This window comes from Schistocerca cancellata, chromosome 4 (assembly GCF_023864275.1).
Source record: "Schistocerca cancellata isolate TAMUIC-IGC-003103 chromosome 4, iqSchCanc2.1, whole genome shotgun sequence".
Taxonomy (NCBI): Eukaryota; Metazoa; Arthropoda; class Insecta; order Orthoptera; family Acrididae; genus Schistocerca; species Schistocerca cancellata.
In genome coordinates this window covers 760,939,390-761,011,478 of record NC_064629.1, presented here as the reverse complement: position 1 = coordinate 761,011,478, position 72,089 = coordinate 760,939,390, and positions in this window count along the sequence as shown.

Genomic DNA, 72,089 nt, shown 5'->3' with positions numbered 1-72,089 from the left:
TGCAGTCTGTGGCTAGTTTGCATTGTTGTCAGCCATTGTAGTGTTGGGCAGCTGGACGTGAACAGCGCGTAGCGTTGCGCAGTTGGAGGTGAGCCGCCAGCAGTGGTGGATGTGGGGAGAGAGATGGCGGAGTTTTGAAATTTGTAACACTGGATGTCATGAACTACTATATATATTATGACTGTAAAGGGAAATACATTGTTTGTTCTCTGTTAACATCTTTCAATTGCTAACTATGCCTATCAGTAGTTAGTGCCTTCTGTAGTTTGAATCTTTTATTTAGCTGGCAGTAGTGGCGCTCGCTGAGTACCAAATGTTGCGCTGAAAACAGACCCTGTCCTTTCCTTTTGTGTTATCCCACTATGTGTTTGTGTACCCTTGTGTATTTATGTTCTTCCTGTCTTTATATGTTTATCTGATAAGACTTATGTAGTAGCATTTTTCTAACACTAAGCTATATTCACTATGATGAGGAATACTGTTATCCTCAAATATAATTGGCATTAATAATATGTCATTTACCTTGTAAATATGCTTAGACATTATTTATTCTGTTTTGTTTTAATGCTCATGTGTAAAGTTGATGTTGCAAAAGTTATACTGATCTTTTATGTATGTACTCATGTCATAATTCCTGTAACACTGATGTATATGTTATTTCAATTCTTTTGTAAAGCTTGTACTACAAATGTTATCTGTATTGTTATGTTCTTTAATGATGTATTTTGTACGTTTGTAATTGTATTCTTATGTTATAAAATTATAATTGACACCAGTTCATCAAATTAAGTAACTTGTAAGTGACATTTCACTGCACACGTTTCTGTTGGTCATAGTATATGGACAATATGTGAGAAGTAGGGCCTGATAGTGTTTGCACGTGTGTTAATAATTCAGCAAGGGACTGGATAACAGCATTGATGGTTCTAAGAAAAAGACAAAAAAAAACTTTGTGAGTGCACAAGTGGTGGTTTATGGATTTGCTATATTCTCCGCAAGAGTCTTCGATGGTGAATGTGCACCTGCACAGTCGCAACAGATGGGTGCTGGCCGTCTCTACATGGACTACAGTGGGTCTGCATCTTTGATGGCCCACCAATACCATTATTTCTACAAGGACTGCAGTGGGTCTGCACCTCTGGTGGCCCACCAATACCACAATCTCTACCAGGACTACAGTGGGTCTACTCTTTGATGACCTTCCTACCAGTATTCATCAACTTCGACTGACTCTGCGGTGGGTTTGCTCTGTTGTGGCCCATTACCTGTCTGCATGTCAAGAGTCAGCACTGTCTTTCCGTTGGAAGGACAACACTACTTCTTCAAGACTGCATGGAAATCCACTACTTCTGTGTGCAATTTCTTTTACTAATGAGACTTTGTGAAAAAAAAACTATAATTCCTATTATGATGAATGATCAGGACTATCTTTATGGACTGTGAGAAAATTTTAGCTTTTGACCAACATTGTATCAATAAGTGTGTGCATTTGATTTCTTTGTTATTGTAATTATGAAAAATTTTATCAAATCATTATTGGCCACTGCCCAAAACAATTTGTAAAATTTTTTGTGGGGGGCATGGGGGCTATGTAAGTAGGCTGTTTATATTTTCTTATTGGCAACGTTACGTAGCGCTCTGTATGAAAATCACTGGCTGTGCTGTGTGCAGTCTGTGGCTATTTAGCATTGTTGCCTGCCATTGTAGTGTTGGGCAGCTGGATGTTAACAGCGCATAGCGTTGGGCAGTTGGAGGCGAGCCGCCAGCAGTGGTGGATGTGGGGAGAGAAATGGCGGAGACTTGAAATTTGTAAGACTGGATGGCATATATATTATGATTATTAAGGTAAATACATTGTTTGTTGTCTATTAAAGTCTTTCATTTGCTAACTATACCTATCAGTAGTCAGTGCCTTCGGTAGTTTGAATCTTTTATTTAGCTGGCAGTAGTGGCGCTCGCTGTATTGCAGTAGTTCGAGTAACGAAGATTTTTCTTTCTTTCTGGTAAGCACGTAAAAGTATACAGTGATCATCGTGCATTACAATTTCGTATGTCTTCAAAATTAAATCATGAGAGGTTAAAACGTTGGGCATTGTTTGTGCAAGAATTCCACTTTACAGTAGTCTACATTCCCGGCAAGGACAACATTGTTGCGGACGCACTGTCACGCGCACCGGCTGGGCATGAGAAAAGAAACATGTTCCTCAGTGCTTTTCGGCAGTGAATTTACACCGGCAACATTTTGACAAGCGGATAATGTGTCTTGACTCATTTGATAAAACGGTGAGAACCCAAAACCTGAGTCCACAATATTTGCAATATCGTGTTCTGTCATTCCCAATTCCTGAGGCGAGCTGTTGCCGACCGATCGATCGATAATGCTTCCCTGTTTACTACCTGTTTCACTGTCTACACCATTATTTGACGCCCACTCCATTTCCCTTTGCACAGTTACCAAATTACTACTTTGAATATTAGTTAATTCATTACATGGTGGCGTTAACACACTGATTTCGTCTTCACTGTCATTTCTCAGTTTACTTTGGAGCCTAGTGTTACGTTTTTCACACGCTATTTCTTATATTGGTAACGCCGCCGCCACGTAGCGCTCTCTGTATGAAAATCACTGGCTGTGCTGTGTGCAGTCTGTGGCTAGTTTGCTTTGTTGTCTGCCATTGCAGTGTTGGGCAGCGGCAGCTGCATGTGAACAGCGCGTAGCGTTGCGCAGTTGGAGGTGAGCCGCCAGCAGTGGTGGATGTGGGGAGAGAAATGGCGGGGATTTGAAATTTGTAAGACTGTATGGCATGAACTGCTATATATATTATGATTATTAAGGTATTGGCAACGCCGCCGCCACGTAGCGCTCTCTGTATGAAAATCACTGGCTGTGCTGTGTGCAGTCTGTGGCTAGTTTGCATTGTTGTCTGCCATTGTAGTGTTGGGCAGCGGCAGCTGGATGTGAACAGCGCGTAGCGTTGCGCAGTTGGAGGTGAGCCGCCAGCAGTGGTGGATATGGGGAGAGAAATGGCGGAGATCTGAAATTTGTAAGACTGTATGGCATGAACTGCTATATATATTATGATTATTAAGGTATTGGCAATGCCGCCGCCACGTAGCGCTCTCTGTATGAAAATCACTGGCTGTGCTGTGTGCAGTCTGTGGCTAGTTTGCATTGTTGTCTGCCATTGTGGTGTTGGGCAGCGGGAGCTGGATGTGAACAGCGCGTAGCGTTGCGCAGTTGGAGGTGAGCCGCCAGCAGTGGTGGATGTGGGGAGAGAAATGGCGGAGATTTGAAATTTGTAAGACTGTATGGCATGAACTGCTATATATATTATGACTGTTAAGGTAAATACATTGTTTGTTCTCTATTAAAACCTTTCATTTGCTAACTATGCCTATCAGTAGTTAGTGGCTTCAGTAGTTTGTATCTTTTATTTAGCTGGCAGTAGTGACGCTCGCTGTATTGCAGTAGTTCGAGTAACCAAGATTTTTGTGAGGTAAGTGTTTTGTGAAACGTTAATGTTAGTCAGGGCCATTCTTTTGTAGGGATTTTTGAAAGTCAGATTGCGTTGCGCTAAAAATATTATGTGTCAGTTTAAGGACAGTCTTGTATAATAGTTCAAAGGGGACGTTTCAAATGCTCTATAAAATTTATTTTTGGCGGCGGATTTTTACGGTGTTAGCGCTATTTCTTATTGCCGAGAGTACCAAGCAACATCCAAATCCACATCTGAGGCAAAATGCCTTGGGTAGCGGCTTCCAGTAGCCTCCCTTGGCACCTTCGATATGTACCGTGCAACGGCTAGCCACTGACTGCGCACCGTTCACACCAAGGAGCCGCCCAGTCGACCGCTAAAACCACCTTTTACATCGCGCCAAGCCACTTCAGTTGCGGAGGGACTTCCCTACATTTTTTAAATTTTACAGTACAACTGCCCTAAGCACGAGACACTGTACAATAACAGTTTTCTTTATAAACATACATATTTTATAAAATTCCCTTATTTAAACAATCATTTATCTTTTTTCTGTATATACATTACAATAATTTAAATTTACTGTCACAAATCAGTGACCTTAACTAACAAAGAATAAACACTTCATCATTGTAGGTACACAGTTACATAATATAAACTTGCTTGTAATCGATATAAGTGTTACAAGTGCACCAGTTAGTTATCTTCCACCATGGAGATACAGGGTGACAATTATGATCTGCACACATCCAAAATTGTTTTGCGTCACCTCGGTTCCAAGAGTTACGGAACCTGTGCAGAAAACTGGAAAACAGATCAACATAAACATCATTTCTGCCCTTTTTAGTGCTCATGAAAACCACACATTGCATGTTGTACCACCCTACCGCGAGACCTTCAGAGGTAGTGGGCCAGATTGCTGTACACACCGGTACCTCTAATAACCAGTTGCACGTCCTCCTGCACTGATGCATGCCTGTATTCGTCGTGGCATACTACCCACAAGTTCATCAAAGTTCATCAAGGCTCTGTTGGTCCAGATTGTCTCACTCCTCAACTCCGATTCGGCGTAGATACCTCAGAGTGGTTAGTGGGTCACGTCGTTCATAAACAGCACTTTTCAATCTATCCCAGGCATGCTCGATAGGGCGGTAGGGTTCATGTCCGGAGAACATGCTGGTCACTCTTGTCGAGTGATGTCGTTATCCTGAAGGAAATTATGCACAAGATGTGCACGATGGGAGTGCGAATTGTCGTGAAGGCGAATGTCTCGCCAATATGCTGCCGATACGGTAGCACTGTCGGTCGGAGGATGGCATTCACTTATCGTACAGCCGTTACGGGGCCTTCCATGACCACCAGCGGCGTTAAGTCATCCCCACATAATGCCACCCCAAAACAGCAGGAAAACTCCACCTTGCTGCACTCCCTGGACAGTGTGTCTAAGGCGTTTAGCCTGACCGAGTTTCCACGAAAAATGTCTCCGACAATTGTCTGGCTGGAGACATATGCGACACTCATCGGTAAGGAGAACGTAATACCAATCCTGAACGATCCAATCCCCATGTTGTTGGGCCCATCTGTACCGCGCTGCATGATGTCGTGGTTGCAAAGATGGATCTCGCCATGGACGTCGGAAGTAAAGTTGCGCATCATGCAGCCTATTGTGCACAGTTTGAGTCGTAACACGACGTTCTGTGACTGCACTAAAAGCATTATTCGACATGGTGGCGTTGCTGTCAGTGTTCCTCCGAGCCATAATCCGTAGGCAGCGGTCATCCACTGCAGCAATAGCCCTTCGTCGGCCTGAGCGAGGCATGTCATCGACATTTCTGTCTCTCTGTATATCTTCCATGTCCGAACAACATCGCAAAGGTTCACTCCGAGACGACTGGGCACTTTCCTTGTTGAGAGCTCTTCCTGGTACAAAGTAACAGTGCGGATGCAATCGAATCGCGGTATTGACCGTCTAGGCAGGATTGAACTACGAGGGCAGTTCAATAAGTAATGCAACACATTTTTTTTCTCGGCCAATTTTGTTTGAAAAACCCGGAAATTTCTTGTGGAATATTTTCAAATATTCCCGCTTCGTCTCGTATAGTTTCATTGACTTCCGACAGGTGGCAGTGCTGTACGGAGCTGTTAAAATGGCGTCTGTAACGGATGTGCGTTGCAAACAACGGGCAGTGATCGAGTTTCTTTTGGCGGAAAACCAGGGCATCTCAGATATTCATAGGCGCTTGAAGAATGTCTACGGTGATCTGGCAGTGGACAAAAGCACGGTGAGTCGTTGGGCAAAGCGTGTGTCATCATCGCCGCAAGGTCAAGGAAGACTGTCTGACCTCCCGCGTGCGGGCCGGCCGTGCACAGCTGTGACTCCTGCAATGGCGGAGCGTGCGAACACACTCGTTCGAGATGATCGACGGATCACCATCAAACAACTCAGTGCTCAACTTGACATCTCTGTTGGTAGTGCTGTCACAATTGTTCACCAGTTGGGATATTCAAAGGTTTGTTCCCGCTGGGTCCCTCGTTGTCTAACCGAACACCATAAAGAGCAAAGGAGAAACATCTGTGCGGAATTGCTTGCTCGTCATGTGGCTGAGGGTGACAATTTCTTGTCAAAGATTGTTACAGGCGATGAAACATGGGTTCATCACTTCGAACCTGAAACAAAACGGCAATCAATGGAGTGGCGCCACACCCACTCCCCTACCAAGAAAAAGTTTAAAGCCATACCCTCAGCCGGTAAAGTCATGGTTACAGTCTTCTGGGACGCTGAAGGGGTTATTCTGTTCGATGTCCTTCCCCATGGTCAAACGATCAACTCTGAAGTGTATTGTGCTACTCTTCAGAAATTGAAGAAACGACTTCAGCGTGTTCGTAGGCACAAAAATCTGAACGAACTTCTCCTTCTTCATGACAACGCAAGACCTCACACAAGTCTTCGCACCCGAGAGGAGCTCACAAAACTTCAGTGGACAGTTCTTCCTCATGCACCCTACAGCCCCGATCTCGCACCGTCGATTTCCATATGTTTGGCCCAATGAAGGACGCAATCCGTGGGAGGCACTACGCGGATGATGAAGAAGTTATTGATGCAGTACGACGTTGGCTCCGACATCGACCAGTGGAATGGTACCGTGCAGGCATACAGGCCCTCATTTCAAGGTGGTGTAAGGCCGTAGCATTGAATGGAGATTACGTTGAAAAATAGTGTTGTGTAGCTAAAAGATTGGGGAATAACCTGGTGTATTTCAATGCTGAATAAAACAACCCCTGTTTCAGAAAAAAAAATGTGTTGCATTACTTATTGAACTGCCCTCGTACAAACAACATGGGTCGTGTACCTTCTTCCTGGTGGAATAACTAGAACTGGTCGGCTCTCGGACCCCCTCCGTGTAATAGGCGCTGCTCATGCATGGTTGTTTACATCTTTGGGCGGGTTTAGTGATATCTCTGAACAGTAAAATGGACTGTGTCTGTGATACAATATCCACAGTTAACGTCTATCTTCAGGAGTTCTGGGAACCGGGGTGATGCAAAACTTTTTTTAATGTGTGTTTATGAAATGAAATCGTCATAACTTCTAAGCGGTTTGCGTTAGGACGTTCAAACTGCATGATTGGCCGCGGGGCATGATGAAAATTTACGGTTTAATTTAGTGGAGGAGCTCACTTTCACTTCGATGCGTTTGTCAATACGCAAAATAAGTGCATTTTGGGGGACAGAGCCCTCATTTCGCGATCAAGAAGTCTCTTCAACCTCAACAGGTGAGTCTGTGGTGTGCAATATCCAGTCACGGAATAATCGGTGCAATATTCCTTGTTGGCACCGTGACTGCCGAACTGTACGTGAAGCATTTTTAAGATCATTTCATCCCCATTATCCAAAGTGACACTCATTTCGACAAGATGTGGTTCATGCAAGACGGAGCTCTACGCCATCTAAGCAGGAGAGTATTTGATATCCTGGAGGAGCAGTTTGGGGGCCACATTCTGTCTCTGGGGTATCCAGAGGCCACCGGCATGGCCTTCGATTGTTCGCTATATTCTCCGGATCTGAATACACGCGACTCCTTTTTGTGGGTTTATATTAAAGACAAGGTGTACAGCAGTAACACCAAGCCCATTGGTGAGCTGATCAGAGCCATTCAGGAGTTCATCGACAGCATCGGTTTTCCGACACTTTAGCGGGTCACGCAAATTTTTCGCTATTCGATTTCGCCACACCATCGCCAATGATGGCAGGCACATCGATCATGTCATAACCTAAATCCGAATATCTGCAGTGACGTGTACATGTTGAATAAAGTGTGTACACGCGGTAGTTTGTACCTAATTTACGTTTCTTTATATAGTTCAATAATTGTCACCCTGTAAGAATGTTGAAGTCGGAAATAAGAAAACAGTGATTCATGTAATCAGATTTGAACCATTTTTTTCTTATATGAAAAGTACAAAAATCGTCCCCATCGAACAATCATTTTGTTCACACGTATCCTAACGCTGAACTGGCACAAAATACCCTCTCTTCCTGAGAAAGCAATGTCCCACCACTAATTTGACGAGTGCCTCTACTCAAAAGACGCTATAACCTGTCTTCCCAGAGCGGTGATAAGTGTAGGTATTAAGAGTAAGGTATACTTCCAAGTACTTATGGCAAGAACAAGCCAATTCATGCTTGTATTGTCCTGGAAAGCAGGTGTTGAAGTATAGACTCATGGACGCAAAACAATTATTTACAATACAGGCGTATTTGACTTAGTGGTGCAGTTACGACCGTGCAGAAGGTATCAGGTAGTAAAAAATGTGACGTGTTTTCGGGAAGACTGTTTCACTCACACACTGATGTGGGTACTTAAGATAGCAAAGAACACAATATCAGCACTTTTACCCCTGACGAGCTATATAAGCACCTACTCAACCACTACCTGCCAACTATGGACAACCATAAAATATCTTAAAAATCTTTGTGGTGAAAAAAAAACGACAATTGACTCCAAATAATTTCAAAGTGTGAAGTTATGTACATGAGAACTAAAAAAAAAATCGCTAAATTTCGGTTACTCGGTTGATCATACAAATATATAGGCTGTAAATTCAATTAAATACTTAGGGATTACAATTACGACTAATTTAAATTGGAACAATCACCTACATAATGTTGTGGGAAAACAAACAAAAGACTGCGATTTGTTGGTAGAACACTTAGGAAATGTAACAGGTCGACTAAAGAGACTGCGTACACCACGCTTGTCCGCCCTATTTTGAAGTGTTGCTGTGTGGTGTGGGATCCGCATCAGATGGGACTAGCGGAGGACATCGAGAAAGTTCAGAGAAGGGCAGCTTGTTTTGTAGTATCGCGAAATAGGGGAGAGAGTGCAGTGGACATGATGCGTGAATTAGGGTTGCAGTCATTAAAACAAAGGCGTTTTCCGTTGCGGCAGAATGTTCTCGTGAAACTTTACTTTCTCCTCCGAATGCGAGAATGTTCTGTTGGCTCCAACCTACATAGCGAGAAATGATCATTATGATAAAATAAGAGCCATCAGAGCTCGCACAGAAAGATTTAACTGTTTGTTGTTGCCCGCGCGCTGATAGAGAGTGAAACCGTAAAGAAATAGCTTCAAGGTGGTTCGATGAACCATCGGCCACGCAATTAATTGTGAACTGCAGAGGAATCATGTAGATGTACGAACTCCACATATCATGGTTCGGCAGGCAACTGCTCCATACAACTGTCAGCCCAACACTAGGTACCTCTCTAGTCTCATAACTCATTCCGAACATCATTACATCTCGATACTCACATGTCTATGATATCCCTCTCATCACTGTTCCTTGCAGTCATCCATTCGTCCTAGGAAACTCACATTTAAGCTTCTCAGCCACAAATTACCTCCTCTTTAAAGACATCAACCCTCTCAGAGATTATACCCTTTTTACTGTTGTTGATTTATTTCTAATTCAAGACACTACACCTCTTCTTAGACACATATAATCCATCGTAATTGTACGTTACGGACCAATGCTACATACTGTTAGTATTCAAACTAACATAACGTAGAACTGTATCTTTATCTGAACACAAAATCTTAATTTGCATTAGCTACTCATACTGAGACCTTATCCAGCACTTTACTCCAAGAAGGGCTTGATATAGGTAATGTGGTGCACACTAACAGATTTCTTTGATTTAATCGTTTTCAACTTGAATGAGTTCGCATAAGCATTTCTTTTTATCCTCATTAGTAAATTCTATAGAGATAAGTATTTTTTTGTTCGAAAGCAGGGACGATTTTCTCAGGACATTTTGGCCCACATGGTATTATTGCATTCTAGTCGTCTTTTCAGCATGTTCCTTTCTCTTGCGTCCTGTTCTTGTCTTTTGCACAACCCCCAGTGCGTCCGTAGCCGAAAATCTACTATTTTTATCATTAGATCTGGTGGCTGGCGATTCTTTAAGACATAACTAACTCCAGTGTGGCCAAACCAGTCTTTCTGCAGCGGAGTATCCACCTCATTCTCTGCCATGTGTCGAACCTATACCGTTTATTTCTCCATGAAGCAAGTGTTTAGTGTGGTATCATTTCCCGAAAACCTTTCCTAACTTTAACTGTGCAGTGCACTCGTTCCTTTCGTCTCCTTTTAATTTTACGTGACCTTCTGTGCTTCTCCTCTCCTTCCTTTATCGAAAAGCCTACCCCGCGCAGGGTATTCATTTCGTGCCTCTATGGCACCAAATATACTCGGAGTTGGCGTCTGACTAAGTCACTTCAGACCGTCATACACCCCGAAATTACGCAAATCTATTGCACGAATTACTGGCACGCTTGGAGCTTCATTCTCCACACCATTCAAGACGTGCACTACGTCCGTTAGCGGACTCGCAATTGCGTTGCATTGTTCTGTGTTACTCCTTCAGTCTCGAAGACTAGTGCTGGAGTATTTTGCGTACTCTCCTATATATCGTTTCCCCATAATCGCACTGAGCATACAATTCATCTTTAATATATGAAGAAGGTATCTGTTCCCGAAAGAACAGCTACCATTGATGACGGTGTAGCTTCTCTAGAATGAAATGACAATGAAATCAAAACCCTTAGCTGCCGACAGGTGTTGTTGAAATACTTCAATGGGGATAGCTGAAAATGTATGCCCCAACAGGGCAAATATCTATTAGGAACACTACGAATGTAGGTTGTGGACAGTTGGGAATGTCGGTCTCACGGGAAGCGTGCAAGGTAAAGTCCCTGCAGTCGCACTGTCCTCTGTGCCCCCGGTGGCTCAGATGCATACAGCGTCTGCCATGTAAGCAGGATATCCGGGGTTCGATTCCCAATCGGGGTACACATTTTCAGCTATCCCCACTGAAGTATTTCAACAACACCTGTCGGCGGCTAAGGGTTTCGATTTAATTATCATTTCATACTTAATGTTTATCTTTAGTGATTACACAATGTGTACAGCTTCCTCTTCCGTTTCTCCACCCTAGGTTTGCCCAGCAGAATCTGATACGGCACTCCCTTTATCATCGGTTAGCCCACCACGTCACAGACACTGGCTGGCGACGTACCATCCGACATATCCTCACCCGAAGATGTCAGTTGGTTTGTAATGACTGCAACTTTAAGCTCCGTTGCTGCCTCCTGAAGCAGAACATGCTCAGCACAAGCGTTCTCAGTGACAACTTCAACTACCACTATCTCCTTCTCTATAATCTACATCTGAAACTACACACATACTACGCAAGTCAACGAGCGATAAGTGGCGGAGAGTACATTATACCACTATTAGCCCCTTCCCTTCCTGTTCCACTCAAAAATAAAGCGGGGGAAATATGTTTGTTTACATGCCACCATGCGAGGCCTAATTTCTATTCTCATGTTCGTATTCCTTAGGCGTAATGTATGTTGTGACAATAGGATCGTTCTACAGTCAAGCCTCAAATGTCAGGTCTCTAAATTTTCTCAATAGCGTTCCTCGGAACGAACGACGTTTTCCCTCCAGGGATTCCCGTTTGACTTCCGAAGCATCTCCGTAACACTTGCTTGTGTTACCTACCGGTAAATAATGAAACAGCCTGGCTCTGAATTGCTTCGAATTCTTCCTTTAATCAAACCAAGCTAAGATCTCAAGCACGCGAGCCGCACTCAAGAATGGGTCCCACTTATGATGTATATGTGGTCTGCTTTACAGATGAACCACACTTTCCCAAAACTCTCCCAAAAACTTGAAACTGGCCATTCGCCTAATCCACTACAACCTATTATACTAGAACTAATATGTCATTTCATTTTCACGCAATTTGGTTGCATAGATCCTGACAAATCAGTACCTAGAACAACCACCTCTGCCAGTGACAACGGCCTTGATACGACTGGGCATTGAGTCAAACAGAGCTTGGATGGCGTGTACAGGTACAGCCGCCCATGGAGCTTCAACACGATACCACAGTTCATCAAGAGTAGTGACTGGCGTATTGTGACGAGCCAGTTACTCGACCACCATTGACCAGACGTTTTCAATTGGTGAGAGATCTGGAGGATGTGCTGGCCAGGGCAGCAGCTGAACATTTTGTGTATCCAGAAAGGCCCGTACAGGACCTGCAACTTGCGGTCGTGCATTATCCTGCTGAAATGTAGGGTTTCGCATGGATCGAATGAAGGGTAGAGCTACGGGTCGTAACACATCTGAAATGTAACGTCCACTGTTCAAAGTGCCGTCAATGCGAACAAGAGGTGACCGAGACGTGTAATCAGTGGCATCCCATACCATCACACCGGGTGATACGCCAGTATGACGATGACGAATACACGCTTCCAATGTGCGTTCACCGCAATGTCGCCAAACACGGATGCGACCATCATGATACCGTAAACAGAACATGGATTCGACCGAAAAAATGTCGTTTTGCCATTCGTGCACCCACGTTCGTCGTTGAGTACACCATCGCAGGCGCTCCTGTCTGTGATGCAGCGTCAAGGGTAACCGCAGCCATGATCTCCGAGCTGATAGTCCATGCTGCTGCAAACGTCGTCGAACTGTTCGTGGGCCGCAGCTCGTGGTCGTGCGGTAGCGTTCTCGCTTCCCGCGCCCGGGTTCCCGGGTTCGATTCCCGGTGGGGTCAGGGATTTTCTCTGCCTCGTGATGACTGGGTGTTGTGTGATGTCCTTAGGTTAGTTATGTTTAAGTAGTTCTAAGTTCTAGGGGACTGATGACCATAGATGTTAAGTCCCATAGTGCTCAGAGCCATTTTGAACTGTTCGTGCAGATGGTTGTTGTCTGGCAAACGTCCCCATCTGTTGACTCAGGGATGGAGACGTGGCTGCACGATCCGTTACAGCCATGCGGATAAAATGCCTGTCATTTCCACTGCTAGTGATACGAGGCCGTTGGGATCCAGCACGGTGTTCCGTATCACCCTCCTGAACCCACCGATTCCATATTCTGCTAACAGTCATTGGACCAACGCGAGCAGCAATGTCGCGATGCGATAAACCGCAATCGCTATAGGCTACAATCTAACCTTTATCAAAGTCGGAAACGTGATGGTACGCATTTCTCCTCTTTACACGAGGCAACCCAACGTTTCACCAGGGAACGCCGGTCAACTGGCGTTTGTGTATGAAAAATCGGTTGGAATCTTTCCTCACGTCAGCACGTTGTAGGTGTCGCCACCACCGGCGCCAACCTTGTGTGAATGCTCTGAAAAGCTAATCATTTGCATATCACAGCATATTTTTCCTGTCGGTTAAATTTCGCGGGGTGGGGGAGGAGGAAAATCCGCTCTGGGAGAAGGAGGCTAGAGGAAAAAGGGGGCCCTAGGGACAGTGGAGGGGGGGGGGGTACAAGGCCAGGTTACAGTTGGAAGAAAGGGTAGATGTCACTGCGAAACTCAACATCCGCGAGGGGGAGGTGCTAGAAATTGCTCTGATGAAGTTGATGGAGGGTGTGGAGGTAGAGAGACGGAGGGATACAGCGACAGATGCGTGGCAATGTGCCGGGGGCGGAGAGGAAGGAGGAAACCAAGGGGTGGGGGGGATCAAACATGCGGACAGTGTAAAGAATGATTTGCATCGCGAGACAGCTAACGATTTATTTGAAGCTGCTTCACAAACACACGAAAACTTTTCACGTGCTGGACTTGAGCTCTGTTTCATGACTAGTATATACTCTACAGCTCTTGATTTCTCCACAATCAACCTTAAAATACGTTGGTTCATTTTGCTGCTCTCACCGTTACGGTAGCCGGCCGCTGTGGCCGATCGGTTCTAAGCACTTCAGTCCGGAACCGCGCTGCTGCTACGGTCGCAGGTTCGAATCCTACCTTGGGCATGGATGTGTGTGATGTCCTTAGGTTAGTTAGGTTTAAGTAGTTATAAGTATAGGGGACTGAAGACCTCAGATGTTAAGTCCTGTAGTGCTCAGAGCCATTTGAACTACCGTTATTTCAACTGAGCTGCAGTGAAAATACCTACGGAAACATATACCTGGCTACTCTGTATTCGTGTTGGACTGATAGCGCAACCTGTCGTCAGGTGCAGCAGGTTGAAAGAGTCCCGTGAAGCTTGTCAGGCTAGCCGAAACCCAAGCGGTCTCGGTTAACCACTGCGCTTCTGTATACACGTACTCTTGGCTTTCCGTCGCAGCAGGTTGATCTGCTTTAATGGTTGCAGCAGAAATAGCGGCAGGCTGGCATGGATGTGTGTGATGTCCTTAGGTTAGTTAGGTTTAAGTAGTTATAAGTATAGGGGACTGAAGTTTAATGGGATTGATGGTATAGCCAACCAATGGCTAATGTAATGTCTAACCAAACGAATGAAGATAGATGTATTTAGTAATTCAACCAAAGAGACATTATTCAGAATGGAAAGAGATCACGTAATGGTTTCCCCAACCCTGAATCTTAGGTCTGCTGTTGTTCCTCATATATGTAAACGTTATTCCATCTAATATACGACAGGCAGAATTAATTCCTTTTGCACATGACAGTAGTAATGCAATCAATCGAAGCATAAATACAGTACCAGAAGAAATGGTAAACAAGGTTCATAAAACTATCATTGACTGGTTTTCTGGTAATGGTCTCACTCTCAGTTTTCAAAAGACGCAACATATTGAGTTCTGCACATATAGGTGTAATACACTGGTGATACGTGCAACACATGGTGAGGAAATAATAAGTTGGATGGAAACCTCAGCATTCTTAGGTATCCATATTGATGTGAATTTAAACTGGAAAAAGTACATTTTGGAAGTCCTAACAATTTAGTTCAGCCTCATTTCCACTTAGAGTCAATGCAAAGCTGTAGGTTGTCATATTTTGCATATTGTCATTCAATATGTCTTATGGAATAATGTTCTGGTGTAACTCAAGTTTCACAGCTCAAAAACATGCTGTAAGAAAAATATGTGATTCTCACTCACAATCACCTTTTGTACATCTGTTTAAGAAGTTGGGCTTTTTACGACTGCTTCTTACCATATTTATTCCAGATTATGACTATGAATATAATGTATGGGGACAATTCATTTGCTAGCACAAATGTGGTGACCAGTACTACTTCTGGAACGCGAGCTCTCGCCATAATTAATTCCCAGTTCTTTGCAAATAATCCCCATTGTTCAGAAGGAACGAAGACGTACATAATTACAATACTATAAAGAAAAATGGCATTCATGACTTAATATTAAGTTTGTATTTAGTACAAAAATGAGTGCACAGAGCTTCAAAAAAACTTTTTATAATAACCTAGTGATGTAAAATTTCTGAGAGATAGCAAAATAATTTGAAAAGAAGCTGAAAAAGTTTCTCCTTGGCAAATCCTTCTATTCCGTAGAAGAATTTGTATTACTGTAATGTGTAAAAAGTGGCGTATATGAATCACTAACTCTCTCACACACACACACACACACACACACATATATATATATATATATATATATATATATATATATATATATATATATATATATACTCCTGGAAATGGAAAAAAGAACACATTGACACCGGTGTGTCAGACCCACCATACTTGCTCCGGACACTGCGAGAGGGCTGTACAAGCAATGATCACACGCACGGCACAGCGGACACACCAGGACAGGATCCGCGGTGTTGGCCGTCGAATGGCGCTAGCTGCGCAGCATTTGTGCACCGCCGCCGTCAGTGTCAGCCAGTTTGCCGTGGCATACGGAGCTCCATCGCAGTCTTTAACACTGGTAGCATGCCGCGACAGCGTGGACGTGAACCGTATGTGCAGTTGACGGACTTTGAGCGAGGGCGTATAGTGGGCATGCGGGAGGCCGGGTGGACGTACCGCCGAATTGCTCAACACGTGGGGCGTGAGGTCTCCACAGTACATCGATGTTGTCGCCAGTGGTCGGCGGAAGGTGCACGTGCCCGTCGACCTGGGACCGAACCACAGCGACGCACGGATGCACGCCAAGACCGTAGGATCCTACGCAGTGCCGTAGGGGACCGCACCGCCACTTCCCAGCAAATTAGGGACACTGTTGCTCCTGGGGTATCGGCGAGGGCCATTCGCAACTGTCTCCATGAAGCTGGGCTACGGTCCCGCACACCGTTAGGCCGTCTTCCGCTCACGCCCCAACATCGTGCAGCCCGCCTCCAGTGGTGTCGCGACAGGCGTGAATGGAGGGACGAATGGAGACGTGTCGTCTTCAGCGATGAGAGTCGCTTCTGCCTTGGTGCCAATGATGGTCGTATGCGTGTTTGGCGCCGTGCAGGTGAGCGCCACAATCAGGACTGCATACGACCGAGGCACACAGGGCCAACACCCGGCATCATGGTGTGGGGAGCGATCTCCTACACTGGCCGTACACCACTGGTGATCGTCGAGTGGACTCTGAATAGTGCACGGTACATCCAAACCGTCATTGAACCCATCGTTCTACCATTCCTAGACCGGCAAGGGAACTTTCTGTTCCAACAGGACAATGCACGTCCGCATGTATCCCGTGCCACCCAACGTGCTCTAGAAGGTGTAAGGCAACTACCCTGGCCAGCAAGATCTCCGGATCTGTCCCCCATTGAGCATGTTTGGGACTGGATGAAGCGTCGTCTCACGCGGTCTGCACGTCCAGCACGAACGCTGGTCCAACTGAGGCGCCAGGTGGAAATGGCATGGCAAGCCGTTCCACAGGACTACATCCAGCATCTCTACGATCGTCTCCATGGGAGAATAGCAGCCTGCATTGCTGCGAAAAGTGGATATACACTGTACTAGTGCCGACATTGTGCATGCTCTGTTGCCTGTGTCTATGTGCCTGTGGTTCTGTCAGTGTGATCATGTGATGTATCTGACCCCAGGAATGTGTCAATAAGGTTTCCCCTTCCTGGGACAATGAATTCACGGTGTTCTTATTTCAATTTCCAGGAGTGTATATATATTCTTTTTGTGGAAAATGAAGAATAAATTCAACAGCAGCTTAAGGTATTACATGATGTCATTTTTATAAATTATGAAAGACGTGTAACACAATCGGCAACAAGTATGTCACAGAGATGTATGTATGGGAATTATTTCAGAATATGCAAATGGGAGATTTTCGCTTCTCTCGGTCGGGGATTCAAGACTATGAATATAATGTATGGGGACGATTCATTTACTAGCACAAATGTGGTGAATAGTACTACTTCTGGAAAGCAAGCTCTCGCCATAATGAATTTCCAGTTTGCAGCGGAGTGTTCGCTGATCTGAAACGTCCTGGCAGATAAAAACTGCGTGCCGGATTGGAACTCGAACGTAGCACCGCTGTCTTGTACGGGATAGTACTGTACAGACTGAGATATCCGGATATACTTCATGATCCACCCTAAAAGCTCTACTTTCGCTAGTAACTCTTCTACTACCTTCCAAACTTCACAAAAGACAAAGATCTCAGATCCGAGTCCCTGTGCGTCACTAAGTTTTAATCAGCCAGGAAGTTTCACTTCAGGGCACACTCCGCTGCAGAATGAAAATTGATTCTGAAAACATGCCACTAGTTTGGGACTAAGCCGTTTTTGCTCAATACCCCTTCTTTCCGGAGGCTGTGCCGGATATCCGCGCACGCGAAAACGCTGCTTCCGGGATTCGGGTACCTCACCAGCCCCGGATTGAATTCAGCAGGCGGGTAAACGACGAGGGCCGATGTGCTGGCCGTCCTTGATGTGGTTTTTGGGTGGTTTCCCACATCCATCTAGATGAGTACACACGTCCCGCCTCAGTTACAAGATTTGGAAACGTTTCGAAAACGTTCTCATAGTCCCATTTCGGGTAAGACTAGACGCACACAGAATCGGTATGTCGGCCGTTGTGGCCGAGCGGTTCTAGGCGCTTCAGTCGGAAACCACGCGCCTGCTACGGTACTTATAATAATCTTGTATCTTGAGCGCTAATTTAATTTCCGAAGAGTTTTGCTGTGTTACTTAAAAATTTTATCACTATGTATGTAATCATTAGTCGACGAAGAAGACATCACATGTGACAAAAAGTCTCTAATCTTATATCAAGTCTTTCATTTTTAATTATATTGAGCTCTCCTGACATGTAGTCAGTTCATCCAAGTTATGACGACACCCTAGTCACCAACATAATCACACGACACACCGCACTCCTCTGTTCTCCAGAGGAGCTCTCTCTCTCTCTGTCCCTCTCCCTCCCTTTCTCTCTCTCTCTCTCTCCCTTCTAGTTCAGTTTATCGTAGTTGCACATTGGTGGCATGTTTCTTAATTGGTGTACATTTTACATTCGACGAAGTCTTACATGACACTGGAGGCTTCTGACACCAGCCTGTTTTGTTATTTTCATCGATATGCTATTCAGCTTCAGGAGCCCTAATCTAGCAGATATTTTAGTCAAACACAGGTATAAACTAATCTGTGGTATCGTGAGCAACACCTCAACGTGACTGACAGGAAGGAACGTTACTCACATTGCAAAATATTCATGTGGAAACGTCAGGTACAATTCCGAAAACATGTAAATTGTAATCCTCAAATACTACACGGAGGTTTCCTGACTATAACACTTCTCGCCAAAAAACACGTGCCATTATCAACAAATACCGTGAATTTCAGTGAATGATATCCGTGCTCAGTTTGCCTAGCACAGCTGGAGGCAACTCGCTTATCTCTTATCTTGTAAACATGTCTCGCAGCCATTATCCCAAATCGTTTCTTCTTGGCCTGCCACAAGCTTGAGCGTGGATGCAGTAAACGGTACATAACAAACTAGCAAATGCGAAAGAATTCAATGCTATTCAAAAGAAAATTACAGAATACTGAGATACGACTTGATTTTATTTCTGTTTATAGAAACAAAAACTCAAGAAAAAGATTCTGAGAGCCAATCTACTATCATTTTTCATTGCAAAGTTTCCGGATTCCAAATATTTCTAGAGCATTGAAAAAGTCACTATAGAACGTTCTCAGAATTCACACCAGACTATCACAAGCTTGCACAAGAACGTCGCCATAGGCAATTTCAATAAGTTATAACACTTTAACGCGAGATCACATTTCCCACACGGAATCACCTATTGCCGCCTCCGACAACGATCACAGACTGGTAGTGAGCTATCTTAACAGTTTGGTACCTGCCCTCTAAAGCTGCGCGTATAATTGGTCTGTTGTTTTCACCAATGACTATCAACATCCACCAAAATTTGTATTTACTTTTGGCAATCGATCATTGCAAGTAGAGTCAGAAGCATGGTCGGAACCGTATATTGAAATTTAAACAGTAAATATAAACGCTGAAAGTTACGCTCCTTCCCGCAAAGCCTCGCAGATGAATCCTCGGTTTCTGTATTCGTTCCAGCACGACACGGCTCTTACCCATCCCAGCACTCTGACAGACTGAGACCATGTGTCACATGACGTCATACGTACACTTCTCGATACCTCGCAGCAGCATTAAGTTCCTACAATTTTAAAATGTAGCAATACAAATGTAATGAAATGTAAGTGGAGATGAAGTATAAACTGCACAACACCTAGTGCACCATATGTATTCTGTTTTAACAGGCAATTTTCACTTCGGTAAGAGTAAAGGCAGAAATAATTTATTGAAATATGTGGCACAGTCTGCCTTTCACATAAACGCAGCATGTAATAGCATACGACACAGGCGTATCTTGAAGTATAATTTAGCGGACAGTTTTGTAAAACAAATTTTAGAATTTGAAGAAAATCAGGAGTAGACTGTGCAAGAGAAACTACACGTATGGATTGTAATACTTGCTGACAGCTAGTCAGAGTAGAGTACAATCACCTTTGTTAACAAATGGTTCAAATGGCTCTTAGCACCATGGGACCTAACTTCTTAAGCCATCAGCCCCTAGAACTTAGAACTACTTAAACCTAACTAACCTAAGGACATCACACACATCCATGCCCGAGGCAGGATTCGAACCTGCGACCGTAGCGGTCGCGCAGTTCCAGACTGCAGCGCCTAGAACCGCTCGGCCACTCCGGCCGGCTTTGTTAACAAAATCTGTCACATTTGAGTATTTAGTGTACGTACGTGAGATGCTGGTCCCTGTACCATTACCCGCATGACACAGTACTGACCTAATTCACTGCCCAATCACAGTAAAGTGACAATCTGTCAAAAGCCTGAATAACAACGTTTTACAGCACAGATCACTGCTAGACGTGCAGGAAAAGGGTCACCCAGATTCTGAAAGACACCAACAGGTATGTGAGGCCATGCCGAATACAATGCTTTGGCCAGCTGCGCTAAGTGTTTCGGCTGAGAATCCATGAAACGAACAGCCCGATGGAGGTGGTGCCACAGGTTCTCGACTGGGATTACATCTGGAGAGTTTGACGGCCAGTGGACTGCGATGAACTAATCCTCATGCTCTTCGAAACACACACACTTACACTGCAGAGCTGTGTAACACGTTACACTGTGCTTATGGTAGATGCCATCATCCCGAGTAAAAAAAAAAAAAAACTGTATGTAGTGGTGGGTATGGGTCCTAAGATATACATACTTGTGTTGATTCATTGTGCCAGAATGACGAGATCACGCAGGGAATGCTACGAAAATACTCCCCAGACCATAATACAACCTTCTCTGGCCTGGAACCTTCCGACGATCGTTGCTGGGCATTTGGTTTCAGACATTTCATGCCGGCGAAGGAAAAACGTGATTCACCTGAAAAGGCCACCTGTCGACACTCAATGGACGTCCAGTTGCGGCAGTGGTGTGCAAATTCCAGCCTGCGTCGCCGATGAACAGCAGTCAGCATGGGTGCATCAACCAGGCGCCTGCTGCGGAGGCCCATACAAAGCAACGTGTAGCATTGCTCCCAAAGGTTTAGGGTAGGGTCGAAAAGCCCAAACACAGCATGTGTGGCAAGTTAAATCAACTGGTCACGTCACATGTTCAACACTCGTCGTCCACTTTTGGGATAATTCCTGACATTTGCGGCTCTGTGTGTCTTATATTAAATTACTTGTATCAGCGTCATATACATTGCTTCAGGGCTTACAAAACATTACTATAAATCTGTATTATTATTATTATTCTCGTGTCAGAATCACACAGGTACATGCACAGTTATGATTAAATTACTTTTGACCAAAACTTAGCCACTTCCATTTTTTGTTGCTTGTTGAAGGTCATCTTCTGTACAGGAGGCTGGACACAATCGACACCGAATTATGTGTCTGACTGTCTGTTCTTCTCCACAGTCTCACCGAATATCATTTGGATCAGTGTATCTCCATCTTGCCAGGTTAACTTTCGATCTTTCAACTCCGGATCTCAGTCTATTCAGGGACTTCCAAGTTGTCCATTCCCTGTCAGGGCCTGGACGTAAAGCTTCAACAACTCTTTTCCAACCAGAGGGAAGGTAGGTCGTTGCCCTCCATAGTTGTAACCTAGCTTTTTCAGCAGTTGCTCTAAGTTCCTTTGATGTCCTAAGGAAACTCTTCCTTGACTTCAGTAGTTGCGGATGCGGTTCATGCCCATACAGAGGATGAGTAATTTCCTGTTCCACTGCATTTCTTTCCTTGTTCACAGCTATCTATCACCGAACAAGTGGTGGTGCTATTCCTGCGAGGTGGCAAATCCGTTCGACTGCAGTGGATTTCAAGCAACCTGTTATAATTCTGCAGGTTTCATTGAGAGCTACATCCACCTGTTTGGCATGACTTGCATTATACCGAACATGACAGGCATACTCTGCCGCAGCGTAGTATAGTGCCACTGACGATGTTCGGATTGTTTCAGGTTGACTACCCTACTGTGATTCGGCCAGTTTCGGTAGGAGATTGTTCCTGGTGGAGACTTTCAACTTGCATTTCGTGCAGTGCTTTTAGAAAGTGAGAGATCTGTCAAGTGTCGCTCCTAGGTATTTTGGAGTCTCGTAGCGTTCCAGTTCAACCCCCAACCATACTATTTTCAACTAGCGTGTGGCTTCCTTGTTTCTTAAATGAAAAGCACACACTTGATTCTTTGAAGGGTTTGGTTTGAGCTGGTCTGTGTTATAGTATCTTGACAGATCTTTAACGGCATTCGTGAGGTTGTTCTCCCTTGATTCAAAATCTGTACTCTGGTTGGCTAGAGCGAGGTCGTCATCATATAAGAAGCAACTCTTGTTAGGGGCTATAGGTTGGTCGTTCGTGTATATATTAAACAGAAATGGAGCCAAAACACTTCCTTACAGGAGGCCATTCTTCTGTAGTCTCCATGGACGACGCTGTCCTTGAAAGTCGTCGAAGAAACTGCGATTCTGTACGTGATTAGTATATGATGAAGCTGCAGGTAATAAGTTTTTTTCGTAGAAGATGTAATGTGTGTTGTTAGTAGGATAAACTATGTTCTTGGCCGTTTTGTTAGTGCTAAGTGGCCTGTGACCCCTCGGATTGATTTATGACCCCTGCGAATAGTCCATCCTTCTGAGAACACCACAATTCTCCTCCTCCCCCTTTTCCCTTTACCACCACACTTGGAAATCCCCCCTTCCACTCCCTTCCCCACGCTGATACGAGCACGCCTTTAATATTAAACTAATTGAATTATTATTTAAATCGATTACCCCTCGCCGGCCAGTGTGGCCGATCGGTTCTAGGCGCTTCAGTCTGGAACCACGCGACCGCTACGGTCGCCGGTTCGAATCCTGCCTCCGGCATGGATGTGTGTGATGTCCTTAAGTTAGTTAGGTTTAAGTAGTTCTAAGTTCTGAGGGACTGATGACCTCAGATGTTAAGTCCCATAGTGCTCAGTGCCATTTGAAAAAATGTCTCTGAGCACTAAGGACGTCACACACATCCATGCCTGAGGCAGGATTCGAACCTGCGACCGTACCAGTCGCGCGGTTCCGGACTGAAGCGCCTAGAATCGCATGACCATCGCTGCCGGCAGAGCCATTTGAAACAATTATCCCTCCCTCTCCTGGGAAATCCCTCAGCCCTCCCCTCCCCTCCACCATCTGGAAATTGGCGGGAGGAAGAGTCGATTTGTGCTCGAGAGGAAAGATCTCACGATAGGAAATTGAAATCAGTATCAATTACATGGTAGAGGATATATTGTTTACTTATAAAATTCAATTTGCAGGCATTGCATCTACCTGTTTTTCTGGGAAAAGTTCATATCCAGCTACTAAATGTTCTAATTATGTAATTACACTGTGGTGGATCCACCTGCGACCTCTATCCTTATACTATCCCAATCATACCCAGTGGCATGTTAGACTGTTTCTGGTAGAGAAGGCAATATGTGGATGTTGTTTATTTAAACAATTTATGGGACACAAGGGAGTGTATGCAATGCAGTTTATTTATTTATTTCAAGAATTTGTCGGGAAATCGATTGCAGCGTTTGGAATATTGTTTAAACAGTTTCTGGTACACAAGGCAGTGTGTGGAATATTGTTTATTTAAACAATTTATGGGAAACAAGTCAATGTATGGAACATAGTTTATTTATTCACTTGTCTAAATAATTTCGTGGGAAATTGAATGCAGTTTATGGAATACTATTTATTTAAACAATTTACAGGATACAAGGCAGTGTGTGGAATATTTAAACAATTTGTGCCGATTTTTCTGATCCCACAACGAATACCATCAGTATATAAAACACTCTTCACACGTAATTGCACTGCGGTCACTTTCTTCTGTGCAAAAAACACTTGTACTAGCAGTTGTGGCATAAGACCAGACGTGCCATGCATACATTGTGGTAGCCGCGTCGCCAGTGGGACTTTGATGCGTGCTCACGCATTGAAACCAGTGAGGGGCTTCGCCGCCGGATCCAAGCGCTGGGCCCCCGGCACCACAGCAGCCACTGGACCGCGCTAATCCCCTGAACAAAGCGACAGGTGGCTCTCTCAAGTGGATGCTTGCTGTTTGTTTGAAGCAAGGTATGCAAACACACACAGACCGAGATGTAACCTCAACCCTCCTCCCTTCCTTTTACCTCCCACTGACCGCTTTGCCACTCATGCAGACCTGGCGTTGGTAGCTGGTACATCCATTTGTTCAGATATTTCCACTACTATGGGAACCTATAGCAGATGGAACACAGACATTCGAGATGAAGTGGGCAGCATCTGTCTTCTGCCACAATAACCCCCACCGTAGCCTTGAACAAAGTAGTGGATACCTGGTAAATACTCATCTGTGGTCGTCTTGCAAATATTCCCTCACTCTGTCCTGCAATCACCCAGATCCGAATCCTTATCGGATTTTTCCCCCTTGCCCCCTATCGATGGATGCTGACACAGTTAGGTCATTTTGTAGGATGTCCATTACGTTGGAGGTAGCTGAAAAGTTCGGATTTCGGCTCATTTGCATGCTATGTCTTTAAACAATCAGCAAAGGGCTTGAAGTGATGTGTGTGCTAACAGTACCACTATCGCATACAATTAATTGATCAATCGGGAATTGGATTTTGCGATTGGGTTTTTAAAACACTATATAACTCATAAGTTGATTCTTGCAGCTACACCACGATGAAGAATGAGCAGGAGAAGGTGGAGGTGGTGGAGGTGGAGGAGGAGGAGAAGGAGGATGAGGAAGAAGGGAGTATCAAGTGCTGGGATGATAACAACAATGTATAACACTGCCACCTGTCCACTGCGAGGCACAGTTCACTGGACTGTATTGAGAAGCTGTAAACGTGACACACTTAAACCGCAATGCAGTCCATAGTAGCAGTTGTCATAGGTAGATGTCAGTGACCGCTGGAACACTCGCTCATCCCTTGCGCTCATGTCCCAATGTCTACAAACACTGCACCAGTCACCTCATACACCACCAGCGCCAACACTCAGACGTCAGAGAAAACTGATATCACGACCACAGTCATGCATCCACGTGTATGCCAGAGTGCACCACCCCCAGCCATGGACAGCATCCAGGGATCGTTTGAGTGTTAGAATTCGGATGTTATCAGTACGTGCAGGGACAACACTTGGCAGTGATCGATACTGAATTGCTTAATATTCCACAGAGAACACATCAACATACGCGATCACGAAGACAGCCCAACGCATAATGAGCATTAGCTGCTCACCTATCCAGAGGGCGCTGTCCCCGGGACTTGCCCCTGCAGTTGCAGGAAAGAACCGACTAGCCGTCAGGATGGAATTTTTCTTTCTACCCTCTGCTGGCGAGAGCCTTACGCCGAAAATAGTCATTCGTTCTGGCCCCAGGTCACCTTCGCCATGCGCCACGCACACCAAACGGTGTCGTCCTAGGAAACCAGCCACATATTTATCACTGTAATTGCAATTAAATATTACCTGTGCAGCCCAATCCTATGAGATCCGACAATAAGCGAAGTGTTGGAAATACCTCCTTCTGACAGCCGTGGCTCTAGAAATATCAGTACCTATATCCTTCTTATGACTCGACATAATTTTTCACTTAAAATCCTTCATTCCCCTTGTAATTATCGGTGAGTTGAAATCGCAATCTCCCACGTCAAATCCATACCTCCCTTACGACCGGGAATTCCTCTGCATTTTCTTTGCACATGTCGGAACATCCGACAGTAACGTTACACCCCAATACAAATGACAGCAAATCTATGTCACATACTAAATACATGACTTCACCCATAACTGAATGAAATATTGAGTGACAAACCGCTATGGATTGACATACCTCATCTACTTGCCATCGATTACAGCAAACATATCCTTACCACAGTCAGCAGGGGGCTTCCAACACATGTGCGATCAGTTATGTCCATCGATGGAAAACCTATTTCAACACCTACTTCTAGTCGAACGAAGACGTTTGCGGAGGACTCCATTTCTCTGCCACATCTAGGACATAAATCGAGTCTTTGGTTTCATAACTGCAATGACTCTAAGTTAGTGACAGGTGTTTGTGAGATACTGCAAACCCAATCTATACATCTGCCTAAGTGTTGTCCTGTTCATGGGGGTAGTGAAGCATGGTATGTGATTTCACATGTCAAACGCTACTGATATGTGTATTTGTCTGCTTCCTTGTAAGAGTCATTTTCCGTTGCTGACAATCATTTCATAGGAGCGAGCGTAGCATAATTTCGGAACCGAAATCGGATGTGAACAGTGGACGCTGTACACCTCCAGAAAGCTATACTGTGCATGTGTCACAAGGAATCTATGCTTTTCTTTAGTGTAGAAGGAAGTAATTTAATCATCTGAAAGTTTGTGACAGACAGGAAACTTGTAGGGTTGTTGCATGTCAGACGTTGGAAATTTATTTCCTGCTTTAGAGTATTAAGAGTGTAGTACTCCATATGACTAACATTTCGGAACCAAATAACTTGCCGATTCGTTCTTAGTACTGAACCAGATACTAGAACAACCCTTTAGAATTGATAGCACAGTTGATTTACTTAAAATGCTTCAAACTCCGTTCGTCTGGAGTTCTAAAATGCTTAAACCACGCGTTGCTTCTTAAAGGTCTGTTACATCATCACAATATTATCATATCTACTATAAACCAATAAGGGGTACTAATCTCCACGACAAGCACGCATCTGGAGAGATCTTGTGCACTTAGATGGGTGCCGTGAGTAGAACTGGTGTGGAACAGTGTTCAATGAACAGGAAATATAGACTCAGCTCGCTCTGCTCCCTCACAAAACTTGGAATGTAGTGGTTACAGTGTAACACCATAATCTATAGTGAGTAGCTTATTCAGTGTAATTTATTATGTGAAGTATAAAGAGTTTACTCTTTGCTGCTTAATGTCTTTGCATTACTGTAAGGAAGTGGAGTTTAGCGAAATATGTTTTGTAGTATTATAGCTGTGTGCTTAAATAATAGAATTTTATTACATATGTTTGTTTATGTCTGAAAAACTGCAGTGTAAAAACTGGTTCATATTTAAGGATTTTGTATTGTATAATACAAAAGACATAGTGATTCCCCTACGCTACGGAAGTGGTGTGGCGCGAGCTAAAAGGTGGAATTGGCGCTCAGGCTGAGCGGGAAGCGAGAGAGCACAGGAGGCAGTCAGTAGCCAGCAGCCGACCAGTCAACAGCGCAGCCGGCCGGGGTGGCCGAGCGGTTCTAGGCGCTACAGTCTGGAACCGAGCGGTTTACGATTAGCACATTAATATTGTTATTCCCTGTTGCATTTTGCCTACTCCTACCTTGCCGCGTCTCAGGAGGCGTCTTGTCGGGCCTAGGGAGGGAATTCTCTAACCTAAAAAACCCCCATGTGCACTCCACACGTACTCCGCTACCCTTGTAGCCGCTTCCGGCGTGTAGTGCACGCCTGACCTATTCAGGGGGACCCTACATTTCTTCACCCGATAGCGGAGGTCGAGAAATTTGCACCCCAGATCTCCGCAGAATCGTCTGAACCTCTGGTTTAAGCCTTCCACTCGGCTCCAAACCAGAGGACCACGATCGGTTCTGGGAACGATACTACAAATAGTTAGCTCTGATTCCACCCCGCGAGCGAGGCTTTCCGCCTTCACCAATTCCGCCAACCGCCTGTACGAACTGAGGATGACCTCTGAACCCAGACGGCAGGAGTCATTGGTGCCGACATGAGCAACAATTTGCAGTCGGGTGCACCCAGTGCTCTCTATCACCGCCGGTATGGCCTCCACCACATCTCGGATGAGACCCCCCAGCAAGCAGACAGAGTGAACACTGGCATTCTTCCCCGACCTTTTCGCTATATCCCTAAGGGGCTCCATCACCCGCCTAACGTTGGAGCTCCTAATAACTAATAAACCCCTCCCCCCGTGTGCCTGCTCGGACTTTGCTGAAGGAGCAGCCACATGTCCACTCAGAGGCAGAGCGGGCGATTCCACACGGCCAGCCTCCACATTTACCCCCCGCCTCGTGCGCCGCGAACGCCGCTGAATCCGCCACTCCCCTTAGGGAGAGGGTGGCCCAGCCGCGCCCGGTACCCGCGATGATGTCTCGACAGCAGGGACAGTGGGTGAAGCATGTTGGAGTGTACCTTGCGACGCACCAGACTCCCCACTGCCGCTACACTCCGAGGCAGCAGCCTGAAGACGGCTGACCGCGGCCATCAACACGTTCAGCTGTTGGCGAACAGTGGCCAGCTCCTCCTGCGTCCGTACACAGCAGTCACACATCCTATCCATCCTAAGGAATCAGTTTACTGAAGAGAGTTAATAAACTTTTAACTAGACTGCTAATTCACTAAAGGCGGCTGACTATTGACTAAATTGTGATTGCTAGCCACTTCTTGTAGAAAACAAAGAAAATAGCACTACCTGTCTCTGGACTGTATTGAAAACAAACACTAGCACTACTGGCACTATGGTTGACTAAAGGGACTCTGACTGTATTGAAAACAAACACGAAATCTATGGAACACTATTAATAGCACTCGACAAATAAAGCTTCCTAAAAGCAAAAACACACGGAAGAAGAAGTGACAAGTGAGAAAAATACAGTTAATACTTAAACTAAGGTAGCTCGCTGCACAGCAGACGTGAAGCAGACGGCGGTTAGGACGGTTGCCGTACTTTGGTGCCATGTCGTCAAGAATCGGAAGAGTCCTCGAAAGATATGAAATCAAGTGTGTTTTCCGACCATCTGCAAAACTCAGGAACCTGTTAGGTTCGGTTAAGGATGATCTCGGTCTCAGGAAACGTGGTGTATACAAGATTCCTTTTCAGTGTGTGGAGGCATGTACAGGGTGAGTCACCTAACATTACCGCTGGATATATTTCGTAAACCACATCAAATACTGACGAATCGATTCCACAGACCGAACGTGAGGAGAGGGGCTACTGTAATTGTTTAATACAAACCATAAAAAAATGCACGGAAGTATGTTTTTTAACACAAACCTACGTTTTTTTAAATGGAACCCCGTTAGTTTTGTTAGCACATCTGAACATATAAACAAATATGTAATCAGTGCCGTTTGTTGCATTGTAAAATGTTAATTACATCGGGAGATATTGTAACCTAATGTTGACGCTTGAGTATCACTCCTCCGCTGTTCGATCGTGTGTACCGGAGAGCACCGAATTACGTAGGGATACAAAGGGAACGGTGATGGACCTTAGGTACAGAAGAGACTGGAACATGTAATGGTCGCCTAGTTGTAGATATTGCTAATTGCTATAATTGCACTATTTCACTCCCATTTACGTAGCTTGTTAGCACTTGATGTTAGGTTGGCGCCATTAAAATGCATTGTGTTGTGGTAATCGCTGTTACTTGCTGGATCGCTGTTGTGTCTCGATGCTGATGCTGGCTCTACATCTGGTTGTCTAGGGTTAAAAACATGAGGTCCCGTGTTTTTTATGTGCTTTTGATGATAAAGAACGAGAGAAACCAACAAATATGTAAACTTCAAATATTTATTACTCTGGTGGCCATCTTAATTCCACTGTCCACCAAAGACCATGACTCAACACAAAGTAGTACTTCCGTTACATGTTCTTTGCATTGTTTATCCACCTCAAACAATAACACACAAACACACTTTACCAAAGTGACATTCCGACTGCCTCCCGACCGTTCTTGCTGCTTGTATTTATAACATTGTCAAAGAACTACTAAAAAGAGATATAGTTTACAAGTCAAATGTACATCTGTTATCATAATTTGTGCAGAAAAGTTATTAATTTGCATCGAGTGACATAATTTAACATGTTATTAAAATGACAGACAGATTTGTTGACTTGACAGAATAATTCTTTGTTACAAAAAGGCCGTTTTTTAGAAGTTAGTCAATTGACTTCTCTAATTTGCATAAATAAGTAAATAACATGAATTATTAAGAATTACATTGGTTTTCGTCTAAAATAGGATTGATTTCGTGAATACTGAGTGAAAACGCTCCTAGTGAACAAATAGGTTTCACTGGGTGATTTTTATTTAAGGAGATCCAAAATACCTAAGTTGGCCACTATTTTTCGTACTTCATATTAATTATTTAAGATGAACTAAGTGTTTTTACATGATGACATTTGCTGTATCAGTGATCAAGTGATATAAACTTTTGTGTGGGTCAGTTATTCAGTATAATTTAATGGGTTGACTGTTTATGGAGACATGTTATGCAATCATTGTTAACATACACAATAACTTTTCTATAATCATAAATACTCGTTAAACTGGTTGAATTTGGAGGGTATCGCATACTTCGGTATAGTAAAGCCTTTAATATGTTCTGTTACAAACAGCACATTACGTCAACATGCTAACACCTTTTTATTGGTCTTTTTCACTGACGCACATGTACATTACCATGAGGGGTGAGGTACACGTACACACGTGGTTTCCGTTTTCAATTACGGAGTGGAATAGAGTGTGTCCCGACATGTCAGGCCAATAGATGTTCAATGTGGTGGCCATCATTTGCTGCACACAGTTGCAATCTCTGGTCCGCCGCTCGTGGTCTCGCGGTAGCGTTCTCGCTTCCCGAGCACGGGGTCCCGGGTTCGATTCCCGGCGGGGTCAGGGATTTTCCCCTGCCTCGAGATGACTGGGTGTTTGTGTTGTCCTCATCATTTCATCATCATCCAGGAAAGTGGCGAAATTGGACTGAGCAAAGATTGGGTAATTGTACGGGCGCTGATAACCACGCAGTTGAGCGCCCCACAAACCAAACATCATCATCATCACATGCAATCTCTGGCGTAATGAATGTCGTACACGCCGCAGTACATCTGGTGTAATGTCACCGCAAGCTGCCACAATACATTATTTCATATCCTTTGGGGTTGTGGGCACATCACGGTACTCATTCTCCTTTAACGTACCCCACAGAAAGAAGTCCAGAGGTGTAAGATCAGGAGAACGGACTGACCAATGTATGCGTCCTCCACGTCCTATGAAACGCCCGTCGAACATCCCGTCAAGGGTCAGCCTAGTGTTAATTGCGGAATGTGCAGGTGCACCATCATGCTGAAACCACATACGTCGACGCGTTTCCAGTGGGACATTTTCGAGCAACGTTGGCAGATCATTCTGTAGAAACGCGATGTATGTTGCAGCTGTTTGGGCCCCTGCAATGAAGTGAGGACCAATGAGGTGGTTGCCAATGATTCTGCACCATACATTTACAGTCCACGGTCGCTGTCGCTCTACCTGTCTGAGCCAGCAAGGATCGTCCACGGACCAGTAATGCATGTTCCGTAGATTCACTGCCCCGTGGTTTGTGAAACCCGCTTCATCGGTAAACAGGTAGAACTGCAACGCATTCTCTGTTGATTCCCATTGACAGAATTGCACTCGATGAGTAAAGTCATCACCATGTAATTGCTGATGTAGCGACACATGAAACGGGTGAAAGCGGTGACGATGCAGTATGCGCATGACACTACTTTGACTCAGTCCACCGGCTCTCGCAATGTCCCGTGTACTCATGTGTGGGTTCATGGCAACAGCAGCTAACACACCACCTGCACCCGCGTCTCCAGTGACCGGCCTGTTACGGACCCGTTTGCGTGCTACGACCATACCTGTTGCATACAGTTGGCGGTAGATGTTTTGCAATGTGCGGCACGTTGGATGCTCTCTGTCCGGGTACCGTTCTGCATACACCCTGCAGGCTTCAGCTGCATTTCGTCGACACTCGTCATAGATGAGTATCATCTTCGCCTTTTCAGAGTTCGAATACACCATGGTCACAGTTCCTACAACACTACACTATCACAGACGTCTGGTAACACGGTGTACTACAGTTGGTCTGCGTGCGGAGACGAATGCAGAATAACAATAGCAGCAAGCGCTACATGCGGACACTGCGACAGCTAGACCTAACCACAACAGTGTACTACAGCCACACTCGTAAACAAGGTCGTCATTGTAAACATGTCCCTGCAGATGCTGCTCGCCGACCGTGGCCTGTGTTTGTTACAACACGCAACTGAACGTCGGAGGTTTCAAGCGTCAACTTTAGGTTACAATATCTCCGGATGAAATTAACATTTTACAATGCAACAAACGGCACTGATTACGTACTTGTTTATATGTTCAGATGTGCTAACAAAACTAACGTGGTTCCATTTAAAAAACGAAGGTTTGTATTAAAATACATACTTCCGCGCATTTTTGTATGGTTTGTATTAAACAATTACACTAGCCCCTCTCCTCACGTTCGGTCTGTGGAATCGGTTCGTCAGTATTTGATGTGGCTTACGAAATATATCCAGCGGTAACGTTAGGTGATTCACCCTGCATATGACAGACATGTCGCGCAGTACAAGAACGTTGCGATGAACATCAGCGTCATACACGCCTACGCCAACCGGAGAAGTCGGCAATTGCAGATCACAGTCTGAACGCAGGACATCACATGATTTATGAAAGACGGAAGTTTTATCCCCAGCATCCTCTTTCTGGGATTGCGTCATTAAGGAGGCAATACATATCCGTAAAGCTGATAACCTTATCTACAGGAATGCGGGATTTCAATTGAGTACAGCCTTGAAACCTGCATTGGCTGCTGTTAAATCACGACGAGAAAGCAAAGAGCTTTCGATAATAGACCCGTCATAACTTTGGCAGCATTTTAGTAAACACAGCGTCAGCGCACGCGCAGAACGGCCGCTCTGCGTCTCCCGGCAGAGGGCGTTTGAGTATGGCGCCATTTATCTGCAAATTTTTGCGCATGCGTGGTTTCCGCGCCTGCGCAATCTTCACGCGCGTGCTCTATATACAGCGGCGTCGACATGCGGATCTTGCAGTCGTATCTAGCCACCAGCGAGTTTCAACCACCTGATGATGTCGGACAGTTGTTCCGAAGAAATATTGTGGGTTTTGCACAACGTCATCAGGCGGCACACCCGTGAAGACTATTTACGACATATCCGCCGGGAAAGCCTTAAGAGTTACATTTTAAAAATCCTCCCAGAGGGTAACACATACTGTGCATTTGAGTCATATTTAGGCAAACTGGAGCGATAGTGTTACACTTGGCTTCCTTGTGACAAGTTTGTAAGTTCCGTTATTTGGAAACAGTGTATCACACGCACGTAAACACCAATGATAGTGTTATAACAGTTCCTTTCTACTTCTGGTCAGCCGCACATTAAATCGACGGCAGTGTTGTAGAGAGGGTTGGCAGCCTTTTACTAAGAATGCGAGAACGCCCTGTGACACCTATCCACATAAGGAAAGTTGAGAATCGCAATCGTAAATCGGGCACTATGATCGAAGTGCCAGAAATATGTAGATAACCTAACTCTATCGGCATAAAATGCTGTCTGGTATACTTTGGTCTACATGTTAGAGAATTTACCGTGAATGGACGTTCTGCTTAGTCATCTACCTACATTCACAATATACACTCCTGGAAATGGAAAAAAGAACACATTGACACCGGTGTGTCAGACCCACCATACTTGCTCCGGACACTGCGAGAGGGCTGTACAAGCAATGATCACACGCACGGCACAGCGGACATACCAGGAACCGCGGTGTTGGCCGTCGAATGGCGCTAGCTGCGCAGCATTTGTGCACCGCCGCCGTCAGTGTCAGCCAGTTTGCCGTGGCATACGGAGCTCCATCGCAGTCTTTAACACTGGTAGCATGCCGCGACAGCGTGGACGTGAACCGTATGTGCAGTTGACGGACTTTGAGCGAGGGCGTATAGTGGGCATGCGGGAGGCCGGGTGGACGTACCGCCGAATTGCTCAACACGTGGGGCGTGAGGTCTCCACAGTACATCGATGTTGTCGCCAGTGGTCGGCGGAAGGTGCACGTGCCCGTCGACCTGGGACCGGACCGCAGCGACGCACGGATGCACGCCAAGACCGTAGGATCCTACGCAGTGCCGTGGGGGACCGCACCGCCACTTCCCAGCAAATTAGGGACACTGTTGCTCCTGGGGTATCGGCGAGGACCATTCGCAACCGTCTCCATGAAGCTGGGCTACGGTCCCGCACGCCGTTACGCCGTCTTCCGCTCACGCCCCAACATCGTGCAGCCCGCCTCCAGTGGTGTCGCGACAGGCGTGAATGGAGGGACGAATGGAGACGTGTCGTCTTCAGCGATGAGAGTCGCTTCTGCCTTGGTGCCAATGATGGTCGTATGCGTGTTTGGCGCCGTGCAGGTGAGCGCCACAATCAGGACTGCATACGACCGAGGCACACAGGGCCAACACCCGGCATCATGGTGTGGCGAGCGATCTCCTACACTGGCCGTACACCACTGGTGATCGTCGAGGGGACACTGAATAGTGCACGGTACATCCAAACCGTCATCGAACCCATCGTTCTACCATTCCTAGACCGGCAAGGGAACTTGCTGTTCCAACAGGACAATGCACGTCCGCATGTATCCCATGCCACCCAACGTGCTCTAGAAGGTGTAAGTCAACTACCCTGGCCAGCAAGATCTCCGGATCTGTCCCCCATTGAGCATGTTTGGGACTGGATGAAGCGTCGTCTCACGCGGTCTGCACGTCCAGCACGAACGCTGGTCTAACTGAGGCGCCAGGTGGAAATGGCATGGCAAGCCGTTCGACAGGACTACATCCAGCATCTCTACGATCGTCTCCATGGGAGAATAGCAGCCTGCATTGCTGCGAAAGGTGGATATACACTGTACTAGTGCCGACATTGTGCATGCTCTGTTGCCTGTGTCTATGTGCCTGTGGTTCTGTCAGTGTGATCATGTGATGTATCTGACCCCAGGAATGTGTCAATAAGGTTTCCCCTTCCTGGGACAATGAATTCACGGTGTTCTTATTTCAATTTCCAGGAGTGTAGATCGAAACGTGTCAATGTCGGTTTAGAATTTGACACAGACCTCACAGTCGTGGTGGAAACACAAAATATGTCGTGGTGTACAAACTTGTCCTCATACACTTATTTGATGTGTTACAGCAGAAAAAAAAAGAATGTATCAAACTGCATATGAAAGAAATACGCAGGAACCATCTCTTGTGGTTGATAGTAAATGGGATATGGTTCTCCTACAGTAATGGCGACAACTCTTTATGTTAGTCTGTACAAGCAACTTTAACCACTGGCCACCTGATCCAATGGCGCAACACATGTATATTTAATAGGGACGCCATGTATGCTCGATTTATGCACATGTCAGAAGAGAGGGACATAGTAATATCTTACTGAGTCCTCTACTGGGTGACGTTATCAGAGTTTTCATAGTTCTTGTTTTTTTCTGTTAGATGGTAAAAAAATCGAGAGTAGAGAGAATATGTGGGTAACAGACATGAATGCACCCTGAGAGCCTCTGACCTTCGGACTGCAGTACCTGAATGTAGTTTGGAGATGCACCATAATGCAGTAGCAAAATAGTCGTCCTTCTTCCAGTTCCCAATTGATGTGGAGTCTTCCTAGTTTTCCCAATAATAAACACCATCATACTATCTCGTATTGCTGGAGAAAGGTTTGTTTGTCGCTGGCCTTACTTACTGTACGTTAGTGGCGGAGCTATGACAACATGTTCTCATTTCCACCGAGTGGTCAAAGCACTGTCCTGTTGCATTACCTCAGCTCACTCTCTTTCTCCACAGGATGCAGAAGGCCTTAGATACAACGCTCTCTGACTTGCGCACTGTTCCTACTTAATCTGGACGTATCACGTGGACAAAGCTGCAGGGAGGGAGGGGCAGAGACTGAAGAACAGTTACAAGATACAGAAGAACTGTATAAAACCACACTGGAGTTTTGTTGTATGGGGACCTTAGCAGATAGGTTCGAAAATGGTGACTCATTTCGAGATGTGAAGTGCCACAGATATGACACACCAATGGCTGTAATCATATAAATATATTTCCATAGGATCCATTGCAAGTATGTTGTTGAATGGAGAGCCCTAATTCTAATTTGCAGAAGGATTTTCCACATTTCTTACGACTTCAATCAAGCATTTAATTTTTTAAGTGATTCCTCACGTAGCATACCACCTACTGTCTGTGGTCATACTCAATCAGGCATCATCATACCTCTCCTATAACCCCATGGATACGTTACACTGTCTATATGGTATCAAGATATACTGAAGCGCAAAAGGAACTGGTATAGGTATGCGTATTCAAATACAGGAATAAGGCGCTGCGGTCGACAACGCCTATATAAGACAAGAATGTCTGGCGCAGTTGCTAGATAGGTTACTATTGCTACAATGGCAGGCTATCAAGAGTTAAGTGGGTTTGAACGAGGTCTTATAGTCATAACACGAGTGATAGGACATAGCATCTCCGAGGTAGCAGTGAAGAGGGGATTTTGCTGTACGACCATTTCATGAATGTACCGTGAATATCAGGCATCCGGTAAAACATCAAATCTCCCACATCACTGATGCCGGAAAAAGATCCTGCAAGACCAGGACCAACGACGAATGAAAAGAATCATTCAACGTGACAGAAGTGCAACCCTTCCGCAAATTGCTACAAATTGCAGTGCTGGACCATTTACAAGTGTCAGCGTGCGAACCATTGAACGAAACATCATCGATATGGGCTTTTGGAGCCAAAGGCCCACTCGTGTACCCTTGATGACTGCATGACACAAAGCTTTACGCCTTGTCTGGGCCCGTCAACACCGACATTGGACTGTTGATGACTGGAAGCATGTTACCTGGTCGGACGAGTCTCGTTTCAAATTGTATCGAGCGGATGGACGTGTACGAGTATGGAGACAACCTCATAAATCCACGAACACTGCATGAAAGTTAAATCTAAAACGACACAAATATTGAGTATTATTTTTTGTCCGCTGAAGACATAATACAGTTTTTTCTGATACAGATTGTCTGCATACGGAGAGACGCAGAAAATTTTTCACATTTTCACATTCAAGTTGCCATTTGATCGTGACTTATTTAGTCTCATAAACGAATAACGTTTTTCACATACACATTGGCCGAAATATCGTAGCAATTTTGCAGCCTCATTATGGAGACGATGGAACTCTACCTGAAAAAAGCAATGGACACGTCCTAAAAAGTTTTAACATTAAAATTATGTGATTTTAATCCGGAATTATTTTGAAGACAGTTACATCTGCATGGGCACTTTCAACTGAAACCTCAAAGGGTCCCAAAACAACTTGAAAACAAATGTAAGATCCTCGCTATTCTTTCAAGGCCACAGGAAATTCTTAAAACCTCGCATTTTTCTTAATGTCGGTGAGCTTAGGGAACTGGATGGTCTCTGTCAGGCTGGGTCCCTTCTACAACTTGATTCTCTTTTTAAATGCATCTCCACCAAATCTGAAAGAAATTACCTTGCAACGTCTTACAGCGGGCAGTGGGCAGTTAAGTAGATTCAAAATACGAAGTAAGCAATTGTTTCCGCATGTACTAATATTTGTTCCTGCACTCCTTTTTCCTTCATAAATTCAGAGACAGCGAGTTCTAAATCGAAAAGTCGTTCCAGGCAGACCTCTTGACTTAACAACCATACTTTGCAGTAATGTATGAAGACTCCATACTCTTCGTTCACTTCCATATGCACCACCAATTTCTTCCATGCCCTATGCCTGCGGATTTAGCACAGAGCGCTTCGTGATGTACAGAACCATGAGCTCCGTGTGTCGACTAATGTAATTTTTTGCTCTTTCATAGTCATCTAAATCTTTAAATTCTTTTTGACTGCTTCTTTTTGTGCAGACAGCCACTGGACCTTGAACGACCTATATACTCCGACCAGATAGCAAAGTGTAAACAGCGCTCCCACAATGATTCTACCGAACTCAAGAGACCTGTTCCGACCGAAAAATGCCATACCGTAATGCTAAATGCAATGTCACGCTGTTCCCAGCACTTCCGAGAAGGACCGAGTCAACGTGAATGACATACCTGGGTTTGGCCCGCACGTGGCCTGCACACGCTACACGCTTGAAATCTGGCACGCTATGGCCGGCCCTGTTCTAGATTATCCCTTTTTCAGTTACCATTATTATATGTGTTATGGAAAAAATAGCACTATCCCTTCTTTCTTCAAAGGGGAATCATAATAATAAACACACAACATATATTCTAGAAATAAATACACACCTGGAAATGGAAAAAAGAACACATTGCCACCGGTGTGTCAGACCCACCATACTTGCTCCGGACACTGCGAGAGGGCTGTACAAGCAATGATCACACGCACGGCACAGCGGACACCCCAGGAACCGCGGTGTTGGCCGTTGAATGGCGCTAGCTGCGCAGCATTTGTGCACCGCCGCCGTCAGTGTCAGCCAGTTTGCCGTGGCATACGGAGCTCCATCGCAGTCTTTAACACTGGTAGCATGCCGCGACAGCGTGGACGTGAACCGTATGTGCAGTTGACGGACTTTGAGCGAGGGCGTATAGTGGGCATGCGGGAGGCCGGGTGGACGTACCGCCGAATTGCTCAACACGTGGGGCGTGAGATCTCCACAGTACATCGATGTTGTCGCCAGTGGTCGGCGGAAGGTGCACGTGCCCGTCGACTTGGGACCGGACCGCAGCGACGCACGGATGCACGCCAAGACTGTAGGATCCTACGCAGTGCCGTAGGGGACCGCACCGCCACTTCCCAGCAAATTAGGGACACTGTTGCTCCTGGGGTATCGGCGAGGACCATTCGCAACCGTCTCCATGAAGCTGGGCTACGGTCCCGCACACCGTTACGCCGTCTTCCGCTCACGCCCCAACATCGTGCAGTCCGCCTCCAGTGGTGTCGCGACAGGCGTGAATGGAGGGACGAATGGAGACGTGTCGTCTTCAGCGATGAGAGTCGCTTCTGCCTTGGTGCCAATGATGGTCGTATGCGTGTTTGGCGCCGTGCAGGTGAGCGCCACAATCAGGACTGCATACGACCGAGGCACTCAGGGCCAACACCCGGCATCATGGTGTGGGGAGCGATCTCCTACACTGGCCGTACACCACTGGTGATCGTCGAGGGGACACTGAATAGTGCACGGTACATCCAAACCATCATCGAACCCATCGTTCTACCATTCCTAGACCGGCAAGGGAACTTGCTGTTCCAACAGGACAATGCACGTCCGCATGTATCCCGTGCCACCCAACGTGCTCTAGAAGGTGTAAGTCAACTACCCTGGCCAGCAAGATCTCCGGATCTGTCCCCCATTGAGCATGTTTGGGACTGGATGAAGCGTCGTCTCACGCGATCTGCACGTCCAGCACGAACGCTGGTCCAACTGAGGCGCCAGGTGGAAATGGCATGGCAAGCCGTTCCACAGGACTACATCCAGCATCTCTACGATCGTCTCCATGGGAGAATAGCAGCCTGCATTGCTGCGAAAGGTGGATATACACTGTACTAGTGCCGACATTAAGCATGCTCTGTTGCCTGTGTCTATGTGCCTGTGTTTCTGTCAGTGTGATCATGTGATGTATCTGACCCCAGGAATGTGTCAATAAAGTTTCCCCTTCCTGGGACAATGAATTCACGGTGTTCTTATTTCAATTTCCAGGAGTGTATTTATTATTGCCATTTCATCATACATTAATCATGTATATTAATGATACTTTTTTTAGACAAATGTAATATTAACTTTTTCACAGACACAGTATTAATAAACAGACACTGGCCAGTCCTCCCTCCCTCAGGTGAATACAGGGTTATAAATACAAAATCAAATAGGGGTAATGCAGGAGTAGGTTTAATAAAGAATAAAAAAATAGAAATGCAGGTAAGCTACTATAAACAGCATAGTGAACGCATTATTGTGGCCAAGATAGATACGAAACCCATGCTTACCATAGTAGTACAAGTTTATGTGTCAACTAGCTCCGCAGATGACGAAGAAATTGATGAAATGTATGGTGAGGTAAAAGAAATTATTCAGGTAGTGAACGGAGATGAAAATTTCATAGCCATGGGTGATTGGAATTCGAGAGTAGGAAAAGGGAGAGAAGAAAACATAGTAGGTGAATATGGATTGGGGCTAAGAAATGAAAGAGGAAGCCATCTGGTAGAATTTTGCACAGAACATAACTTAATCATAGCTAACACTTGGTTCAAGAATCATGAAAGAAGGTTGTATACATGGATGAACCCTGGAGGTACTAGGAGATATCAGATGGATTATATAATGGTAAGACAGAGATTTAGGAACCTGGTTTTAAATTGTAAGGCATTTCCAGGGGCAGATGTGGACTCTGACCACAATCTATTGGTTATGAACTGTGGATTAAAATTGAAGAAACTGCAAAAAGGTGGGATTTTGAGGAGACGAGACCTGGATAAACTGAAGAACCAGAGGTTGTAGAGAGTTTCAGGAAGAGCATAAAGGAACAACTGACAAGAATGGGGGAAAAATACAGTAGAAGAAGAATGGATAACTTTGAGGGATGAATTGTTGAAGGCAGCAGAGGATCAAGTAGGTAAAAAGACGAGGCTAGTAGAAATCCTTGGGTGACAGAAAAAATACAGAATTTAATTGATGAAAAGAGAAAATATAAATATGCAGGAAATGAAGCAGGCAAAAAGGAATACAAACGTCTCAAAAATGAGATCTACAGGAAGTGCAAAATGGCTTAGCAGGAATGGCTAGAGGACAAATGTAAGGATGTAGAGGCTGATCTCACTAGGGGTAAGATAGATACTGCCTACAGAAAAATTAAAGAGACCTTTGGAGAAAAGAGAACCACTTGCATAAATATCAAGAGCTCATATGGAAACCCAGTTAAAAGCAAAGAAGGGAAAGCAGAGAGGTGGAAGAAGTATATAGAGGGTCTATACAAGGGCGATGTTCTTGAGGACAATATTATAGAAATGAAAGATAATGTAGATGAAGATGAAACAGGAGATATGATACTGCCTGAAGTGTTTGACAGAGCACTAAAAGACTTAAGTCAAAACAAGTAGTCGACAGCATTCCATTAGAACTACTGACATCCTTGGGAGAGCCAGGCCTAACAAAACTCTACCATCTGGTGAGCAAGATGTATGACACAGGCGAAATACCCTCAGACTTCAAGAAGAATATAGTAATTCCAATCTCAAAGAAAGCAGGTGTTCACAGATGTGAAAATTATCTAACTGTCAATTTAATAAGCCACGGCTGCAAAATACTAAAATGGATTCTTTACAGACGAATGGAAAAACTGGTGGAAGCCGACCTCGGGGAAGATCAGTTAGGATTCCGTAGTCAGAACACGTGAGGCAATACTGACCCTACGACTTATCTGAGAAAATAGATTAAGGAAAGGCAAACCTACGTTTCTAGCATTTTTAGACTTACAGAAAGCCTTTGAGAATGTTGACTGGAATACTCTCTTTCAAATTCTGAAGGTGGCAGGTGTAAAATACAGGGAGTGAAAGGCTATTTACAAGCTGTACAGAAACCAGATGGCAGTTATAAGAGTCCAGGGGCATGCAAGGGAAGCAGTGGTTGGTAAGGGAGTGAAACAGGGTTTTAGACTATCCCCGATGTTATTCAATCTGTATATTGAGCAAACAGTAAAGGAAACACAAGAAAAATTCGGAGTTGGAATAAAAATCCATGGAGAAGACATAATAACTTTGAGATTCGCCGGTGACATTGTAATTCTGTCAGAGACAGCAAAGGACCTGAAAGAACAGCTGAACGGAAGGGACAGTGTCTTGAAAGGAAGATATGAGATGAACATCAACAAAAGCAAAACGAGGATAATGGAATGTAGTCGAATTAAATCAGGTGATGCTACGGGAATTAGATTAGGAAATGAGATGCTTAAAGTAGTAAACGAGTTTTGCTATTTGAGGAGCAAAATAACTGATGATGGTCGAAGTAGGGAGGATATAAAGTGTAGACCGGCTATGGCAAGGAAAGCGTTTCTGAAGAAGAGAAATTTGTTAACATCGAGTATAGATTTAAGGGCCAGGAAGTCGTTTCTGAAAGTATTTGTATGGAGTGTAGCCATGTATGTAAGTGAAGCGTGGACGATAAATAGTTTAGACAAGAAGAGAATAGAAGCTTTTGAAATGTGGTACTACAGAAGAATGGTGAAGATTAGATGGGTAGATCACATAACTAATGAGGAGGTATCGAATAGAATTGGAGAGAAGAGAAATTTGTGACAACTTGAACAGAAAAAGGTATCGGTTGGTAGTGCATATTCTGAGGCATCAAGGGATCACCAATATAGTATTGGAGGGCAGTGTGGAGTGAAAAAAGTCATAGAGGGAGACAGGCCAAGAGATGAATACACTAAACAGATTCAGAGGGCTGTAGGTTGCAGTAGGTACTGGGAAATGAAGAACCTTGCACAGGATGGAGTAGCATGGAGAGCTGGATCAACCAGTCGCTGGACTGAAGACCACAACAACAACACCCATCCATTAGCAACGCAGCAATGCATTGCGAATACCTTTGTTATACAGGGTGAAGAAAAATTTTTGTGCATTCGGAGTTCGCAGCGTAATTCCTCTCTAACTGGCAATACAAATATATCTCTGTGAAGATGGTATCTGTTCTTTCGGACCATGCAGCTCGTTAAATGGGATTACAATGAAATGAATACCCCTAGCTGCATCCAGGCGTTGATATAATTCAACGGGGACAGTGGAAAATGTGTGCCCCGACCGGGACTCGAACCCTTAATCTGCTGCTTACATGGCAGACGCTCTATCAATTTTTTTTTAATATCTCATTTTGTTCGCTTTTGTTCGTTGCATCTGCTCAGGGCGGACGTCGTAAGACATCCGGTAAAGTTTGTTGTTGATCGATTAACTCAGTTTTTTCATTACAGAGGGCAGTTAACCCTCTGACCGTACACGCTGATATATATATATATATATATATATATATATATATATATATATATATATATATATATGAACTCTGAACTCTGAGGCATATCTTCATATGTAAACCCTGGAGATTAGCTGAGAGCACGACGATATGGTGTAATGCTAGACCAGGGAGGAAGCGTAGGGTAGCGAAATGAGCAATGACCTTGAATATAATGCAAGGAATTACCTCAGCACGAAAAGTTCTCTGAAATGCATCCCCTACGTAGCTTCCATTTTGTCGCGAATCTCCGTCTCTCTCGCCCAGCACAAATGACTCCTGTCCTTAATATATATTACAGTAAATATTGCTCGTACAAAAACACGCAAGAACCATTGCTCAAAAATGGCATGCAGATTCCTATGATGGGACTGTGCTATTCTCTCTAGTTACACAAATGATCTGCTGAGTCACTATATAGAGTGTTTCTGCTTGTTGTAAATGCCCTTAAGTAGGAAAAAATCTGAATACAGCACTAGTGGTATGCGGTAATTAAATAGTTAGTCTTAACGCTTAAAATGCGATATAAAATGGAATGAGCACATAAGGCCTGTTGCAGGGGTGGCGATTGGTCGTCTTCGTTGGACCAGGAAAGTGTGACTCCTCTATAAAGGAGACATTTTGCACCATACTTACGTGACCCACTTTTGAGTCGTATTTGAGTGTTCTGGATAACCGAAAGACCGTATCAAGGAGAGACTTCGCAGTAATATAGAGGTGCGCTGTTAGACTTGTTACCGGTAGATTCGATCAACATGCGAATGTTACGGGGATGTTCTTAGATTAGATTAGGTTAGATTAATTATTCATTCCATAAACCCATAAAAGAGGGAATCCTCCTGGGTGTGGAACATGTCAGATGGTAAAACGATGTTCTTTTCCCAAAATGCAATTAATAACCTGTAATTTTTTTATAATGACTGTTCTAAGAGAGAGGAATCAGAGCTCAAACAGAGTCGTCTTTCCCCTCGCATGATTTGCGACTGGTAAGTGGCATCCATCGCCATGCACAGACATATTCGTGAAGTGCTAGTTAGCATCTCTGACACCATTCAGTGTTATGACGAGTTACACATCTTCGATGGCTTAGTCGATGTGAAAAATATGATGTTATTTGTTGACAATGATATTTTCCAGGTGAACACACAGTAAGAAAAATGTAATTCCTGGGAGAGTAGCTATGCTGAATTCTCATGGATTGTTGTCTGTGACACAGCACATAATAATACAGACATCTGCGTATCGTTCTGCAGAACATCTCTCTGCAGCCCCAGAACTCCACACAGCACACTTAAGGTTCGTAGTGTGATGTTGTAGTCAAGTTCGTTTAATTAACTGACATGGGAAAAATTGTTGGTATGCTGGAATACGACACACCTCGATTACACGAATATCGTGACTAGAGAGAAGAAGGCAAAGCTTCCCACTTGCAGATGTCGTATTCATTTTGATCCTGTATAGTTTATGTTATATGGTTTTCGCTATCCCATGGATGGCTATTCCTTACGTTGAATACAGCCTTTGGTGTAAACAGTGCAAAAGCCCAAGAAGGAAAAGAAGAAGAATTGCAGTAATCTACATATTGCTTCAGCAATCAATCTCTTAACATGGGGAGTCCGCTGACTTCATCTTCTTTAGTTTGATACGAGACAATTTTTTTTCTCTTAGTATTCTATGCATCGACATAGAAGTATTGTAATGTGGTTGCTACTGCTGTGTCAGGAGCTACACAACTTGCTGTCGGAAACCTATTTATACAGGCATGTGCTTTGACTAACAAGGGAACTGTGCAGTCTGATATGGTGAAACTTGCCCTGAGAATTTTTATATAGGCAGAATACGCTGACAGAAACACGATGTCAAGATTTTAGTTGCTGAGACATACTGCAACTACTTTTAAAAATCGTGGAAATCGGCCAAAACCGTAGCTCAGAGAGACGTATACCTGCGTCGTAGCTGTTGCAAACAGCACATGTGCAACACAGCGGGCACATATCCAGGGTTTACGGCGCATTGTTAGACAGATACAGCTCAACGTGATCGTAATAAAAACGAGTTTCATTTGCTGTTGATAGATTCTCTGACACAATTGTTCACAGTTACTGTTCAGTCGAATTTGAAACTCATTTACCATAGATCATAATTAGCAGTTACCTTTGAGGTATGGGTAAGTGTTAATAATGGAGATAAAAATCAGTTTTCTTTGAGACTTTTTTGGCATGTGCTTACTAATAGCATCTGAATTTGTACAGGAGGCATCAATTCTCAGTAATGTGGAATCAAACTAATTATTTCAACCTTGCAAAGATGAAATATGGAGAACTTTGTATGGAATCGATATCAGCTACTTTTCCTGAAGACATATATGGGTTGTTTATTAGTTAACTTCTTGGACATTCGTTTCAATGATGCCGACATTTCGTTAGGAATTATGGATACGTTAGAAGAAACAGGAAAGAACTCCAACGATGCTGTGAATTGTGGTACGAATAATGATTTTTGCAGTAATTAAAATCCAGATCATAAATGCAGTACCTTCCAGGCCCAAAGAAGGCATGCACAGTAATAGTTTTCTGTTAGAAAGAAAACTCTCTAAATTTTTGAGTTAAACTTAGTAGTGAGAAATCGTTTAAACGTAAGCACCATGCAAAACTCGTTAAGTTTTCAAATCTAACGTTAATTGTATAAATGGAAGAAAGATTTACATGAAATATGAAACAAGCACCGAAATGAAACTCTAAAAGTGTAACAGCAAAACTATTAGAAATATTTAGAACTGCTGGTAATAGTCAGTGCACCGTTACCGGGAGATATCTAAGAGGTGGGTGCTCTGAATTGCAAGTGCGATGAGCATTACTGATTCCCAGGCTTCTTCGTCCTAATTCAACAGATTCAGCGAATTATATTGAAAAGAAAGTCACTAAATTATGTAGTTTTCCGCAACGTGAAGAGGTGATATCATTAATTAGTACTAATATAGAGAAATCCAAAGCTGCCTTGAAGACAAAGCTTTTTGTTATCCCTTAAAAGCTGTATATAATGACCATCAGTCAGGTTTTGTGCAAACTACTCTTTATTATTTCGAGCGAAAAACAGAGTCGCCGGTGCAGTCGATGAATGCTATGACACATTCGCATACAACAGTGCCACTGGTTATTTCAGTGGGTTACTGTTTCCACAGTTTTATCTCAGTCTTCAGGGACATCAAGGTGAAGTAGGACGACATATTAAAAATGAGAGTTATTTACTTGCCATAGTCTTGTAATCTACGTAGGACATGGGACAGAATAATCTGCAATGTTACATCCGTAATGCCTTCTTTCCATTTGCAGCAAATTATTCACTTCTTTTGTTGTAGTTTTGGCTGGACATAACGACACCTCCGTCTTTAAGAGGAAGACGAAAAGACTGTTAATATTCTTCGGATTCCACCTGGAAGTAATAGTGTGATTCAGCCTCTCGATAAAAGAATTCTCAATAGCTAAAAGCTCCAAAACTATCATAAGAACTGTGAAACATGAACTGTTATAAAATATTTCATGTCAATAAATGAAAGTCCCTATCGATGAAAGTCATCTATAATGTAACATCATACATTGCTTTGATTTTCTTTCCTCTGGCAGTCTTTTGTGTAACAATTACATCTGCAGCAGTGTAGCCGTCGAAACGAACTGCAAGTTATTCAAATAATTTATGATTTGATACATTTTTGGGAGGTTTAATTGTTTAAAGTTCACGTGTGTGCACGTTGAAACTGACGCTACACGGCACTATGCCCTCTTGCCACGGCTGCATTCGATAATTCGCCGATGATCGTGCTAGGCAGGAAGGGCTGGATAAACCGCTGTTATAAAAAGGTTCTCTGTACGGCGAAAGTGACTAAATTTAACATTTAAAAAAAAATCTTTTTAGTGTACCATACCAGCAAAAATTATGACAATACTTTTCTTTAGGTGTATTCTGTATTCGTGAAACATCTCAGCGTGTTTTTCAACATAGCAAATTGGACTATACCTGGTAAGTTAATGGTACAACATACACAATATAAGTACTGCTGTTGTTTATAAAACAATTGTTTTCGACGTTGGAGGTAACACTAAAATCTTAACCACCGAGGAGGGGAAGCCTGTGTAGATGATGACTACAGTTCCTTTATTAACGTTCAACAGTAGAATTATTTCTCTGTGTGCAGTGTAAGGTGGAACAAGAATACTACAGCGGCCTTAGAAGTCCGGAGCGAAGGTCGGGTACCACAAAATTCATCCACATTGAATGCATTTGTCGCTGATGACTTGGTGAATATGCAAATATGATAAAAAATTATGACAGCATATTATTATCTAACAATAGAAAATTACGACGTTATCCCACTGCAAGTCATTATTTAAAACAAGTAGTTCTGATACTTCGACAATTTATGTTGAATGATTTTTCTATCACACTGGTATACACTGCTGAAGCTGACAGAAGAGAGTTGGTGACACATGCGTCGGATGTCTCAAAGGAAGCCGAAACATGTGCCAAGGTCTTCGCAGCCACGACTCCGGGATGTACCCCTTATGATCAGAGGCGAATGCATCCGTAAGATGCTGCTAAGATGTCGCTACAGATCTGGTAAATTGTTGCTTTTTTTGGAGATCCTTAATATTTACCGTCATTTTGTTGCGTCGTCGAAGTAGGAACCAGAATCGTAAATTGAATATGTACTTGTCTTCTTGTTGCATTCAGACGTATTGTAAGTACATATGCAATAGAACACATTTTGTATGAACATGATACAAATACAAAAAACTGTCAGAATGCTCTAATAGTTTTACAACAAGGTGCGACGTATAACAAGAGCTTTGTATCGTGTCTTAATTTCATTAACGTATATAGATCGGTGGCAACAAACACACCACCAACAACAACAAGAAAAACGAAACAGGGAATTTATTCTTTCATTGTGCCTTATCATGCTCGTACTCTGGATCATAATAAGTTCAGTAAGATACAATGATTTTGAGCATTCAAATATATTAGTCACATATATAAGGATGGGGGCATATCTATTGAGTGATACTGCTTTCAGTCCGGAACCGCGCTGCTGCTACGGTCGCAGGTTTGAATCCTGCCTCGGGCAAGGATGTGTGTGTTATCGTTAGGTTACTTAGGGTTAAGTAGTTCTACGTCTAGGGGACTGATGACCTCAGATGTTAAGTCCCATTGTGCTTAGAACCATCTGAACCATTTGATACTGCTTGGGCTCTAAATAAACTAGCATATTTTGATGTAGAACGCTGTGAATAAGCACATATGGACTGTTGTTGCTGCTGTCATGTGTATACACTCCTGGAAATTGAAATAAGAACACCGTGAATTCATTGTCCCAGGAAGAGGAAACTTTATTGACACATTCCTGGGGTCAGATACATCACATGATCACACTGACAGAACCACAGGCACATACACACAGGCAACAGAGCATGCACAATGTCGGCACTAGTACAGTGTATATCCACCTTTCGCAGCAATGCAGGCTGCTATTCTCCCATGGAGACGATCGTAGAGATGCTGGATGTAGTCCTGTGGAACGGCTTGCCATGCCATTTCCACCTGGCGCCTTAGTTGGACCAGCGTTCGTGCTGGACGTGCAGACCGCGTGAGACGACGCTTCATCCAGTCCCAAACATGCTCAATGGGGGACAGATCCGGAGATCTTGCTGGCCAGGGTAGTTGACTTACACCTTCTAGAGCACGTTGGGTGGCACGGGATACATGCGGACGTGCATTGTCCTGTTGGAACAGCAACTTCCCTTGCCGGTCTAGGAATGGTAGAACGATGGGTTCGATGACGGTTTGGATGTACCGTGCACTATTCAGTGTCCCCTCGACGATCACCAGTGGTGTACGGCCAGTGTAGGAGATCGCTCCCCACACCATGATGCCGGGTGTTGGCCCTGTGTGCCTCGGTCGTATGCAGTCCTGATTGTGGCGCTCACCTGCACGGCGCCAAACACGCATACGACCATCATTGGCACCAAGGCAGAAGCGACTCTCATCGCTGAAGACGACACGTCTCCATTCGTCCCTCCATTCACGCCTGTCGCGACACCACTGGAGGCGGGCTGCACGATGTTGGGGCGTGAGCGGAAGACGGCCTAACGGTGTGCGGGACCGTAGCCCAGCTTCATGGAGACGGTTGCGAATGGTCCTCGCCGATACCCCAGGAGCAACAGTGTCCCTAATTTGCTGGGAAGGCGTAGGATCCTACGGTCTTGGCGTGCATCCGTGCGTCGCTGCGGTCCGGTCCCAGGTCGACGGGCACGTGCACCTTCCGCCGACCACTGGCGACAACATCGATGTACTGTGGAGACCTCACGCCCCACGTGTTGAGCAATTCGGCGGTACGTCCACCCGGCCTCCCGCATGCCCACTATACGCCCTTGCTCAAAGTCCGTCAACTACACATACGGTTCACGTCCACGCTGTCGCGGCATGCTACCAGTGTTAAAGACTGCGATGGAGCTCCGTATGCCACGGCAAACTGGCTGACACTGACGGCGGCGGTGCACAAATGCTGCGCAGCTAGCGCCATTCGACGGCCAACACCGCGGTTCCTGGTGTGTCCGCTGTGCCGTGCGTGTGATCATTGCTTGTACAGCCCTCTCGCAGTGTCCGGAGCAAGTATGGTGGGTCTGACACACCGGTGTCAATGTGTTCTTTTTTCCATTTTCAGGAGTGTATTTGTGTGTGGAATACAATCATAATAATAATTAGAGATAAGTGAACACATACTGACAGGTATTGAAATTCATTGTCTTGGAGCACTCAAAATTAATTTGCTTTCTTAACGTCAGGCAGGCATACATTTGCATTTCAATCTGTATATTTGCACATATCACGGTATAATCCAGGTGGAGGTGTCTGAATATGCGCCATTAATTATGTTTGTTATGTGTCATATTGACGCATCTCACACGCCGTTCCTTGGCATATTTAGATTAGATCAGGTTGTCTCCATGTGTTCACTAAAATAATATGCTGCTCAACTAACATTCTACAGAAATGTCACCTGTGAGGCGTGCATCTACATTTAGTGTGCATTCCTGTGTAGTAATCCAATAATAGTCATTTTTGTTATAATTAATTAATTAAGTAAGTAAGAGAAAATTGCCTAACAGCTGGGGAGGGGGGGGGGGGAAGGAGAGCCCCTTGTCCAATGGTGTGCAGACTATGCTACGATGTCGTTATCTTATATTAAATTTTCTTTTCATAGAGCACCTGGTCCCCTCACTACAGAGTACAGGCCTCGATTGAATTACAAAAGCGCAGGATTGCTAAAAATTAGGGGTACTTTTGAGCATTATTTTAATTATGAGTCACAGCAACACATAAAGTTGTTGATATTATTTATCTGCTTACATCGTGAACATCATGAAGTGGAAAATGCAGGGTGTAGTGAGCTGCTGCAGTGAGCAGTCATAAGGTACACTAGTACCTGCGTCTCTCACTTTCAAAGGACAAAGGAGCGACGTGAAAAAAAAAAAAAAAAAAAAAACTGCGACATGTGTATAGCAGGGTCAGTGCTGAGGAATGATGCAATCGCGATCACATGCACAGCAGGTGATATACATCGATTCGAGACACTCATCGACGTATTTATGCATGTCATTCGCCGTGTGTTATCATATTTGCTCATATCTTGCGCTATATTACACATCGTCTATGTGTGTTCGCAAAATAATAATTCATTGCGCAGATGGCATTGTAGTTAATGTCCTTAATTGTTTGATAATAACGTTATTTTCTTTAATTCAGAGGAAAAATTGCCTGTGGCCATCTCACTGTAGAGTACAGACCTCAAATGATTCCTATTGAACGAGAGCATAACGGCAGATGGGAGGGAAGAGCTTGATTCGCATTGGCCGACCTCCTACACCTCTCTTCCTCCCCCCCCCCCCCCCTCCACTCATGCTCCTCTCCCCACAGGTGACCTAGGCAAGCGTCAGCAGTGACCCTGAATATAATATTGTTGTGTACATAATTCCGCGTAGTCAGCGCGTACACAACTTTCCCACTAGAGCGCGCGCAGCTAAGCACAACAGCGCAGGCAGCATTAGTTGTGAAAGTAATGACTCAACAGGAGTAGAAGGCAGGTAAACATGACAGTGTCGGCTTCTCAAAATCTGTACGCCTGTGTGTGTCTGGCCTGCTGGAACATGATGCATTATGAAGTTTTGGCCGGGTACAATCTCGGCATCACAGAATACTGCTTTGTGGGGTCCGCGTGGTCGCTAGCCGTGTTACAATAGCGCTGGCGGCCCCCGTAGATAGGATTAACCGCACGAGAAAGCGCTTATCGCTGGTGCATCCCCGGGACAGGTACACCTAGCGTTAACATGGCTCCCACGCGCACTCCTGGTCTTGCTTTGAAGACTCCATTAACAGGATGTGCACAGCCTGCTATACACGCTCAGACTTGCCAGCTGTATTGTGTCTAGAATCCAAAGTTCTTACTTGGAGTAAGAGACGGGTGGCTGAGCTGAGTAATAGAACTTTGCAAGCCGTTGAAAATCGTCCACGAATAAAGTAGCTGTCAACAGCAGTATCTCCATATAACAGACCATTTTCTTCGTTTAGCAGCTCATTTATCACCTACAGCAGTCCTCTATATGCCCTGGTGATATGTTTTGGCAGCAGTCTATGATATCGTTAGTCGTATTGGAAAGGGCTCGTTGCAAATTGTAAGTGTCCATATTTCTCCCTTTTCCATTCCTCTCTCTCCATTGTTCTTACAGTTATCCTACCGTTGCTTCCTAACATAAAAGAAAGATCCCGAATGTCGTAATTCCTTCCGCCAAAGGCGACACTATCTCTCTGGACATGGTCCTTATCCCAGCTACTTGTTGAAAATATCACAACCAACCACAGGCACAGGTGAGTGTGGAGCAATCTGTGTCTTGGACCACATCGTACGGGAGTGTGTCATCAGACAAGATGTTACAGACCACGACAGGAAAGAACTTCTTTGGAAATACAACGGTCTATGCAATAATAAGGAATGATGAACGGTGGCATAAGCTGAACTGCGAGGCTAATGGCTGAGAGAGGACCAAGAAGACGCCATAACTTAACACGAATAGGAACACCACGGTAGAACACCCATCCAGAACAACCTTCCAGAACCAGTGAGCAAATGGACCTCAGAGAGGACCTGGAAAGATATTTTGAGACGCTGACAGTTTTCTCCCAATCTCTGCACCTTCGGCGGCAAATCAACAGAGCCCCTGTGAATGATGAGTTGTGCCTAAGAGTGCCGGGGTCTAACTATCCAGACAAATGAGAAATCTAGCTTGGTTCTGAAACACAGTACAGTATTGTAGTGCAGTACTGTAAAGTGTACCGTTGTGTACTACTATAGCAACAATTATAAATTACAAAATTTATATACAGAAAAGCAGCATAGTACAGTAGAACAGTAGCACGTGACTTCCGCATTCATAGTGAAGACATATCTGTCCACGAAGTGGCCAAAGGGTAGAATGTAGAATCTAGTTTCCTTTCTTTTAAAATTATTATTTTTATGTAGATATCTTATGTAAATTTTCCTCTTAATTACCATAATGCTTAGTTACACTAACACTTTTTAAATTACTTTAAAATATTATGTGCTGTATTCATGCAAATTCGTGTGCAACATTTGGTCTGTTTTCCTAACAAGATAACTGACTAAAGAAAATAGCAAATACATAAATAGATAAATCTCCCTGTAAATAAATAAATCTCCCTTCTCCTTCCTCTCTCTCTCTCTTCCTCTCTCTCCCTCTCTCTCTGTCTCCTTACCTACCTCTCTCTCCCTTTCTCTGTTAGCTCTCCCCTTCTTTTTTCTCTCTCTTTCTTTCCTATTTCTTCTTCCGCTTTCTTTTCCTCTTTCTCTCCTATTTCTCCTTCTTCTTTCTTTTCCTCTTACTCTGTCCCTCTTTTTCTTAACCTTCTCTTTCTCTTTTTTCTTTTTCCTTTTCATCTTGCCCTCCTCTCTCCAATTTTCTCTTTTCTCTTTCCCTCCCATTTTGTTTCCTCTGTTTTTCTGTTCGTTCTCTTTCCTTATCTCGTGTAATTCTTTCTGTACTTCCTTTTTCTTCAGCTGTTGTAGCTTGATCTACTTCACAGTGATAACTTGAGATGAAACCCTTTCAATGCCCCTCATCTGACAGGCATTGGCTTTGCAGCATGACCAAAGGAGGATGCCCTTTTTATGGCAAAACAATTCATCGACAAGTAAGCATCCTGGTATTGCCTTTGGTTCGCTGCTGGCAGCTACTTGGTTGACGCAAGCTTACTGGTACGAGATTATAATCAGCTCGTTGCAAATGTTCTGACTGACTCACAGGCCACAGCTCTCAGTACTGCGCCTAAGTACACAGTGTCACACACCATCATGCACGCTAACGTACACTATGTGATCAAAGGTATGCGGACACCCCCAAAGCCATACGTTTGTCATATTAGATGCATTGTTCTGCCACCTACTGCCAGGTACTCCACATCACCGACCTCAGTAGTCATTAGACATGGTGAGAGATCAGAATGGGGCGCACCGCGGAACTCATGGACTTCGCACGTGGTCAGGTGATTGGGTGTCACTTGTGTCACACGTCTGTACGCGAGATTTCCACACTCCTAAACATCCCTAGGTCCACCGTTTCCGATGTGATACCGAAGTGGAAACGTGAAGGTACACGTACAGCACAAAAGCAGACAGGCCGACCTCGTCTGTTGACTGGCAGATACCACCGACAGTTGAAGAGGGTCGTAATGTGTAATAGACCACCAAACAGGAATTCCAAACTGCATCAGGTTCCACTGCAAGTACTATGACAGTTAGACAGGAGGTGAGAAAACTTGGATTTCATGGTGGAGCGCCTGCTTATAAGCCACACATCACTCCGGTGAATGTCAAACGACGCCCCGTTTGGTGTACGGAGCTTAAACATTGGACGACTGAACAGTGGAAAAACGTCATGTGGAGTGACGAATCACGGTACGCAATGTGGCGATTCGATGGTAGAGTGTGGATATGGCGAACGCCCGGTGAACGTCATCTGCCAGGGTGTATAGTGCCAACAGTAAAATTAGGAGGGGTTGGTGATATGGTGCGGTCGTGTTTTTCATGGAGGGATCTTGTACCCCTTGTTGATTTGATTGGCACTATCACAGCACAGGCCTACGCTGACGTGTTAAGCACCTTCTTGCTTTCTACTGTTGAAGAGCAATTCGGGGATGGGGATTGCGTCTTTCAACACGATCGAGCACGTGTTCATAATCCACTGCCTGTGGCGAAGTGGTTACACGACAATAGCATCCCTGTAATGGACTGGCCTGCACAGAGTCCTGACCTGAATCCTACAGAACACCTTCGGGATGTTTTGGAACGCAGACTCCTTGTCGGACCTCACCGACTAACATCGATACCTCTCCTCAGAGCAGCACTTCGTGAAGAATGGGCTGCCATTCCCCAAGAAACCTTCCAGCACGTGACTGAACGTATGCCTGCGAGAGTGGAAGCTCTCAACAAGGCTAAGGATGGGCCAATATCATACTGAATTCCAGCATTACCGATGGAGGGCACCACGAACTTGTAAGTCATTTCTAGCCAGGTGTCCGGATACGTTTGATCACATAGTGTATTGCAAGAAAATGAGTTGAGGCGTCTTGCCGATGCCTACAAATCCGTATGGAAATTACTAACGGTTGATGACATGCTCCTGACTGGTCTCAGTTTACTACAGACGGAGAGTGAAGTGCTATTACATTATGCGAGTGATTCCATGGAAGCCATTTCTAGGAGACCATTAAGTGTGTTTTTTGAAACCAATCTAGATGGTTCTTTTTTACCGTGACAAGACTGGAGGTTACTTTACTAGGTTTCAGTACGGTGGCTTACAAATCCCCATTTTGCGAAAGAGGCTCTTTGTACCCATTAAGTAGGCACAGTGCGCCGTTCAGTACAAGATTCTAGGATCTGGGCCACTAGACATTTCGTGTAGCATATTTTGTAATTGCGAACTGAAATTTAACAAGGATGCAGAGGTAAAACATGTAAATAAAATACCGGAATTGCTTTCCTTCCTGTTAGTGTAATGTATTTATTACATTGTTATTTGAGAGTCAAGACAAAACCGAGTATTATCAACGTGGAACACCAACAGATTCGTGAATGTTGTGACCTATTATTTCTGCGGACACGTCTCTGGTCAGCTGCCTTCTTGCTTGGTCCTTTTTCATTTTGAGTTGATGGTGCTGCGGGGTCGAGCGCTGGATGATGTATGACAAAGACTTGCTGTCGGGCTGTCGGCCTGCTGTCCATGTGAAATATCACCGATCGGCAGCATTCTGCGAGGGCAGTCGCTCTCAGATTCCCAGACGTACGGCACTGTACAAATAGCGACAAGAAGTATGTCCAAGTATTGACGTCAGGGAATGTGTTTGCAAATAAATTTGAACATGGTAAGGTAGTGCAGTTCAGTGAACTGGCCCCTCTGCACGCAAGGATTATAACATGGTAAAGTCGGAGAAAGAACTCAATGGTAGCTAGCTGCTCCGCTGCTGTGGCTGACTATTTAGACGAGATCTCTCTGTTGCGAAAAAAATTTCAGCACATGACTCACTTCAACACGAGACAGTGTAATTAATTCTTTTTGTTATTTTGTAGTGATTGGTTTTAGCCAACTACATATTTCCCTATACTGTGACACAGTATGTCTCACCTGGATACTGTCACTTAGTAAGACAGTGTCAATACTTAATACAGGGTGGTTTGAAAACTATAGTTGTATTTTAGATGGTACGCCCTTGCCTTCCACCGAACTCTGAATTGATTTACTCTGTCACTTATTCTGAGAGAGTACGGCGTACATTCCGAACCACAGTGCATGTTGACTCCCGTACATTTACACATTTTAGCAAGAGCCGAGAAGATCGATAGGTGACAGAATAGCTGGTAGGACCGACAGAGCATTTAACTCAGACCTCTTGATTTGTAGTCTGACACTTATACATCTTCTGGTACTGTAAGCTACTCTATACATCTCCAAACACTACTGCAACCCACATTCTACATGTACTTGCTTACTGCCTTTGTATCTTCGTCTCTTCATACAATTTTTACCCCTGCCCTCCCCTCCCCCTCCCCAAACACACACTTCCCTCCAGTACTAAACTGCTGAAGCCTTCATGTCTCAGAACGTGTCCTACTAATTGAACAAATCGTTCAGGCAAATTATGCCACAAATTTCTTTTCTCCCTAATTCTATTTGGTACTTTCTCAATATTCCCCTTCAGAACCATGTTTCAAAACCTTCAGCTCTCGTTTTCTCTGAACTGCTCATAGTCCACGTTTTCCATCTGCACAAAGTTATACTCTAGACAAATACCTTTATAAAATATATTTCTAGCACTTGAATGCGTATTTGATGCTAACTAATTTCTCTTCTTCAGAAACGCATCTCTTCCCATTGACAGTCTACATTTCACATGCCCTCTAAGTCAGCCATTGTCAGTTGCTTTACGGTCCAAAGAGCAAAATTCGTCTACTACCTTTAGTAACTCATTTAGAAATATAATTGCCCTTGCACAGTCTGATTCAGTTCCACTACATTCCATTAGGCTTATTTTGAGTTTTTTGTTGTTCATCTTAAATTCTCCTTTCACGGCGCTATCCATTCCGTTCAACTACCTCCCAAATCCCTTGCCGTCGCCAGCAGGATTACAGTGTCATCGGAGAACTTCAGCCTTTTTCTTTCTTCTCCTTGAACTGTACTTCCTTCTCCAAAGTTTCTTAGCTTTCGTTACTGCTTGTTCAGTGTAGCTTGTATGCTACAGGTCTGTCACATTCCCTTCTCCACCACTGAGCCATTGTACGCAATTCGACTCTAAAAGCTGCCACCTGGCAGCTGTATAAGTTGTACAGGGTGATTATAATTTAAGTTAAACTTTCAAACTGCTGTAGAAATAACACGACTGATCAGAATGAGGTCACATTGCAACGGAATGTGATCGGGGGAAGGGGAAAACGTATGGCAGAAGAAAAATAAATAGTTACAAAATGTAGCAGTAGATGGCGCAGTAAGAATTATAATTTTATAGTGGTCGACTATAAATGATAAATAAATAATACAACAACGCCTAAAGTGTACGTCTGACGTTAAACAAACTGTACTACTCAGCGTGCATGGGTGTACAGGTGTGAAATAGTTAGTTACGTAAGCCCAACCACCACGGCAAGGTAATATCAGATCGGATCGGAAAAATCGGTTTTTAATTCTCCTGAGGCCAAAACCCACATAAAAAGCATTACTCACACCGGTTTATAATTGTCCTGAGTCCAAAAACTGCATAGAAAGCACCAATCCAAATCATATTGGATTATTAATTTCCGTGTGATTGGCGCAAAACACGTTCAATAATCTGTCCACCGTTTTCTGCAAGTTGAAATCGAGAAACAACATGTTTCACAAGTGATCTAAGTGTTTCCAGGCCCACGTTCAGAACAGGCAAAATGCGAGCCTTCAATGCAGCTAAGTTTGCAATCGGATCACTGAACACATCTTTCAGATAGCCCCACATCGAGAATCACATGCATTAAGATCACGTATGGAAATGGCGGCTGATAACTCTAGCATTTCCGAAATGGCACTTCAGCAGCTACTTAACTGGATTTGCAATGTGCGGAGGTGCGACATATTGCATAAAAATGATCCCATCCATACATCCACACTGTTGGAGAGCTGGAATGACGTGGTTGCGCAAAAGACACTCATAGAGCTTACCAGTGACGGTAAAGGTAACAAATCCGAAATCACCTGTCTCTCCGAAAAAATATGGCCCTATGATATACGATACCTTAAATCCGCACCACACAGTGAATTTTTCAGAATGAAGTGGTACTGGTTGATTGGCGTGTGGATTTTCCGTTGCCCATATTCGACAATTATATGTATTGACATATCCTGTCACATGAAAGTGGGCTTCGTTTGTCCACATAATCTTCGACGGCCAATCATTGTTCACTTCCATGCTAGCAAGAAATTCTAAGCAAAGGTCTCTCTTGCTGGCAGGTCAACAGGAAGCAACTCATGCATATGGGTGATTTTGAATAGATAACAAAGAAGGAAGTCGCGTAGGATTTTACACACCGTGCTCATAGGTATGTCCAATGTTCTGGCATTTCTCCGTGCACTACAAGTTTGCACACCACCACTCGTCTTCTCCTGCACTGCTGTGGCCACTGCTTCCACTGCCTTCGAAAAAAATAGTTTCCTCCCTCTATCAGGTTGCACACCAAAAGAACCCATCTTTTCGAATTTCCGAATCACTTTCTCCAGGACCACGGCAGTCATCGGACCAACTCCTGTTTTCAAACCCTTCAGTGTCCGGAAATTCTGTAGAATGACGTGTGCACAGTCATCATTCTTGTAACACAGCTTTACAAGCAGAGCGCGATCCTGCGTTGAGACAGTCATGGCGAACGTCGCAGACGCGTAAGACGGAAAAGCCGTGTACCCGGCGTGTTTATACTAACTTCAATGGGTCGTGCGCATGACACGTGTTTTCATTTACTATTCTGACACGTACCGCGCCATCTGTTCATTAATTTTCACACTATTTTTTACCTTTTTCCATACGTTTTCCCCCTTCTTCGATAATATTCCTTTGCAATTTGACGTCATTCTGGCCAGTGGTCTTATTTCTACGCTGATTTGACATTTTGACTTTAATTATAATCACCCTCCATATAACCTTTCGGTTGCCGTATTTTACTCCTGACAACTTCAAAATTTAAAAGAGTCTATCTAGACGTATCACGGGTCCTATATCATTCCAACTGCACACGATCCACACCATTATCGAGCCTCCACCAGCTTTAATAGTTCCCTGCTGAGATGCAGGATCCATGGTTACATGAGATTGTCTCCATATCCGTACACGTGCAACCACTCGATAGTATTTGATAAGAGACTCGTCCGACCAGTCAACTTGTTTCCAGTCATCAACAGTCCAAAGTCGGTGTTGACGGGCCTAGACGAGACGTAAAGCTTTGTGTCATGCAGTCATCAAGGGTACACGAGTGGACCTTCGGCTCCGAAAGCCCATATCGATGATGTTTCGTTGAATGGTTCGCACGTTGACACTTGTTGGTGGCGCAGGATCAAAATCTGCAGCAATTTAGGGAAGGATTGTACTTTTGTCACGTGGAACGATACTCTTCAGTATTCGTTAATCTCGTTCTTGTAGGGTCTTTTTCCGGACGCAGCGATGTCGTTCATGGTACACTCGTGAAGTGGTCGCACGGGAAAATTCCCACTTCACCGCTACCTCGGAGATACTGTGTCCTATCGCTCGTGCGCTGACTATAACACCACGTTCAAACTCACGTAAATCTTGATAACCCGCTATTGTAGCAGCAGTAACCGATCTAATAACTTCTTGGTATAAATCTTCCAACCATAAAAAAATGTAATGCATTTTAAAAAGCAGTTTTTCTATGTCATAAGTTGGCCGCATGCCAAACGGTGGGGAGTTCCAGGTTTACGTAGTTTCGCAGGATAGGATATTACTCCCAGTGAAGTGACGAGGCTGTCACTTCGGCCATATTTTTATTTCCTTTCTTTTTCATAGATTTTTTTTTCTGGGACATTGAAATTAAATAAATAGAAAAAATAAAAATTACATAGATGTACAATGTTTCCTTCCCTCTGCCTATCCTGTCAGGAGACGGAGACACCTTGGCCAGGCCTCGCAGCATGACCCCTGCCCTCTCTGCCCCCTAATATACTCAGTTTTAATCTGCCAGAAATTTCCTTCAGAAATGCATTTTATTTTGCTAACTTCTTCCAAAACTTCTTTAATTTTTCAAACTCTCTCCGAAACCGAATTTAATTTTGTCACTTCAGTACACACTAACCCATTTTTTATCGAAAAAATCATTGTGCTTTGGAATTACGTCCCCTTGTCTAGCGCCATTCTTGAAATTATTTTCTCACAAACACGCAAGTTCATTATCCTGTACACACATATAAATTACTCCTCACCAATTCTGAAACTAAAACTTTCGTGTTACGTTGTGTAATAGCGTCTTTCTTCAACCAATAACACCCAACAACGCTGAATGCCCGTAGTTCTACTCTTGCACTTAAAGTTTCTGCTAATATGTAGTTATGTACAAACTTCTACAGTAAAAACACTTTGGCATACACTGCTTAGTAACAGATTATATACAATGACAAGGGACTTGCATATAGCTGTGTGACAGATTTGGCCTGAGCGTTTAAATTAAAATGTTCAGTTAATATTACGTAATGTTAGTACGTCTAAAAGTTAAAAACTGTAATATCGCTTTTAGTTGTTTCATAATCACAGTATGTAACGTCCCCTTAGAAAAGATTATGAATTACTGTGCTGATTAACCCCTTAAGTTATTTGATTTCCAAACAGCTGAACAGAACTGAACGTACTCAGACATTTCGCTCTTTACTTATTCTGATCAAGACTAAACTGACACACAATATTTTTAGCGCAACGCAATCTGACTTTCAATAATTCCTACAAAAGAATGGCCCTGACTAACAATAACCTATACCTTTACTGAATCTCTTACCTCACAAAATTCTTCGTTACTCAAACCACTGCAAAACAGCGAGCGCCAATACTGCCAGCTAAATAAAAGATTCTAACTACTGAAGGCACTAACCACTGATAGCCATCGTTAGCAAATGAACGATTTCGATAGAGAACAAACAATGTATTTACCTTAATAGTGTTCAATATATATATATATATATATATATATATATATATATCCAGTCTTACAAATTTACTGTCTCTGATGGACACACGTCCAGTACATCCTCTCTGAAAACTCCGCCATCTCACTCCCCACATCCACCACTGCTGGCGGCTCACTTCCAACTGCGCAACGCTACGCGCTGTCAACAGCCAACTGCCCAACACTACAATAGCAAATTCCAACAATGCAAACCAGCCACAGACTGCACACAGCACAGTCAGTGATTTTCATATAGAGTGCTACATGGCGTTACCGACATAAAAACCTAAACAGCCTACTTACAACAGTAGCTCATATTCATTATATGGATGCTTCTACAGCACAACCTTCAAAATACTAATCAATGCAAAATCTGAAGGTGCTTCTTGATATAAATCTTCCAACCATCAAAAGATGTAATGCATTTTAAAAAGCAGTTTTTCTTTGTCATACGTTGGCCGCATGCCTAGCCTTGCAGCGTGATGCTTTGTCATCAAATAGCACAAAGTGCCGATTTGCAAGAGAACTGTGAGCTGCCAGACGGCAAGTGCTTCTCTTGGATGGAGGAAAGACCATTAGTTTTATAAACATTTATAATCACGCTTACATTGATTTACATAAAAACAAAGTAGCTTTGTAGGTTGTAGAGTGATTGAATCGCTCATTAGTAACTGCATATATTTCTTAAAATACCATTTTAAATAGTTCTTTAAATTCAGGAAACTTTTGTCATCGGAGAAACCGATAGAATAACTTTTTCTATCGGAATCTCAAGCATTTCCAGTTAAAGGGTTGAAGTGTCTTTCAAGGTAATCACGACACCTGCTTGGCCGTAGTCCTATGGCGCCATTTAGCACCCCGCCTCTCTGCACACACCTCTACTCTTGGCGCCAGTGCAGGAAAAATGTCTGCACCGGCCGACTGCCTGAGCAATGCAGATTCTCGTCCAGCCTCAAATACAGCAGCACAGCCTAGCACCTGGCTCTTCTAGTTATTTGATTTAGTCGGCGTATTATAGAAGTATGACAATTTAGGAGTTTCTAAATGTGTAGTCAGATGTGGGCTTCGATAACATGACCCCTCAACGAGATAAGAACTTCAATATGTCGCCTCAGCCAGGTGTGTCAACCTGTGTAACACTCCCTTACCTTGTTGCTGCGGCAAAGTTTTGCATGCGTCTTCCAGACTTATCTGATTAGTTGAATATTTTCTCGATGCATGCACAATTTTACAATTTTAAAATGCGTTGTCAGATGTAGATTCGAAACTACCCTTCCTCTTGAGGATCAGAGGTTAAATCAGCCGATTTTCTTTCTTAATCAAAAGATATAGCATTATAAATTAATAAACAATCATGGTAGTCGTCGATATAAACTATAAATATACACTAAAGAGCCAAAAAAACTGGTACACCTGCGAAGTATTATGTAGGACCGCCGTGAGTGCTCAAAAGTGCCGCAACAAGACGTTACATTCACTTGACTAATGTCTGAAGTAGTACTGGAGGGAACTGACACCATGGATCCTGCAGGGCTGTTCATAAATCCGTAAGAGTATGATAGGGTGGAGATTTTTTCTGAACAGCACGTTGCAAGGCATCATGGTTATGCTCAGCAATGTTCATGTCTGAGGAGTCTGGTGGCCAGCGGAAGTGTTTAAGCTCAGAAGAGTGTTCCTGGAGACACTGTGTAGCAATTTCGGACGTGCGAGGAGTCGCGTTGTCCTTCTGAAATTGCCCAAGTCCGTCGGACTACACAATGCACATGAAAGGATGCAGGTGATCAGACAAAACACTAACGTACGTGTCAACTGTCAGAGTCGAATCTAGACGTATGAGGGGTCCTACGTTATTCCAACTGCACACGATCCGCACCATTACCGAGCCTCCACCAGCTTTAATAGTTCCCTGCTGAGATGCAGGATCCATGGTTACATGAGATTGTCTCCATATCCGTACACGTGCAACCACTCGATAGCATTTGATAAGAGACTCGTCCGACCAGTCAACTTGTTTCCAGTCATCAGCAGTCCAAAGTCGGTGTTGACGGGCCTAGACGAGACGTAAAGCTTTGTGTCATGCAGTCATTAAGGGTACACGAGTGGACCTTCGGCTCCGAAAGCCCATATCGATGATGTTTCGTTGAATGGTTCGCACGTTGACACTTGTTGGTGTCATTCACTAATTCTCACTATATCTAACTTCAAGGTATCCATTTCGCTTTTTAAATTTTCTAACTTACCTTCCAGATTGAGGGATCTAATACTCCACGCTCCAGCCAGTAGAACGCCAGTTCTGCTTTTTTTGAGGATGACATTCACCTGAGCAATCTACACCCGGAGATCCGAATGGGAGACTATTTTACCTCCGGAATACCTTATATAAGAAGATGCTGTCATCATTTAACCATACACTAGAACTGCATGCCTTGGGGAAAGTAAGGCTGCACTTTCAGCCTTTCGCAGTACCAGCACAGCAAGGCCATGGTGGCTTATGTTACAGTGGATATATTTTGTTTGTAACTCTTGTTTCATTTATTTTCTGAGATCGCTCACCAAACTTTTCAGATCCACCTTCTACTCTACCTTATCAGTCATCCATCCAGACTGTTGCCCTGCAACTTCTGAAAGGATTGCTGCCTAACTTCAGGGACCATATGTTTGTCTGACCTGTCCACACATAGCCCTCCGCTATGGTTGCGCCTACAGCTGCGCCACCTGTACGCTGAGGTACTCAAGCCACTTCATTTCGGCAAGGTCGTCGGTCCATGGGGGGCCTTGGATCCACCCCCTTCAAACAAATCACCACATTAGTGATCTGTATTAAGTTACTTAAAATTTCAAGACCCCAACAACGAAAAATCCAAATTAAAAAAACTACACATATGATCTGATGGTAAAATAATCCCTGGGTGTAAAACGTAGCTGTAATATTAAAGGCAAAGCACTATGAATGTACACTGAAGCGCCAAAGAAACTGGTATAGGCATGTGCATTCAAATACGGAGAGATTTAAAAAGCTAGAATACGGAGTTGCGATCGGCAACGCCTAAATAAGAAATCAATGTCCCAGAAAAAAAATCTATGAAAAAGAAAGGAAATAAATATATGGCCGAAGTGACAGCCTCGTCACTTCACTGGGAGTAATATCCTATCCGGCGAAACTACGTAAACCTGGGACTCCCCACCGTTTGGCATGCGGCCAACGTATGACAAAGAAAAACTGCTTTTTAAAATGCATTACATCTTTTGATGGTTGGAAGATTTATATCAAGAAGCACTTTCAGATTTTGCATTGATTAGTATTTTGAAGGTTGTGCTGTAGAAGCATGACGTCTTGGTCAAGAGAAGAGCTGACGGCACCCTAGGTCATGGGGTGTATCGGAAGGCTACGCACACTGATCTGTAGTTGCATGCAGACAGCTGCCACCACCCTTCACAGAGGAATGGGGTACTTAAAACTCTAGTACATAGGGCGCGCACTATCTCTGACGCAGAGAGTCTACCCCAGGAATTGGAACATCTGAGAACTGTATTTCGAAAAAATGGGTACTCAGAGTGGCAGATTCAACGTGCTCTCCGCCCAACCACTGCAGCACAACTTGTTGAGATGGATGAAGTCACGAGGGAGGAGGTAGGCACTGCATTTATTCCATACACAGGCGCACTCTCGGGGAAAATCGCCCGCATTCTGAAGAAACACCGTGTCGGAACTGTGTTTTGTCCTCCAAATAAAACTCGTGCACTGGTGGGGAGCGCCAAAGATGACCTCGGTTTGAGGAAGGCCGGCGTGTACCAGATTCCGTGTCAATGTGGCAAGTCGTATATTGGTCAGACGATGCGTACCGTCGAGGATCGATGCCGTGAACACCAGAGGCACACTCGACTGATGTATCCGAGCAAGTCGGCGGTCGCTGAACATTGTTTGTCGGAAAATCACGCCATGGAGTATGACCGCACGAGGATTCTGGTACAGACGTCGAGATACTGGGACAGCGTTGTTAGAGAGGCCATCGAAATTCGCACCAATGACGACCTCATAAACCGGGACTGTGGCTATAATCTTAGCAAGGCTTGGGAACCAGCGATTGGGTTAATCAAGAGTAAATCGAGCAGACGTATAGTTGTGACGACCACGGCGGACAGAGCCATCACACCGACGTCATCTCAGACGCCGTCGCAATCTGTTCCACCGCGCGACCGTGGCGCTGGGCGCGGACGGCGGAGGGAGCGCGCCGCGGGCGGAGGGTATTTAAATCGGCCGCCGCCGCGACCGAACCCAGTTCCCTCTGAGCAGCCATAGCGTACGGATCTCCGTGCCGGCACGTTCACAGGAGCTCAGTCCGTCAGTTCACCTGATGATGGCGACATGTTTGATCGCCGAAATATTGTGCCCGTTGGACACTATAGACCGGCAGCATACCCGTGGATATTTTGATCATCCATATAATGATTATGAGCTACTGTTGTAAGTAGGCTGTTTAGGTTTTTATGTCGGTAACGCCATGTAGCACTCTATATGAAAATCCCTGACTGTGCTGTGTGCAGTCTGTGGCTGGTTTGCATTGTTGGAATTTGCTATTGTAGTGTTGGGCAGTTGGCTGTTAACAGCGCGTAGCGTTGCGCAGTTGGAGGTAAGCCGCCAGCAGTGGTGGATGTGGGGAGAGAGATGGCGGAGTTTTGAGAGCGGATGATCTGGACGTGTGTCCATCAGAGACAGTAAATTTGTAAGACTGGATGTCATGAACTGATATATATTATGATTTTGAACACTATTAAGGTAAATACATTGTTTGTTCTCTATCGAAATCTTTCATTTGCTAACGATGGCTATCAGTAGTTAGTGCCTTCAGTAGTTAGAATCTTTTATTTAGCTGGCAGTATTGGCGCTCGCTGTTTTGCAGTGGTTTGAGTAACGAAGAATTTTGTGAGGTAAGAGATTCAGTAAAGGTATAGGTTATTGTTAGTCAGGGCCATTCTTTTGTAGGAATTATTGAAAGTCATTGCGTTGCGCTAAAAATATTGTGTGTCAGTTTAGTCTTGATCAGAATAAGTAAAGAGCGAAATGTCTGAGTACGTTCAGTTCTGCTCAGCTGTTTGAAAATCAAATAACTTAAGGGGTTAATCAGCACAGTAATTCATAAACTTTTCTAAGGGGACGTTTCATACTGTGATTATGAAACAACTAAAAGCGATATTAAAGTTTTTAACTTCTAGACGTACTAACATAACGTAATTATAACTGAACATTTTAATTTAAACGCTCAGGCCAAATCTGTCACACAGCTATATGCAAGTCCCTTGTCATTGTATATAATCTGTTACTAAGCAGTGTATGCCAAAGTGTTTTCACTGTAGAAGTTTGTACATAACTACATATTAGCAGAAACTTTGAGTGCAAGAGTAGAACTACGGGCATTCAGCATTGTTGAGTGTTATTGGTGGAAGAAAGTCGCTATTACACAACGTAACACGAAAGTTTTAGTTTCAGAATTGGTGAGGAGTAATTTATATGTGTGTACAGGATAAGGAACTTGCGTGTTTCTGAGAATTCAATTTCAAGAATGGCGCTAGACAAGGTGATGTAATTCCAAAGCACAATGATTTTTTCGATAAAAAATGGGTTAGTGTGTACTGAAGTGACAAAATTAAATTCGGTTTCGGAGAAAGTTTGAAAAATTAAAGAAGTTTTGGAAGAAGTTAGCAAAATAAAATGCATTTCTGAAGGAAATTTCTGGCAGATTAAAACTGAGTATATCAGGGGGCAGAGTGGGCAGGGGTCATGCTGCGAGGCCTGGCCAAGGTGTCCCCGTCTCCTGACTGGATATGCAGAGGGAAGGAAACATTGTACACCTATGTAATTTTTATTTTTTCTATTTATTTAATTTCAATGTCCCAGAAAAAAAAATCTATGAAAAAGAAAGGAAATAAATACATGGCCGAAGTGACAGCCTCGTCACTTCACTGGGAGTAATATCCTATCCTGCGAAACTACGTAAACCTGGGACTCCCCAATGTTTCGGGGGGTCATGAAACATGCTTCCTTGAAAGTTCACAAATTGCGTTTTGCATTTACAGTGACGTCGAATGATTTCATGTTGTTCTACTAGATAATGCCAATAGTCCATGCCCGATATCACGGCCCGCGAGAGCACGTAGTGCGATGCGTGTCCTCCAATCCAACGGATTGCCTACGTTTTCTGGGAGGGGAACAAGACAGCGTCGGGGAAAAATAAAGCGTCCGTTACGATCGCGAATCCGTCGGCGCGTCGGAGGAGTGCCATGATGCATTGCGCCAACCGCCAAACATCCTTTGCCTCACAGCACTGCAGAGAATGTTGGTCAGTGTCCTACATGCCACATATAAGGCAGAGCGGGGAATCTACCATGTGAATGTCGTGCAATCGTTGGCGGTTGACTGTCTGGTGGTTGATTAACGTATACCAAGACGATCTCGCTCCTGTGGTGAGGAGAGGCGTATGGACCGCTTGCGAAATCTGTCGCCAATCCCTCGTTGGGTATTTAAGCTCGACAACGTTGCTAACACGATGACGCCTCAAGTATCGATATATCTCACGGGTAGTGGGGATCCTTGTAGAAAGTAACTGTAACTGAACATAACTAAAATCAACAAAGAAACGCGCAACGTGAGAAAAAGAAGGCGATATTGTGCTTACCGCCACCGGCGGTTCAAAGGACGGGGGAAGAAGCACGTCCAGGATCGCCGACGTGATGGCGTGTTGCCGTTGGTTCCATGTCCGTAGCGTCGCTGGCAAGTATAGTGCCACAGCCTTGTTCCACACATTCGTGAGACTAAGTCCTCCCGAGTGGTGTGGGAGAGTTAAAGTCTCGTATTTGACATTAAGGTCACTTGCTAGTGATTCTGCTTCAAAAATTTGAATATTTTTCGGTCGTAAATCAATATTTAGCGTTTTGTGAACAAAATGGTGGTTAAATGAATCGATTCTGACATCGGGAACATCTCTAAAAACAAATTTATGTATATATCGGCTTGCGGAAACGATCGTGTTTCCGCTGCGGTCGGATGTCAAATGGCATCATTATTATTTTGCCACTTCGAAAAGATACACGGCGTAATCGTTTTTTGAGTTGGCAGCCCTGTTAGCACACACGCTTTCCGATGCTCCTTTGTTTTCCTTTGTATATCTATGGTTTTCGAGAGTTATTTGTGTTCAAACTTCTATACGTTGTTGAGTGGTTGGTGCTGTGTCATTCTAGGAAATAGTTACGCCTCCAAAAAAGTGTTTTTAGAACGAGAAAACGTAAGTTTTATGGTAATCGGTTTATTTCGTTGGAAAGTAGGGACAGTGTAATTACATCCACAAACCAACTGGATGTTATGTCGATTCCACCAAGTGCCTCAAGACAGAAGCTAAAATATTTGAGTACCCAGAGTGACATATCTATAAAATATGATCAAAACATTGTAACGGAATGTGTTTCCATAATTGCTGAATAGAGTGTTTTATGTTCACTTCTAAAGAATGCTGCTGTGTGTGCGCTTTGTGGAAATAGTGATACTAAAATCGTCGAAGATTTTGATTTATTAATTATAAGAAACTACCTTCATTTTGAGTGTCTAATTTATGTATTTACTGTATAAAAACTATTGATGAAATCATTTGATTGTAGTCTACTTTTTAGATAACAGTGTCATAAATGTGAGCACAAAGTTTTAAGCATCTAAGAAAATAAGTTAATAAGTCTATAGATTTCAAACATAGACTGCCAGGAAAAATTTTTAATTACTGACCGACATAAATGTTTATATAATAAAAGCAGAAGAAATAAAAAATCGGGAACAACATGGACAGAAGAAAGGAAGAGACTTCATGGGGAGAAAATGAGGGAATACTGGAAAAGTAGGAAACAACAACAAAGGATGAAGAGGAACTGAAGTTATTAACGTGATCCTAGTTGGTCAATACGATTGTGAAAAAAAGGTTTATATCAAAGCTATTCTGATTATTCTTATACGAAAGTCTTCATCCTTAAAACACTTTCATTGTCCTAAAATTTATTTGTATTCAGAGTTCACATTATGTAGTTAGTCCCTCATAAACTTTATGAAAATTGTTACTGTTTTTCCAGCCGTTCACTGAAAAGTTACCTTAAACAACAGCCCTTGGCTGACACAGTATCGAAAGGTCACCATTAACTTGTCAACAATACCATGTGGTATTGGCAGTACCTGTGCCAGGTGCGGCAGTCTCGGGGCCTGATGAACATTAGTGTATTCCACCCTTAGGAGCAGGTCGTGGATATTGAGTGAATTGTTGCGTATGTGCAGTCGGACGTGCTGGAACAGACGTCGGTAGCTCGCCCCTGCTGGTTGCGTTACCGATCGGGTGACCAATCCTCCTAAGCATCGCAAGATGTCCACCGTCGTAAACGGACTGTGCAGAGCTTCCAGCCCGCGTCCGATGTGCATAATCTTGGTTTTATTCATGTTGACCCTCCTACCCGCCGCTACTCCATACGTAGTAAGAAGGGCAACCACCTTACGTACTTCGTTCTCCGACGGGACGAGTATCATCAAGTACGCCTGTAAGAGTCCGTCTAAGAATCTGCATCAATGGCACGAGCGCTATTGCAAACAGCATCGTCGACACGGGACATCCTTGCCTAACTGAGCTGCAAACAGGAATCGTTCCTACCTCCCTACCATTGACTCTCACCGTCGAAGGAGTGAAACGAAGGAGGCGCATGATAATGGTGATAAAGTCCTAAGGTATCGCCATGCGTCACATGGTCGAGTCAAGGAAATCATGGTTGATCCTGTCAAAGGAACGATCAGAATAGACTAATACGAACGTTGCTCGCTTGCAACAAGCTTCCATCAAGGAAATTTTGTCACGGTATTCTTCTAGGATAGAATGGATGCTGCTCCGAAAGCCTAGACAAACCTGGTCTGGTGGTAATGTTGAGCCGTGGCGGATGACGCAAGGGTGTTCTACTTGCATCGCTGATATCGATATTCGGCTGTCTTGCTATCTTTGACTACTCCCTCCGGCGGGTTTTCCGGGTGAACGTGTGGCAGAGTGTCTCCGGTCGCCGTTCGTCCAGTCAGCTTTTGTTGAAAACAAATCGGCGTCCCTAAAGCCGTCGGCACACGGACCGTGCATCCGAACGTTGAGCGTTCAGCGTGCCGAGTTTCTGACGTCATAGCGTGGAACAGCATGTTCGGGAGTCTTTCCGAACGTGCAGAGCAGTATCTGGCATGTCAGATATTCTGAGAGTGCGTCTGAGCGTTGACCAATGATATGACACAACGCCACCTACGTCACACGCATGCCGTCTCCCTTCGGTACAGCGTTGTGAGGCGCCATATTGGCATTCATTTCAAGCCTATATGTATATATGCCGTTTCTGAGCACCAGAAACTTGAGAATCACTGGAAAACCCGTTGTTAGTTGTGTGATTCGCTCCAATAAAATAATGAGAAACACCATATTCGTGGCAAAAGAATTATTGTGACTCGCGTATTATGAGAATAGGCTACTTGAAGCCAGCGACACACTGAAGATCCACCCAAAATGCAAAATTCATGGTACAATTTGTTATAATTAAATTTCAGTTATTAACATAATTGTCTACGATTAACGTTTTTAGCATGGGGAAATACAATATAATTAATCACAAGCAACATGTTGTTGGTTTAGCGCGCCGGCACAGTAGCTCAACGTGTTCGGTCAGAGAGCCGGTTGGCCTCTGTAATAAAAAAAAAAAAAACTGAATGGGATGATCAACAAACGAACTTGAACGGATGTCACTTTGACGTCCGCAACGACCAAACACAACGATCAACAACGAAGAAAATGAAAAAAAGAAAAAAAGCGCAATGAGCAGCGTCTCTGTCCAGTAATGAGTTTTTGTTGAGGCGGTGGTTCGCGTCTGAATACTTCCAAATTGTTTTTCCTAACATTCGCGTTTTTATTAGGTTCTGATACTTTGTTAAACATAAGTTCACCTTTTTTTAAGGGGTGACTTTCTCCGATTGACTTAATCTACAGGACAGCTTGCGCTACTTGTATAAAGATATTTTGCTCCTTTTTCTTTTACGCTTCGTAATTCACATGTTGCAAAGATTCTGCTACTGGGTAGGAACAGTGATCAAGTAAGACTGACCTTGGGGTTTTACTAAAATGTGGGAATGGTGAAATAATGTTTATCTTATGCGGAGAAGTATTCCAAATTTGTACCGCACTGTTTGTAATGGAACTTTAATAAGCCTGTGTCCTTATTGATTGGACATGGTACTTTCCTTTTAGTGGACTATGGAGGAAACGTGCGTTTTAATACAGCTGACGTTGGAATTTTACGCGCGGCCATTGAGTAAACAGTGTGATTTACGAACTAGAAACATCCCTCAAACTGCCGCTGGAGTGCGTTGCGATCGCGCATACGCGCGTTCGACAGCACGGTCCGTGTGCAGACGGCTTAACGGTGGTGCACGGGCCTCGCCGTGATCGCCGTCCTTGTCTTTTGTCGCATCGGATATCCGGTGCCGATCATTGGGCGCCTTGACGTGCAAAACTGTGATGGGTTCGTCGTCTCCCGCTGAACAGCTTCCCAGCTCGGAATTTGCAAGCTCCAAGCTATTCTTTGTTAGCTGTGGGTAGCTGCCGCAGATGGCTCTGAACTTGGTTCCACAGTGTCAACTTTAAGGAGGCTGATGTTCCTCATTTCGTTTCTCATCATTTGTGGAATGTGTGTTTTAAGTGGTTTTCATGCCAGTTGTAACTTGTTTTAGGACATATTGACCGCTTGCGGACTGGTTGCCGTTGTGTACGCGCCCGGCAGCCGTAGAGTTAATGGTTTAATCATTTTTCACCGCAGGATTCGGTATGTTTATTTTATGTCGCTTAAGGCAACTGCAAGCGATCTCTAAGTTTCCTGCTAATTTACTTGGAGATGGATACTGTTATAGTATTGCTCCATAAGAATTTGGGGGCATGCTTATTATATATTCCAGTGTGGTTGCGATTTGACCTTATTTTCATTCCAATCTATTTGTGCTGCAGGCCATTTGTTACGTCTGCTCGTTTCCTGGCGTCGGTGCGGTTATGGATTATTGTCAGGACCGCGCATTTTGGGGCCGATCGGACTATATACACTCCTGGAAATGGAAAAAAGAACACATTGACACCGGTGTGTCAGATCCACCATACTTGCTCCGGACACTGCGAGAGGGCTGTACAAGCAATGATCACACGCACGGCACAGCGGACACACCAGGAACCGCGGTGTTGGCCGTCGAATGGCGCTAGCTGCGCAGCATTTGTGCACCGCCGCCGTCAGTGTCAGCCAGTTTGCCGTGGCATACGGAGCTCCATCGCAGTCTTTAACACTGGTAGCTCAAAAATGGTTCAAATGGCTCTGAGCACTATGGGCCTCAACATCTTAGGTCATAAGTCCCCTAGAACTTAGAACTACTTAAACCTAACTACCTAAGGACAGCACACACACCCATGCCCAAGGCAGGATTCGAACCTGCGACCGTAGCAGTCCCGCGGTTCCGGACTGCAGCGCCAGAACCGCTAGACCACCGCGGCCGGCTAACACTGGTAGCATGCCGCGACAGCGTGGACGTGAACCGTATGTGCAGTTGACGGACTTTGAGCGAGGGCGT